At 43.6% G+C, this 72,089-nt stretch overlaps 1 pseudogene; it reads left to right on the forward strand.

The window, feature by feature from the left end:
* The first annotated feature begins 11,817 nt into the window (after positions 1–11,817).
* Positions 11,818–40,280, forward strand: LOC149525342 (uncharacterized; annotated as a pseudogene).
* Positions 40,281–72,089: the final 31,809 nt, after the last annotated feature.

A 72,089-nucleotide genomic window follows, 5' to 3' on the forward strand; every position in this document is an offset into this window, starting at 1 on the left:
CCTCTGCCCCCACCAGACACGGCTGGGGGAAAATGTCCCCACTGGCCTTCTGTACAACAAAATCAGAAAATACTGGACATTTTACGTGTCCGGTATTTTCTGGGTATTTTTTTTACCGGACAGGGGCCACAAATATTGGACTGTCTGGCAAAAACTGGACACCTGGCAACCATACCTCCTATAGAATATGACTACATCTGCAGAGTTCCCCTCCACAGCCCTCTCCCATCTCCAAGCTGAAAAGCTGTGTGGGGCTTCAAAACTTTATTTTAAATCTGCTGGAGACAAGTAGCTAATCCTGACAACATTTCAAATAATACACCTTTTTAATCAGTCTCAATAATTTTGCACTTATATAATTGATTTTTTGACATTTGAAAGATATTTGTTGTGGGGAAATGCAGGCATTAAATCCCTATTGCAAATCTAGCGATCATTTTGAACTCAGTGAGCAACTTTTCAAATATGGAACAAAGTATATTGCCTCTTTATTAACTTATATCATTAACACCCCCTCCCATCCACCGACGCCTGCCAATGACTGGCGAAAAGCAAAAGCCATTCTATAACAAAAATTAAGAAATAGCCTGAATCCTGGAAATTATAGACCTATTTCCACTTTCTCCAGAATGTCTAAAATTGAGATTGGAGCCACAGATAATCAGATCTATGGTTATTTGCAGTACGGTACACTGCTGAGCTGAAGGCAATCTGGCTTCATACCATCATATTTCCCCTATAAATGAAATATTAGAATTCAGTCAGAATCTTCACTGCTGTTGATCAAAAGCAAATGCGTGAAGTCTTTTTACTTGACCTTCAAAAATGCTTGAGACAGTTAATTATAATCTGATAAATTTCAGCATCTAGATCCCCTTCTGCTTTAGACTGAGTTTATAATAGCTAACTCACAGAATGAAAATGGTTCTTCAGGATGCTGGGGGGGTCAAAGTCTGCTGTCCATACTCATTCAAATCTCTGTGGGAAGCCAAGGGCTGCAGGACTGATCCCAGAGTCCAAATAATATCCCCTTGACTTTATTGAGGACACTATCTGTCATCTTAATATCAAATCCATTCTGTGAACAAATTTTGTGCTGCATTCTCCAAGGTGCTGAGTATTAGACTTGGCAGAAAAATGGAAATCCTTCTCTGAAAAAATTCTGGAAATGTCTTCATCCCAAGCTGGAATGAAACATCAAAACTGAAATTTCTCTCAGGAAGAAAATCTGTTTTGGGAGAATAAAAATGGAATTTTTTTGCTTACTATCTGGAAAATAAATTGACAAGAGCCTTTCAGAGAACTTGCCAGAAAGCTGTGGATCCTTAGCTTCTCAAATCTTGGATCTGGATTTAGGGGGGATGGGACTTGAGCCCACAGATTCTTTGTCTGTTCAGTCCTGGAACTGTCAGGAGACTAGGTCATAGGCAGTCAGGCCTTGTGTTTTGAGTGGGAATCAGGCTCAGTGACTGGAGTTTGAATACCAGAGTGAAGCCCTGGGAGAGGGCAGTAAGTAGAGCTGAACGTCACAACTGGAGTCAGAATCCAAAGGCCAGAGCCAAGAGTGCAGAAAGAATCAGTCCCAAGAGTTGTAATGAGCTCACCAAGAGTCAGGGAAGGCAGGAACAGAGCTGGTCCTGAGGTACAAGTGAGGACTGGACAGAATGGAAAGGAGGGTGAGTGCAAGGCAGAAACCAGGCTGTAGTTGTGGAGAAGCAGAGCAGGAGCAGGGCTGTATGAGAGGCAAGGACAGGGAGGGGTGAACACTTACTCCCAGAAAGCAGACATTTTAAAGGTGACCAGAGGAGCTAGCAATCAGGAGAATTGGGGGACTGTCAGAAGCAGAAATAGTTAACAAATATGCTCTATACCTAACAATAGCACCCAAATGCCCTCCCCCTCAAAACCCCAAAGAACCAACAAATCAAAAAATCTCTGTGAGAATAAAAGCGCTTCAGGCAGAAGTCCAGCAGCAGAGTTGGAACGGTCCAGTTTATTGCGCTGAATGCAGCACATGCAATTACCTAACTTGTGGGGAAATTGTGGATGTGAGCATTAGGCACAAGTAAGTCCTGGTCCACAGACTGAATACAGGCTCTTGAGACTACAGTATGTGAACTGCAGGAGGTAAGGGAGACAGAGGTAAATAGTGGAGGCTTTCAGAGAGACAACAGAGCAATTCCACCCACAAGTCTGATAGCTTCTATAATTTTGAGGAGGACAAAAGTCTTAGGGAAGGAAAACATCAAGCAGAAGCATAGGAAAATTATCCCATAATTGGAACCCTCCTTTGTGATGTTGTCATGGTTTCCTCTCACATGGACGTTAGACCTCTGGGATCCCAGAACCTGGGTTCCAGACTGAACCCAGATTTCTACGCTACAGCTTTGCACCCAGCAGCCTGAACCCTGTGAGCTTCAGGCAGCTGACATGGACCAACCATAGGTATTTATTTGAAGTGTAGCTATACCATTTCTTACCATGAAAACCTAGCTCACTGAGCCTATGTCTACACTGCACGCTTATTTTGAAATAAGCTATTTCAGAACAAAATTCCAAAGCAGATTATTTGGAAATTGCATGTCCACACTAAAAATGCCCATTGAAATATCGCTGAGCTATTTCAAAATAGAATCCAAACCGATTGGAGCCTGAATCGCATTTAAAGCCCCCTGCAAGCACTTGGGCAGGGCATCAGGACAGCAGTCACTTTCTGAGGCTGAGTCTTGTGCTTACAGGGACCCCCCAGGTACAGTCGTGTCTCAGGCTTTTCATTGTCTACCTCCTTGAGGGACAGCAAACCCTTCTCACTGTGTGCTCTGGTTACTACTGCACTTAAGCCATGGAGCTGGACCTGCTGGAAAACAGTCGCCAGCTTTTAGACCTGCTGCTGCACCTCCTGGTGCAGCTACTGAAGGCTGCCCCCATGGCTCTACAGGAACTCCTGAGGGCCCTAGCAACCCTGTGATTCTCTGTTTTTGTCCCTCTACAAGTGGTGAAGGCCATCAACACCATCCTACTGTGCAGGGTCAACATTCTGGGCGATGTGGACCCCATCATTGCTGGCTTTGCTGCTATGGGCTTCTCCAGCTGTGGAGGGGCATTGGTGGCACCCACATCCCCATCCAGGCCCTTGAACACTGGGGCTCATACTACATCATCTGGAAGGGCTACTTTTCCATGGTCCTGCAAGACCTCGGGACCACCGAGGTTGGGTGGTTAGGGAAGGCACACAACGCCTGCATCTTCAGTAACTCTAACCTCTTCCAGAAGATGCACACTGACACTTTCCCCTCTCCCCCCAACTGAACCATCAGGCTTGGGGACATGGACATGCCCATGTGTATCATGAGGGATGCAGTGTACCCCTTGCTCCCCTGGCTAATGAAGCCCTACATGGGACACCTTGACCAAAACAAGGAATGTTTCAAAGGCAGGCTCAGCAGGGCCTGCATCATGGTGGAGGGTGCCTTTGGCGATCTCAAAGGGAGGTTCTGCTGTCACCTCACCTGGTTGCATCTTGGTGAGCAGAATGTCCCACAAGCGGTGTTGGCCTGCTGTGTACTGCACTACCTGAGTGAGAACAAGGGGGAGACATTCTTGCCAGGGTCGAGGGCAGAGGCCAGTGTCTTTGAGCAGCTTCATACTGCTGCCATCCGGCAAGCCCCTCACCGGGCTGCACACATCCAGGAGGCCCTGAAGGAGAATTTCAGACAAGGACACCTGTGAGACTGTCCCCTGGGCTTCCCCAGGAGGGGCCACTGCAGTGCCCCTCAGTGCCTTTTGTTCCACACCCCTCCCTTTTCCTGACCTCCCTTCTCACCTTCCATCCCCACCCCTCCCCTGCAGACACAAGATACTCTGTTTATTTGGGGTAAATATAACTGGGGAGGGACTGGAGAAAGAACCTGGGAGGGGGAAGGAGAGAGATGGAAGGGGAAGGAGGGTGGAGGAGAGGCTCAGGGCTGGGTCTGGGACAGGTGCCTGCCTTGGGTGCTCCTACCACCTTGTTCACAGGGCCCTTAGTGGCCAGGGAGGACTGGGGGAGAAGCTGGAGGGGCAAGGCAGGAGCAGGAGTGGGAGTGAAGGGGGGGACACTGCTGGACTGCTCAATTGTGGTGACCATGCAGTTGGCAGTGGCACTGTATGCCATGCACATGCTCCAGGTATCCTGGGACCACTCCTTCCAGGTGGTGTGGCACAGCTCCCAGGCGGTATGGCACTCCTCCAGGCCCACATCCAACCTCTGCTCCTGGTGATCCAGAGACCTCTAGAGGGAACAGAGGCAGGCTTTTTGTCCCTATGAGTGGGGTGGAGAGGGTGCATACAGAAAAGTTCTTCATTAGTTCCCATATTAGAAGGACTAGAGGATACCAAAGGAAAGGAATGGGCAGCAGGCTTCAAACTAATAACAGAAAGTTGTTCTTCACAAAGCAAAGAGTCAACCTGTGGAACTCCTCACTGCAGGAGGCTGTGAAGGCTAGAACTAGAACAGAGTTTAAAGGGAAGTGAGATCAAGTCATGGAGGTTGGGTCCATGGAGTGGTATTAGCCAGGGGGTAGGAGTGGTGTCCCTGCCCGAAGTTTGTGGAAGGCTGGAGAGGGATGGCACGAGACAAATGGCTTGGTCACTGTCTTTGGTCCATCCCCTCCAGAGTCCCTAGGGTTGGCCGCTGTCAGCAGACAGGCTAGCTACTGGGCTAGATGGACGTTTGGTCTGACCCAGTACAGCCATTGTAAGCTCAGGGCTCAGGGTCAGGGGTCTCAGTGGACCACCTTGATTTTCATGCACACCTGCTCCTGGGTGGCCAGGCTGGCAGCTCTCCTGCCCTAGATGGCTGCTTTCCTGTGCCTAGTGCGGAGGTCGTGGACGAGGTCCACGATGTCTGCACTGGACCAGGCGGGTGCCCTCCTCTTGTGGTCCTGGGCAAGCTCCCGGGAGCTGCCAGCCTGGCCCCTGGAAGAGGGGGTGGGCTGGGGGGCATCGGGTCGCTGGCTCCAGCCGTGCCAGCTGCAGGGTCTGCTGGCTGGGTGCTGGCAGGCTTGCACCTGGCACGGGCACCGTAGCCAGCCCGTGACCCTTTAAGGGGTCCGGGGCCGGGAGGGGGGCAATAGAGTTTCCCTGGTGTTGGTCAGAGTGGCCACCAGGGAAAGCTGGGGAGGGCTAGCCTTCCACTAGTTCGAATTAAGGGGCTACACACCCCTTAATTCGAACTAGTAAGTTCGAACTAGGCTTATTCCTCGTAGAATGAGGTTTACCTAGTTCGAACTAAGCGCTCCGCTAGTTCGAATTAACTTTGTAGTGTAGACATACCCTGAGTGAGTGGCAGACACTGCTTGCCAGGGAGGGTGCTGCTGGGGTCCCTTCCAGTTATTTCCCCTCCTGGCAGGCTCCACTGGCAAGAGACTGGTATCCTCTGCCTCTCCTATCCTTGCCTGGGAGCAGATGCTGCCCTGAGAGTGTGGGCATGCCCATGTGCTGTGAGCAGCACTGCTGTGTGTGTGTGGCTTGGGTGAGAAGTTGTCCCACCATGGGGTTGGGAGTAAGGCAGGCCTGTGCAGGAGCCCTGTGAGCAGCAGTGCAAGGTTTCTGTGTGGCAGCCTCATTGAGGCTGTCTGCTCCAGACTGGCCCTCCATGTGCACCTATGTGCACAGGCTTCTGCGCCATGCCCAGGCTGAGAAGGCTGAGCAAGGAGTGCACAGCCCCCTGCTACCCACCTTCTGCCCCTGTATGTATCTAGGAAAAGTAATGGAACTCACCTGATGGGCCTTTCTCAGCCTCATCCAATCCCTGAGCAACATCCTGAGCAGGGGTATGTGGGGAAGGCTCCAGGGACAGGCTGAACTCCTGGCTGGCAGGCATGGTGTCGGTGTGGACCTCCTCATTTTCCTCCTCCTGCACCTCCTCCTTCATCACCTCCTCTTTCTCCTCCTCATCCACAGCCATGCCCTTCGGGAGGCTGATGGGCATCTTCCACCCAGAGTCCACAAAAAGGCGGGGGAAGGGACTGACCCCTCTCCTTGGAAACAGTGGAGCTGGTCGAAATACTGGCAGGAGTGGGGTGCTCCTTCACCTTCATGTGCACCTGCTCCTGGGTGCAGCTGTGGCCCTTCTAGCCCAGGCTGTTGGCCATCCAGCCATATATGTCCATGTTTCCTATGCCTGGTGTGTTCCTTTGCCTCCTTTCCCCAGATGTCAATGAGATCCAGGATCTCTGCACCAGACCAGGATGGTGCCCTTCTCTTTATCCCTGGGCAGGGGCTTTAGAGCTGGCTGCTGACTCTCTTGCAGCTGTGATGCACTTGGTGGGAGCATGAGGGTCACTCATGGTGGCAGGGAAGCCAGTGAAGGCTGCTGGTGTGTGGCACAGGGCTAGCAGGGCCTTCTTTGTGCCACAAGCCCTATAGAACTATAGAGTTCTGATGAATGTGGCCACAGTGGCCACCAGGACAACTGTGAGAATCCCTGGAGGACACTTATTCCAAAATAACCACAGCTGCCCTATTTTGAAATAACTATTTTGAAATAGGCATTATTCCTTGTGAAATGAGGGTTACAGAATTTGGAATAAGAAGCCGGTTATTTCAATAGTATTTCAAAATAACAGGCTTGCTGTGTAGATGCTCACTTTGTTATTTTGAAATAGCGCTGCTATGTAGACATGCCCTAGCTGTGATTTTTTTTAACTTTTGAATGAAGGGAGTCCTCAGGAAGTGGTATGTGGAAAGTTTTTTACAATAAAGGTGCCTCTACACTGAACCGTAGGTGGATGTTATTTCGAAATAGCTTATTTTAAAATTTGGCGCTGTCTACACAGCACTTATTTTGAAATAAATCGTTATTCTGAAATGTCCCTTACTCCTTGTGGAATGAGGTTTACAGGAACATCAGAATAGCAAACCCATTATATTTTGAAATAATGGGCACACTCAAAAGATCCAGAATAGCTTCAGGGTAAGTCTGTTCTCCTGAAATAGTGCTGCAGTGTAGCCTAAGTGATACAAATGCAATGTTGAGTGGAGTGGGAACCCACCTTTGTAAGCAACAAACCAAACTGTACATTATCTATTTAAAACTAAAATTATCAAACAATTTCACTTCCAAAAGCAAAAATACAACACAGAATCGTCTTTAAAAACAAGCAAACAAAAAAAATCAACAGATCACAACCACCTCCCAAAAACAAACCCAAAATTTCACCCAAAATGGTAAGGTTATTGTTTATGATATTGGTTTGCACATGCAGTCTCTCACTCCTTGGGAATCACAGTGATGATTTTAGTATTATTTTTAATATTGATGTACTTTCTAATTACAGAAAATCCTAAGTTAGTAGGTGATGTATCTTTCAGCTAGCGTTGCTATGGGAAGTTGAACTAGAGTTCAAGGAGCTAGCAGGCAATCTATTCATATTGTTCTTCTGTACTATCAAGTCTATTGAAAAAATATATATATTCAGGGCTTGATAAACCCCGGCGAGAGCTACTCGCCAGCCCCACACTGCGCATGCACCAGACTGGCACTGCGCATGCGCGAAGCACAGGTGAATGGGGAACACGGAGTGACCGGCTGAAATCTACTTGCCACGGGAGAGTACCGTATTTTCTGGTGTATAAGACGACTTTTTATACTAAAAAACATCCCCCAAAAATCGGAGGTCGTCTTATACGCCGGGTATAAACATACTGTAGCTTCGGCTACATACAGAATGTCCCTGTGCTGATACTGTATGTACCGCGCTGAGCCAATCACGGCAAGCGGTGTCATCTATTAATGCATACAAAGCCTGCTCGGATTGGCTGAGTCAGAGAGGCGGGCTATTACAACCTTTGCCAATCCGAGCAAGCTTTGTATGCATTAATAGAATACACTGCATGCCGGGATTGGCTCAGCGCGGTACATACAGTATCAGCACAGGGACGTTCTGTATGTAGCCGAAGCTACAGTACTGTATTAGGGCACATCCAGCGGGCTGATGTTATTAAATGGTGTTGCCTCGGAAGGGGAGGTAGTCTTATACGGTGAGTATAGGCCAAAACCTATGTTTTAACTTGAAAATTAGGGGGTTGTCTTATATGCCCAGTTGCCTTATACTCCGGAAAATACGGTAGATTCAGCGGTTTGTTGAGCCCTGTATATATTTATAAATCTGGTTATTCTATCTTTTCAGTTAATTTTATAAACTTTTTTGAAACTTTTTATTCTTTTTCCTCATAATATCATTTTGTCAGCTTTGTCTGTGTTTATCTTTAGCCTATTTTAATTTGACCAGATTTAGAAATTGAATAACTTTCTACAATGAGTAGCAATTACATCAATTTCAATATGTGATGGAAGGAGCAGATGCAGTGGTATAAAATTTGGCACTTGCTTTTTAAAAGTGCAGTCAAAAGCAGGGGAACTGTTATTTCCATAAACATGGAAACATTATTTTTCATCAGCAAAATTAGCTTGTGAACATACATTTACTGCAGTTCAGAAGATGAGCTTTAGTTACTTCATGCAAGCTGACCTTCCAAGAAATTAGTTGTGCTACAACACTGTACAGTAGGTAAGACAAGAAGCTTTTATTTTATACTGCATTATGCGCAAAAACTTGTCAGCTGTCTACACTGGCTGCTTGAATTTGCGCAAGTACACTGATGTTCTAATGTAAGAATTCAGTGCTTCTTGCACAAATACTTTGATGCTCCCGCTCAGGGATAAGCCCTCTTGAGCAAGAATACTTGCAAAGAGGGCCAGTGTAGACAGGCACCTTAATTTTTTGCACAAGAAAGCCCAATGGCTAAAATGGCCATCGGAGCTTTCTTGCACAAAAGCACATCTATACTGGGCACGGATGTTTTTGCGCAAAAGCTCTTTTGCGGAAATACTTTTAACAGAAAAACTATTCCATTAAACGTATTTCTGCAAAATCATGCCAGTCTAGATGCAGCCAATGTGAATTAGTGAGTGTCTATTATACCTATATTTGAACTACTGTTGCTGGAATCTATCAGAAGAAAGTAGATAACTTAGTATTGAGTGGGGAAAAAATAAATCTCCAACAATAATTCTTAAATGGTTACATAAATTCTTTTATCTTCAGCAGCTCTAAACATGATTCTTTCAGCCCCAGTCTATACAGAGTGTTATGGTTTTTGCAAATTCATAATAAATTCATTACATCTTGAACAATGTCCAGCATGAAATTAACAGATGATTAGCAGTATAATATGTCACTTCACAGAATCATACTGACTTCTAAAGTATTCTATTACTGCACGTATCCAATTTTTAGTGCCTTCTCTAAGCCTTCAGAAAATTAACATGATTATAATAAAGCATAGCCTCATTACTCCCCTTAAGGAATTAATTACCTACTTTATCTGGGAAACTATAATAATCTTAAATCGTGGATTGTTATGTTTAATATTACTATGTAGGCCCAGAGGTTGTAACAAAAATTATATTTTGAACAATCCTGTAGCTGTCATTTATTTTTTACCTGAATGGAGAGAGACACTTTGGGTAAGAGAAGAACATTACCTCCCTGAATGTGGTGTAAGATATATATATACTGCCCATATATTAAAGTTGCACAAAACTTCATGACATCTCTTAGGGTATGTCTACACTACCCTCCTAGTTCGAACTAGGAGGGTAATGTAGGCATACCGCACTTGCAAATGAAGCCCGGGATTTGAATTTCCCGGGCTTCATTTGCATAAGCGGGGAGCCGCCATTTTTAAAACCCCGCTGGTTCGAACGCCGTGCAGCGCGGCTACACAGGGCACGAACTAGGTAGTTCGAACTAGGCTTCCTAGTTCGAACTACCGTTACTCCTCGTGAGCTTTTCCGGAAAAACTTGCCAGCTGTCTACACTGGCCACTTGAATTTCTGGAAAAGCACTGACGATCTAATGTAAAATCATCAGTGCTTTTCTGGAAAAACTATGCTGCTCCCGTTCATGCAAAAATCTTTTTCCGGAAAACTGTTCCGGAAAAGGGCCAGTGTAGACAGCACAGTAGTGTTTTCCGCAAAAAAAGCCCCGATTGCGAAAATGGCGATCGGGGCTTTTTTGCGGAAAAGCACGTCTAGATTGGCCACGGACGCTTTTCCGCAAAAAGTGCTTTTGTGGAAAAGCGTCCTGCCGATATAGACGCGCTTTTCCGAAAATGCTTTTAACGGAAAACTTTTCCATTAAAAGCATTTCCGGGAAATCATGCCAGTGTAGACATAGCCTATAAGGATAACACCTCATAAAACATACGATTTATATAAATATACTTACAGAAGTCTAACATAAAAGTGGCTGAACCAATGATGTGTTCATTCATATAGTAGGAGTTTTGATGTTTAATTCAATTTAAAAGTCTTCAGTCCCCATGATCTTGACTACTGTGTGGGTCAAAAGTTCTCACAAGCATGACTATCAAACCTAATGCTAACAAGATCCTTGCTGTAAACAAGATTATAAAAGTTTCTGGTTTTTTTAACTAACATGTCAATTAAACCTAATTTAAACATGCCCCAAAATTCAGGGAGCTATATTTCTTACGCTGTTTTACTGAAGGAATTGGTGAAATCTTGACCCTTGCATAGGAAACATGGAATCCTGAATTCTCCTTTTTTTCACATGAAGGATGAATTCAGTTTCAAAACATAATATTGTGTTATATAACACTACTTAGAATTATAAGAGCAAAATTTTCCTGGAATCTATACATTAATATTCAACATGATGAAAGTCACTTTTTCCATGTGTAGGATGCACACCTGAGGTTAATGAGAAGGCCAAACAATCTGCTGTGGTTTGAACAGCAGCAACATTTCTACAGTAGGGCTCCATTATTTCTACATTACAGAAGCTGAACTGGACTTTGCAATGGAAGGAAGTTCTTTAAAAATATCCCTCATGTAGATAGGTCCATGTGGAATAAACTGAGAATTATCAGAAGGTTGTGAAGAGAGGATTTTATTAAAATCTTCTGATGTATTCTGTTAGGCTATGTCTACACAGCAGCGTTAGTTCAGAATAAGCTATCACAGAAGAGATATTCTGGAATAGCTTATTTCGAAATAGCATGTCTACACACAAAATGCGTATCGAAATAGCGCTTAGCTATTTTGAAATAGTGCGTCCACACTGATTGGATGCTGAATATCATTTAAGGCCACCCAAAACCAGTTCAGGTGGGGCATCAGGTCAGTAGTTACCTCATGTCGCCCCTGCCTGAGGCTATCTGAGGCTTGTGCTTAAAGCGACGCCCCGGAACCATTTCTCAGATTTCCCTGCTTGCTTGCCTACCTCTTTGAAGGACAGCAAAGTATGTTCTCTTCTTGCTCTGGTTGTCCTGATTCAGGACACCACAGCACTCTTCACTATGGAGCCGGAGCTGCTTCCAAGCAGCACTTTCTACAGAGGCCTCCCAGGCTCTGCAGGAAACCATCCCCCAGAGCTTCTTGGAAACCCTGCTTCGGGGGAGCAGCTACATGAGCTAGATGCTGCACGCCATGGTCCAGGTACCATGCCCCACCACATCGTTCTGGACTGCTGGGGAGACCAACAACGTCTCCAGAACTTCTGAATGAAGAAGGGCACCTTCCTCGAGCTGTGTGAGTGGCTCACCTCTGCCCTGAGACAATGGGAGATGCACATGAGACCCATATCCCTCTAGAAGTATGTTGCCATTGCTCTCTGGAAACTCTCCATGCCAGACAGCTACCGATCCATGGGGATCCAGTTTGGAGTGGGGAGATCGACTGTCAGGGCCCTGCTCATGAAGTTATGGCATTCTCAAGCTATTGTCCCAGGAGGGGGCAGAAAGGACGGAATGGGTGTCTCTAGGGAAAGGTAGGTGGGGGTGGAGGTGTGTGCTTAGGGTTTATTCTGTTTATTCTGTCCTGCCCTCACAAAGCCCTCCCTGGGGTGGCCATGATTGCAGGGGGTTGCTCCTGGTGAGTGGAGGGGAGGGGGACTACAAGGAGAGAGGGAGGTAGTGGCAGGTACCTTGGCACTCCTGTGATTCTCGTGTTGTTTGTCTTCTTCTGGGGGTGGTCAGGGCCATCAACAGCATCGTGCTGCATAGGGACATCTTCCTGGCAGATGCAGATACCATCATCTAGAGGTTTGGTGACCTGGGCTTCCCCAACTGCGGGTGGGGGGGAAGGGAGGCTATTGACAGGACACGCATTCCTATTCATGCCCCAGACCATCAGGCCTCAATGTACATTAACCAGAAGGGATACTTTTTGGTGGTTCTGCAGGCTGTGACTGACCACCGGGGCCAGTTTATGGATATAAATGTTGGGTGGTCGGGGAAAGGACACGACACATGTGTGTTCAGGAACTCAAGCATCTGCCAGAAGCTGCACGCTGGGACTTTCTTCTCCAACAACCATATCAGGGTTGGGGACGTGGACATGCCCATATGCCTGGTGGCGGATGCAGCCTATCCCCTGCAGCCGTGGCTCATGAAGCCCTAAACTGGCCACCTCAACCCCTCATGACAGGCATTTAATGCCAGGCTGAGCAGGGCCCACATGGTGGTCAAGGATGCCTTTGGCTGCCTGAAGGTGCGTTTTAGATGCCCCCCGCCCCACCCACTTTGACCTCAGAGAGTACAACACCCCGCTTGTGGTGGCTGCGTGTTTTGTCCTGCACAACGTGTGTGAGAGGAAGCGGGGGGCCTTCCTGTCGGGGGGGCGAAGGGGGGAGAGGCAGACCTCTTGGGTAGGGACTACAAGCAGCTGCCCACAGCTGCCATCTGGCAAGCCCATCGGGGGCTGTGCATATCCGGGAGGCCCTGAGGGAGAGCTTCTCCCAATGGAATCATTGACATTGTTCCCTGATCCACCCCAATGGAGTAGCGACAAGGTGTCCTGTGGCACCTTATAGACTAACAGATGTATTGGAGCATAAGCTTTTGTGGGCAAAGACCCACTTCATCAGATGCATGTAGTGGAAATTTCTAGAGGCAGGTATAAATATGCAGGCTAGAGATAATGAGGTTAATTTAGTCAAGGAAGGTGAGGCCCACTTCTAGCAGCTGATGTGGAATGGAAATGTGGAGCATTTAGCTGTATGGAGTGGAAATCTATGAACCTCATGAAGAAACTTGCACAAGTCATCCTCCCTGAGGGTATGTCTACACTAGCCCCCTAGTTTGAATTAGGGAGGCTAATGTAGGCATTTGAAGTTGCAAATGAAGCCCAGGATTTAAATATCCCGGGCTTTATTTGCATCTTCCCGTCCAGGTGCCATTTTTAAATCCCCTTAGTCCAAACTAACTGCCCGCAGCTACACGTGGCAGTCAAACGTTAACTCAAACTAAGTCCTTAGTTCAAGTTAACTGTTACATTCCACGAGGTGTAGTTAACGTTTGACTGCCACGTGTCGCCGCAGGCAGTTAATTCGGACTAAGGGGATTTAAAAATGGCGCCCGGACGGGAAGATGCAAATAAAGCCCGGGATACTTAAATCCCGGGATTCATTTGCAACTTCGAATGCCTACATTAGCCTCTCTAGTTCGAACTAGGGGGCTAGTGTAGACATACCCTGACTGGATTAAATCTAGCCTACGTATTTATACCTACCTCTGGAAATTTCCACTACATGCATCTGATGAAGTGAGTCTTTGTCCATGAAAGCTTATGCTCCAATACATCTGTTTATCTATAAGGAGCCACAGGACTCCTTGTCGCTTTTTCAGCTCCAGACTAACACGGCTACCCCTCTGATACTTGACCCAATGGAGTAAATAATGTCCATCTATCAAAAGTCAACCTCTTCTGCTGCCAGTCTTGGGCTATGGCTACACTTCAGGCTTCTTGTGCAATAACTTTTTGCACAAGAGTTCTTATGCAAAAGTTCTTGTGCAAGACGCGTCCACACTACCATGTGCTTTTGCACAAGAGCATCCATGGCAGTGTGGATGCTTTCTTGCGCAAAAAAGCTCTGATGGCCATTTTAGCCTTGGGGGCTTCTTGCGCAAGAAACCCCTGTTCCCATCCACACTAGCCGTTTTGCGCAAGAGTTCTTGTGCAAAAAATCTTATTCCTTGCGGGGAGAGGAATAACTCTTGCACAAAAAGCCCTGTCTTCTGATGATCTACTGTAAATTTTCTTGTGCAAGAATGGGCTTGCAGTGTAGATGCTCTGCAAATTTTTGCCCAAGAACGGCCATTCTTGCGCAAGAATCCTGCAGTGTTGACATAGCCTTGATGTTTAAGCCCATTGGCACTATTCTTACAGCCCTTCTTTGGGCAGCTAGTACTAGGTATGTGTTACACTGGACATGGTGTATCATAATTAATTACCATTTTGTCATGTTGACTGATATACAGATGCAGCCATCATAGTCACATTTATAGTTCCTTATATTGAAATATATTGTGTTTTCCTGTTGCTATTGTCTTCCTGTAACATTCTTAGAAATTTTATGTGATTATAAATCATCCCCAGACTAAATTCAGTCAAAGGCTCTTAAAATGATATAGTCCAGACTGGACTGGATTCCCCACTGCCTTGTATATTGTTGAACAATAATTTCTGATTTTGTTGCATTTACACCTACATTTCATAGGTTAAACAACTATATGAGGTGTAAGGTACTGGGGAATCATATCCACCCACTTCTCTCTTTTTATGTTCAGTCTGAATGTGTGTGGGTAGTTTTATTTTTTAATATTTTCAAAGAACAGAAGAGAAAAAAGAAACTGACAAAATTCTACTGGATAAACATTTTCCATAGGAAGCAAACACTTATTTCTTTCATACCTAAGAGACATTATTTAGAATCACTCCTAAGAAGCTAAGTAAAAGTAAACCCAGCATCCTAGAAAAACTTTCTTTAATTTATACAGAGCCAAAGTGTCAAAAAATAAACATAAGAAATATGAATCACCTCATTTCTGGATGATGTCAGCATATCTAACAGTAAACTAGGGTAAAAAGATAAAACTCTCAAACAGAAATCAATAAATCAGATCAAAGTACTAAAAATTTTAGTTTTCAGTTAGCAATATACTAATCTTTCCTGTCCTTAATTTTTGGCAGATTGTGAATAAATAATACTCTCACTTATGCATTAGGTGACCTGCCACTAGAGATCTGAAATTTAACTTGAAGTGTACACTGAAATCAGACTCACACTAAAAAACCCAATGTACCCCCTCAAAGGCTACATCTACACTACAAGTATGGGTGTGATTCCCAGCTTGCATAGACATTCTCCACACCTGCTCTCATTGAGATAAATGGCTAAAAATAGTAGTGTAGCCATGGTGACAGAGGCTAGATCTGCTGGACATATAGCCATAAGGTGCAGATGGTTTGTACTCAGTCCAGCTAGCCCATTCCACCCCTTACTGTACTTACCCTGCTTTCTCTATTATTTTGAGTATGCCAACTTGATGAGACCTAATGTGAGTATGTCTCCACAAGCTGGGGATCACACCTAAAGCTGCTGATTGCTCCATCTCACAAAAGAGATACCTGTGTTGATAAGGCATGGAGAATGGCAACCTAAATTATTTAGAATATGGAACAGCTTACCCATGAGGAGCAATTTAAAAGACTGAGACTTTTCAGAATAAAAAAAATGACCAAGTGGGAATGTGATAGAGATCTATAAAAGCAAGATTGAGTGTGGAAATAGTAAATAAGGAATGCTATTTGCACCTTCACATAACACAATGACATTAATATGCAGCAGGTTTTAGACAAACAAAAGTAAGTGTTTCTTCACACAATGCAATGTCAACCTGTAGAACTCCTTGTCAGGAGGTGCTGTAACTATAAAAGGGTTTAAAAAAATGTGATAAACTTATGGAGGACAGTTCCAAAAATGGATAATACCTAAGAAGGTCAGGGATGCTGTGGGTGTCCTAAACTCTGACTGCCAAAATCTGAGTATGGATGACAGATGATTATTTGATAATTGCTAGTTCTATCCTGAAGAATTTGGCATTGGCCACTGCTGGAAGACAGGATACTGGGCTAGATGGACTATTTGTCCATTTCTTATGTTGAAATTTACATAAACCTTTACAATAAAAGTTTCTCCTTACCCCAAAAATGAATTCAATATTTTTAAAGAAAGAGTGTATCTCTGTACTATATGGTTACTGAAAACATCCACAATTAGATGGGATAAAAATTGAATGGCTATATCCTTTAGCACTGCAGTTCTCAACCAGGGACCCAGGAATCCCTAAGGGAGCCACATTGAGGTTTCAGGGGATATTCAAAGCAAGGCTGGCATTACAGCCATTGGAGCTCAGGGCAGGATACTGAAACCCATCTGAATAATGCTTAAGCCCAGGGCTTCAAGCTCCACCACCCAAGGCTGAAGCTGAAATTGGAGCATCATAGCAATTTAACTGCTTGATACCCCGTAAAGCTGGCCCTGGCTTTTTAGGCACAAGTGAGCCATGGAATTTGTAGAGCATTTTGAGAGCGCCTCAGAAAAAAAAGTTTGAGAAACCTTGCTTTAGGACATAATATAGCCACTAAATAATGGAGAGTAGAGAAAAAACTTTCCACCAAAGCTAAGTTCTTCCATAACTATTCACTGGGGATTTTACCACCTTCCTCTGAAGTAGCTGATAAATGTAACATTGCAAAAAGAACACTGGGCAAAAAGGGTCACTGGTTTAATCAAGTGGCTATTCTACTCTATAAAGATTCTTATGCCACCTCTTCATTATCTGAATGCCTTACTGGCAATTCCTACCCTGTCACTGAATATATAAATCTCTCACTGTTTTGAAAACATTCATTAAAATATTATGCTGTTCTTAAATTGAAGTTTCCTAATGTATACTCATGCAAGGAAACAAAAAAATGAGCAACATGTTAAAAGAAAATTAACACCTTCATTCGGCTGAAACTATGCTTCATTTTATCACTGGGAATGTGGCTGAAGGGCAGAATGTCTTTTTAGAGGGCTCCGACTCAAAGTCTGACTTCTGTGGCTTTCATTTACAGATCTCTGCCCTTTCCTGTTCTGCTGAGTTCATCTGGTGTTGCCTGATCTAAGATTGCTTATGAATTTCCAGTTACCACCTTTACAGTTGCAGGTCCTTTGTTCCAGGATCACGTCCAGTATTCAGTTATTCTATGGTTGGGAACCCTGATGTGCACAGATGCAACACAGACACTGTAGGAACTCTTGTATATTTACAAATATAGTTTATTAATACATTTAGCACAGTCACAAAAACACCAATTTCATCAGATAAATAGGGAATGTACATCTCTATTTCCATACCATATACTCACACCATTCCTTCTAGAACAAGCCGAGGTTTTAGCCATCATCTTCTTCATAACCTTTGCTTTCCCCACCATTACCAGTGACTATCATTCTCACACCTATCAAGGGGCTACATCTCCTTCTCCTATTGCTTCTAGCCTGGGATGCCACTTTTATAATATAAAATAGAGGACTATGTAGCACTTTAAAGACTAACAAGATGGTTTATTAGATGATGAGCTTTTGTGGGCCAGACCCACTTCCTCAGATCAAATAGTGGAAGAAAATAGTCACAACCATATATACCAAAGGATACAATTTAAAAAAATGAACACATATGAAAAGGACAAATCACATTTCAGAACAGAAGGGAGATGCGGGGGGGGGGGGGAGGAAGGTAAATGTCTGTGAGTTAATGATATTAGAGGTGATAATTGGGGAAGCTATCTTTGTAATGGGTAAGGTAGTTGGTGTCTTTGTTGAGCCCCCCGCGGTGAGTGTCAAATTTTAGCATGAATGACAGTAAAGAAGATTCCCTTTCAAGTGCAGATTTGAAAGTCTTCTGGAGTAGGTTGCAGGTGATTAGGTCGTTGAGACAGTGTCCTTTCTGGTTGAAATGGCAAGAAACTGTTTTTTCTTTGTGATCCTGTCTAATATCTGTTTTGTGGGCATTGATCCTTTGGTGAAGTGTCTGAGACGTTTGTCCAATGTACATAGCAGACGGACACTTTCGGCACATGATAGCATAAATTATATTTCTGGATGCGCAGGAATATGTATTCTTGATCTTATAACTCACTTGGTTAGGCCCAATAATGGTATCAGCAGAGTGAATATGTGGACAAAGCTGGCAACGGGGTTTGTTGCAAGGGAAAGTACCAGGGTTGGTATTAGTGTGGTATGTCCTGTGGTTGTTGGTAAGAATCATCTTGAGGTTAGGTGGTTGTCTAAAGGAGACTATGGGTCTGTCTCCCAGAGCTTCTTGGAGTTTAGTATCCTGTTCCAGTATAGGCTGTAATTTATTGATAATGTGTTGGACAGGTTTAAGTTGGGGGCTGTAGGTGATGATAAGTGGTGTTCTATTCTTGGTTTTCTTGGGTCTGTCTTGTAGTAGATGGTTTCTAGGTATTCGTTTGGCTCAAACGTGAACTTTCTCCTAAAAGGAGGCGAGTCTGAAAGATTTACAAATAGAGAAAGGGGTCAAAAGTAGGACTTAGAATGAAAACTTCCTTTGCTATGGAACCACAACTTAATCTCCATAATAGCAAAGGTAAAAAATATACAAATAATTCTGTAAGTCCGTACTTGTCTATTAGTAATTTACATCAAAGTGTCAGTAGTCCAAAGTAGCATTTGTTTAGGCAGACTTGTTTAAAGAAAATATAATATCTGTAAGCACCCAAGCAGTTAGAAAAAGAGATTTTCTCCTTCTGTGTAGGCTCATTTCTTCATGGGAAAGAAAACAAAAACAGCATCAATTGCTTTCCCTGGTTATAAAATGTAAAAAGATCTTTTTATCCACTGATTGAAAATGAAGCAAGTGGGAACAGAGAACAAAATTCTACTTTGCACCACCACTTTTTAAGGGTCGTGTGTAGCAGGATATCACTTTATCTAAGGGTATGTCTACACTACCACCCTAGTTCGAACTAGGGTGGTAATGTAGGCATACCGCACTTGCAAATTAAGCCCGGGATTTGAATTTCCCGGGCTTCATTTGCATAAGCCGGCCGGCACCATTTTTAAATGCCGGCTTGTTCGAACCCCGTTCCGCGCGGCTACACGCGGCACGGGCTAGATAGTTCAAACTAGCAAGCCATTCTGAACTATCTGTACTATCTGTACGCTACACGCGGCACGGGGTTCGAACAAGCCGGCATTTAAAAATGGCGCCGGCCGGCTTATGCAAATGAAGCCCGGGAAATTCAAATCCCGGGCTTCATTTGCAAGTGCGGTATGCCTACATTACCCCGCTAGTTCGAACTAGGGTGGTAGTGTAGACATACCCTAAGAGAAAAACATTTGAAAATGAAAAAATTAAAATTATGTTTTCAAAATAATGAAAATTGAATTCAGTTATTTGTACCTGCCAGAGCCTGTCATTTTTCAGTCATATTATTAATTGGACAGTTGGCAACATTTGAAATTAGATAGCAGGTTTCATAGGACAGAGAAGTTAATCTGGAATGGACTTCAATATCTGGCCGCTAGAGTTAATTCTCGATGAGGTGGTTGACATTGGTATTAAGCAACACTGTGTGAGTAACTGTTTTTAATTTAATTTAATTTGTTTTCGGTTCACAGGTAATTCTGAAAAAATACTTCCAAAATTTTGGCCAAGGAAAAAGTTTAAAAAAATCATTTAGGTTCAAACAAAATGTGTTGAGATTATGTTGAAATTTTTTAAGTGTGTAAAACTGAATTAAAAGAAAATGTCAAAATGAAAATTCTTTTCAAGTAAAAAATAGTTTCCTTTTTAAAAATGTCAAAATGCAGTATTTCATTTTTCAGAGTTTGTTGCTGTTCAACAGAAATAATTGAGTGAAATTAACATGAATAATTTGATTGACCTGAATCTGTATTTTGTGGTAAAAAATGTCTGAGAAAAAATAACTAGTTCTGCTCCTACTATCTGATATCCTCTGACTCACTTAGATGTCACTGTTTTGTTCCTTTAAAATCATTTGAACAGATAAGATAGTTCAAGAGAATGAAAATGAAATACAAAACCTTTCATTCATTCCCTTCGGGGCATCTGGCATTGGCCACTGTCAGCGGACAGGATATTGGACCAGATGGACCTTTGCTCTGACTCGGTGTGACCCTTCTTATGTATCCTTGGATTGCAGGTCCAAATCCAGAACTACTTGGTCAAGACAAAGCAAATGTGTCACTATCCAATTGTTCTTTAGATGTTAATAAGGGATTCACGTCTAAGTGGTCAGTTCTTCACATCACTCAAAATCATGCTAGGCACTACTTCTGACAGCAGAGAAGTCAAAGATAAAGTTTCTTACTCCATGCTCATTGACTTCAGTAGATAGACTCCCATTAACTCATCTGGGTATTGGGCCAGAACAAGAATACCCCAGGAAATTAAACTATCCTCATTCCTGGAGGTAATAAGGTTTTATTTTCCAAGTTTGTTATGCCAGCATTTTTTAAAGTCACTAAATTCATCTGCATAGACACTGTTATTTTGCTGCAAGTTGATCTTTAGGAAGACCACAGGTCTTCTCTCAAAATTCTCCCAAATATGCTCAGATTAGTCAGCCAACTCTCTACTATTCTACTTTTTGAATCACAGGTTTGTCTGTATAAATGTCTTATTCAGAAATATCGAGGAAAAGGAGAGAGTGAGAAGAGGCTGGAGAATGAGAGGATAAAAATATCTGCCAAAAATCATCATGAAACTAGAATTTTTGTGCAATGCATTGAGTTGTGTTCCTGCTTCAAGTTGTTGTCCCCTTAGAATGATGAGCAACAGGATGTCAAAGAGACAATGAATACTGAGGGGAATTAGTAAATAAAATAAATATGTCATGCTATTCTATTTTGATATACAGAAGAAGACATATGAAAAATGACTCATAGTTTTGAATCAATCCTTAGGTTATCATGGCATAATGTAATTGCAGATTCAGAGTCTGTTAGACAGAATGTCTCAGACTGTATAGTAATATCCTCCTTTGGTTGCCATGGAGAAGGTTATGCTTACAATCTGTTAACACCACTGTGAGCTTAAAAAAGCATACTGTCTGTCTCTTTGCCCCCTCCAGTCTCCTTGCCCCCTCCTGGGGAAAGCTGGAGTCCTCCACCAAAACCCAGACGACAGCTAGCAGCCTGAATATCAGGCTTGCTGGCTCCTTCCAGTCCCTATTTGCTAAGAATCTGATGATACCCAAGGTGAAAGTCCTAGGAGGCTAAGAAAGAGCTGTCTCAGTGAAAATCTCTAGAGTAGAGAGGTTATTATCAAAGTACATTAAGATAAATCTAAGTCTAACAACAGAAACCGGGAATTGACAAAACAGGGATGGATTGCCATGTGGTTAAGAGAAGGTTTTGGGACTTGGGAAGCCCAGGTACTTGGCTCCACCACAGACTTCTTCTATGATCTTCAGAGAATCTAATATCTGTCTCTATGTACTGAATGAAGGGTCTGTGTGAGTATCTTGGAAACATCATAGGAAAGGAAATACTATATCTTGTTGTGGAGGAAGAAGTGGCAGGATTTGGACACAGCCTGAGGGTCTTAATCTGAGCCCAAGTGACAAAGTAATGGAAAATATGGAGGACTTTGTAGAAAAAAATAAGGAGTTAAGTTTTTTTCTTGTTAATTGTATGATGGCAGACACAGCCTGGAGATGGTGTTGAAAGGGAGACCCAGAAAGGCAGGGTAGGACAAAAGGGGATTGGTCAGGCATTGGAAAAAATCTTGCAAGTTGCTAGTGTAAAGATGATGACTACATCCATGTGAATAGATGACATCAAACAAAAAATATGCTAAATCCATTATTACATTAAGGAAATAATATATACTCAACCATGATCTCTAATGGATTTACCTATTCACATGCGCTGGACTCGATACAATAGTAAAACACATGTATTAGATACAGGGAGAAATTTGAAATGATTACAAATAGTAAGGCCTAAACATCAGAAATAGGAAGAAGAAAAAATGCAGGCAAAACAGTAGCTGTTTCCTCTGTCTCTCTTGGTGCAGTGAATGTAATGGTCAGGGAGAGAGAAGGGGGTGCCTTTGGATGTTTGTCCCTCTTTTTTAGAGTTTCAGTCCCTGTCTTGAAGAACATTTCCAGCTTAGACTCAGGAAACAAAGAATCTGTGTGAAAGGATATTCCTTGCTGGATTTTTTTCACCTGTTTGTATTTCTTTCATTTTCCCTCTTTGCTTGATAACTCTGGTTGTGGTTTTAATGGAAATTAAGGCATGTACAAATTCCTTCCTTTATTTAGGGCAAACCAGACTTCTGGGCAGGGAAGGGAGTATTGGAACATGTGTAACTGCACATGCAATGTTGCCACACATATTTTACCAAGAAAATACTAAGCAGCAAATGATGAGTTTCCAAATGATATAATGCCAGGCATTTTTGAACAAATATTCTTACAAAGTATTTAGGATGTATACTTGGAGGTACATTATGTCATAGTAACATTCCTAATTAAGAAAATATTCACATAACATGTAAGGTTAATAAAACAGCTAAGAAAGATAGGCGAGGAGGACAATGCCAACAAAATAACGTAAACCTACAATCCTGGATCTCAGCAGGGAAAGTGCAAGAGCCAATTAACACTCTGAATTGTATCTGAAGGGTGGACCAGACCTAAATAAAGATGAAACCCAGTTGGGAAAAAGCTAGTGGTGTTATCAAGAAAGGAAGCCCGGACTAAAAGAGGATCACAGAGAGGAAAAAAGAATGTTGAAATGGTTGCCACTGGAGAGTGGATAGTAGAAGAGGGCCCATGGCAGCCTGTGTACTGAACTCCTTGTCCCCACCACCACCCCAGAGCAATGATTTACATGAAGAAAAATAAGAAATAATTGATTTAAGGGCTCAAACACTGCTGCAACTTGGAGCCAGGTGAGAAGTGCCTCTCCACGGCCACTACAGCTCCAGAGGGCACAGCTAGGAAAAGAGTGCATGTCCTCTGGCTAGAGTCAGTGGTTCAGGTTTGTCTGCCATCTACACTCCTAAGCCAGAGTGAGGAGTGCATCAAACTGTTCACTTTTCCCTGGTTCCCTGACAAAGAGGAACAGCCAGAAATGTTCTTATATGAACTGGGTTGGAGGGAGGGGGAGGGCTTCAGCCCCCTCTAAAGGGCAACATTGGGGTGGGAGGCTCAAGATTGGGGTGGTCCTCTATGTGGGGGAAGGGGCATGCCCCCAGCCAGTCCCTTTCACCTACCTGGTAATTCTGACTCTTTTCTGTATGGTTTTAAGAGAAGCACTACCATTCCAGACACATCCAAATCCTCACCTTGCTTTAAGTTATGGTAAGTGGTAATTATACCAATTTTTGTATGCGAGATCATATGGGATCTGTCAAAAAAGGCTTTCTTTCTCGACAGATCCCCCTCTAGACTGCTGCTTTTTGCTGACAAAGTGCTGAATCAGCAAAACGTGCTGGCCATTTTTATGCCAAGTAGGCACGGGATATTTAAATCCCTGCCTCATTTGCAATGCTGACCTGCCTAATCTGCATCCCTCTGCCAACAGAAGGATGCAGTCTAGACATACCATCAGATATAAAGCAGATATCTGAAAATTTGCAGGGTTGTAGAGACAAAATTTGTAGCCGCAGCTGTATCTGCAGAACTAAGCTGCAGATATAACACGTATATCTGCAGATTTGCAGGGATCTTCAAAAAATTTCCCTTCATGTCTTGGAGCCTATATTGATTGCTAAAAATCCATAAGTTGCAATCAGATACATGTCAGCTAATGATAGCTCATTTACTGACACTCTTTGGATTGACATTAAGTTGGATGTTTAGGTTCTTGGTCAAATAATGGACTAGGCACAGAAATCAAACTTCTGTTTAAATTGTAGGGGTCAGGTCCAGCTTATAGAAATGCAAAGGGGCAGAGAGCTTGCTTTGGTAGCCAGCCAAAACGTAACCCTTTACAAAGAGAAATAACACCTGCTTCTAGCTGTCGTGGCTAGGAGCAAGAAGAATTGTGGGTAGAGTGTGTTGATATCTCTGGCTCCTTAGAACTGCACTAAAGTAAGTCAGGGATCAAAATAACCTCTGGCTTTCCATTAGGATCAAGAAATGTGGAATGGTGTTATAATACCACGTTTGCTTCTTCCTTCCCCCAGATGCACTGAACATGTATTGTCACTGCCTAATGGAGAAACAACTTTTATTCTCCAGATGATTAATTTGGCATCTTGGTCCAGAATACATACAAAGAAAATGATAAAAAGTTTGTGAGGAAAGATGGACAAATAAAATCACTTTTGGTGCAGTTAAATCCAATTTAGGTATAATAAAAAATTAAACATGCCTTTATAAGGGGTATAGCTGAAAGTCTAAGGAGTTTATTCTGACTTGAATATGCTGGATTTACAGTGATGCAATTTCATTGGTGTAAATTCATGTGAGCTGAGAATAAGACTCAAATGTTCTTCATCTTGCAGTCAGGCTGTATCAGAGGGGGGACTCAGAAGAGCCTTTTGGCATGGGCCTCAGGAGACAAAGAGGCCTCAAATGTTGACATTTTTCTATCAAGTCATTTCCATTTATTATACAGCTTGCAGTTATAATAGAGACAACAAAAGAAGCTATATATACCTGCAAAAAATTGATTTAAATCATTTTGGGACCTCGGGCCTTCACCAATTTTTTGGTCACATCCGAGTTTTCATCTGCATGACTGGAGACTAGAGTAGTTCTGTGATGTGGAAGAAAACATTGTCCTCACTCTGCGTTTGTAAGCAACAAGTAGCCAGAGGTAGTTTTATTACGAGCTGCAGCAAGGGAAAAACTGGTTCAAACAGGGGGGAAGCCACCCCCTCTGAGGCAGATCTTCGAATACAAGCAATTATGAAGCAGTTTATATACTGTCCATTAGATATAATAACAATAACAACTAGTCTCCTTCCCATTACAAACACCAATGGCTAACAGTTATTTTAGTTCCACCCAGATGCTCCTTATCTCAAGGTCCCTGCCAGAGTCGGCATTCTATCCTTATCTCCGTATGGAGGTGAGAGGCAAAGGCAGCGTCTAATTACAGATCTCGCGTTGTCAGGCCACCGACTTAGCCTGACTCTTGCTCTCTTGTTAACAAGACCAAGATGGCTGCACACAAATTCCTTATTTACTTTTCCTGCTTCCACAGTGATTAGTGATTCTACATTCTGTAATGCTGTTTACAGTCTTTGCATAGTTTATAGGTTTGAAAGTCGTAATTAATTCTGTCACTGTAAAGTGATTTTGCTTGATCTGAAGGTGAGTTTAACCTTAAAATTAGATGTTTATCTCTGCATAGGAGAACATAAGAACAGAACATAAGAACAGACATACTGGGTCAAATGAAAGGTCCATATAGCTCAGTATCCTGTCTGCCAACAATGGCCAATACCAGAAGCCCCAGTGGGAGCCAACGTAACAGGTAATCCTCACGTGATCCCTCTCCTGGCCCCCTTTTCCAGACAAAGATTTTCATATTCCTGTTTTTTCTTGTGTGTCTTCATATATAACATATCAGGCTCAGCTGTAAGCTACCTCTTTGTCCAGGTTTAGATTCACCTTTAAAGGGTTAGGTTTTTTTTTTGTGATAATAAACTTTTAATTCTAGTTATTTAATAAACTTTCTGTCTAATTTGGCAATCGCTCTGTGATCATATTCCTTATAAAGTACTAGTTATTAGAGGAATTTAATAATGGGAATATGTTAGCAGATGAAATTTCAAGATTTTGATATAAGGCCCATATTAAATAACCTCCCCACAATACTGTTATTATATAATATTCATCATGAAGTATATACTATTAAAATTTTGTATAACCAACAGCCTTTAGCAAATGAATGTATTGAGTGTTACTGTGTTTTAAAAGAATTCCTTCATAAAAATGAAGAGAAGATTTGAAAGTGGTGCAAGTAAGAGATGGTGAAAGCAGCAGAGTGAAGCAGCAGTTAAGAGTATAAAGCCAATAACATAATTTCTCATAGAAAAGACACCTCAGCCATAGACGGTGACCATACTGACAGTGACACTTCCAGTTCTAATTATGAAAACTTTGTACCCACAAAAGACATTTCAATGCCACTGCCTCAAAATGAGATGCTCATTAATCAAGACAGAAATGCTAACAGTAGCAATAGATGCAGAATCTACACTTGATTTAGAGATTGTGCAGGCAGAAAATGAGGATCTTGGAGATGCTGCACAGCAAGAGCAAGAACTTATGACTAGCACAGGACATAGTGTAACAACAGTGGCATCACAACCCGATATTGGACTTCTTGACAAGAACAATGTTGCTTAAATGCAGTTGTTTCTCAAAGTTAGTTGTTTTCACATTCCAAGTAATATACTGAAAAATGCTGAAAATCATGCTTTTCCCGTTCGTCTGCTGACAAAAACTCTTCCATATTGAGAGATCTACACAAGGGACTGGTTTTGATAGAGCATGGAAAAGTAAGCTCTCCAGTGTGTAGCCCGTTTCATTTTTAATAGTAATACTTCAAATGCAACAGTACTGTCTGATGCATCCAGTTGGAGGATCAATAGAGATTGGAGGAAGTTGAAAGACTGAATACCTGCACATGAAACTTCAGTATTACATAAAGATAACTATGTTACATGGAAATCAGCTAGAAGGGCAACACTGGCTGAAAGTTCAATTGAAAACTTACTCCTGAGTGAAATAAACACAGAAACTGATAACTGGAAAAATTCCTTGAATGTCATTCTTTTTCTTTCTGAATAGGGATTGGTTTTGTTTGGTTCCAGTTAATGTATTGGTAGAAACAGAAACTTTCTTGGGATACTTTAGCTTATTAACAGGGTATGACCCACTTTATCAGGCCATGCTAAATATGTTCGTGAATCACAAGTGGAAAATGCATGCAAGTCCATTCTCTGTCTACCAGAATACAAAATGAGTCTATTGATCTGTGTGGGATATTTGTGCAAGCAACAATTCTTGAAGAGATAAGATGTGTGAAGTACTTTTCAATCATTATTGATGCAACTCCAGACTGTGTTCATAAAGAACAGACAACCTTGGTTGTTTGATATGTTAAAATTGCAGGAAGTTCAAAGTTTTAAATTGAAGAATGATTCATTTTGTTCGATAATTTTGTGAAAAAAACTGGAAAAGAAATTGACACTCATAATGGACCAGGCTGGGTCTTGGCCTCACGGAGGGTATGTCTACACTACAAAGTTAGTTCAAACTAACAGACGTTAGTTCAAACTAACTTTCCTAGGCGCTACACTAGCGCTCCGTTAGTTCGAACTTAATTCGAACTAACAGAGAGCTTAGTTCGAACTAGTTAACCTCATTTTACAAGGATTAAGCCTAGTTCAAACTAGCTAGTTCGAATTAAGGGCTGTGTAGACCCTTAATTCGAACTAGTGGGAGGCTAGCCCTCCCCAGGTTTCCCTGGTGGCCACTCTGGCCAACACCAGGGAAACTCTATTGCCCCCCTCCCAGCCCTGGAGCCCTTAAAGGGCCATGGGCTGGCTACACAGTTTGTGCCAGTTGCAAGGCTGCCAGCACCCGTGCCAGCACACCCTGCACCTGCCACAACATGAGCCAGCCACCCGAGGACACCCAGCCCTCCACTGCTCCCCAGGACCAGCCTGGCGGCTCTCAGGAGCCTGCCCGGGGGCGCAAAAGGCGGGCACCCGCTTGGTCAAGTGCGGAGATCGTGGACCTCATCGAGGTTTGGGGGGAAGCCTCCAATGTCCACGATCTCTGCACTAGCCACAGGAACGCGGCCGTCTACGGCCGCATGGCTGCCAGCCTGGCCGCCAGGGGCCACCAGCGCAGCCGGGAGCAGGTGCGCTGCAAAATCAAAGACCTGCGGCAGTCCTACTCCCGGGCTTGCCAGCCAGGGGCCGACCCGGAGGCCTGCCCCCACTTCCACGCCCTGGACCGCCTCCTGGGGGCTCATGCCGTCCCTGCCCCCCGGGACGTGATAGACCCCGGAGCAGAGGGCCGGCTCCAGGAGACGGAGAAGGAGGTGGAGGGTTCTGAGAGCCAGGAGCCTGCCGCCAGCCTTCCCAGGACCCCGAGGCACCCCACAGAGCCGCTCGCCTGTGTCGTCTGAGGCCGGGGAGGTGTCCACCTGTGAGTACCATCATGTTCCCCTTATGTGTACGGGGGGCTGGGGCGAGAGGGAGCCCCGGGACCGTGTGCCTGGGCCTTGCCCACCAAGGAGCAGCAGCTGGGGATCCTGCAGGAGGGGCCCTGGCCTTGCAGAGGGGAGCTGGGTTTCACACATCTGGGCCCCTGGGGTAATTGACCGCTGGTCTTGTTTCACCACAGCTGCAGCACCTGGGCCTGCAGGGTGCACCACCCCGCCTGCAGCAGCTGCCCGTGCTCGGGCAAGCAGGAGAGCCAGGAATGAGGAGGAGTACCAGAGGCGGCACCTCCAGTTCCTGGATGACCAGCTCCGCACCCAGGACCACTGGGTCCAGGAGGACCTGAGGCTGCGCCGGAGGAGTCTGGAGGCCCTGGAGGAGCAGGGCCGTGCCCTGCGAGGCCACCTCCAGAGCCTGCTCGACCGCTTCCCATTTCCTCCTCCTGCTGCTCCCCCTGCTCCTCCTGCTCCCCCTGCTCCTCCTGCTCCTGCTTCCTCCACACCCCCCGTCCCTCCTGCCCCCCCTCCACAACCATTTCCCACCGACACCCCCGGACCCGCAGTGTGGCGAGACGAGAGAGGCAGCCGGACTCCCACCCCTGAGCTTTCCTTTCCCTTTCTCCCTTCCCTCCCCTTCCAGCTCCCTCGTCCCAGGTTTCCCCCTCCCCTCTTCCACCCTCATTCCTCCCTTCCCCCACCCCAGTTATGTGAAATAAACAGACGTTTTTGGTTGAAAAACAGGTGTCTTTATTTTACAGTAGGTAGGGTGGGGAAAGGGGAAGGGGGGTAGGGTGGAAGAAGGCCCCAGTGGGGCATGAAAGGGAGAGGTCAGTCCTCCTCTTCCACCAGGAAGCTCTCCTGCAGGGCTTCCCGGATCCAGACGGCCCCCCGCTGGGCTTCCTGGACGGCGGCGGTGCGGGGCTTACCGTAGTGTCCAGCCATGCGGTCAGCCTCAGCCATCCAGGCTGGCAGGAAAGCCCCCCCTTTTCGCTCACACAAATTGTGGAGCACACAACATGCCGCCACCACGGGAGGGATGTTGTGCTCGGCCAGGTCCAGACGGGTGAGGAGGCATCGAAAGCGGGCTTTCAGTCGCCCGAAGGCCTCCTCCACCATGATGCGGGCCCTGGTCAGCCTGGCATTGAAGGCCTGGCGGGAGAGATTGAGGTGCCTCATATAGGGCTTCATGAGCCAGGGCTGCAGTGGGTAGGCGGCATCCCCCACCACGCACACGGGCATGTTCACGTCCCCGACCCTGATGTGGCGGTCGGGGAAGAAGGTCCCAGCCTGCAGCCGCTGGCACATGGAGGAGTTGCGGTACACCCGGGCGTCGTGTGCTTTGCCGGACCAACCCACATTAATGTCCGTGAACTGGCCCCGGTGGTCACACACAGCCTGCAGGATCACGGAGAAGTACCCCTTTCTGTTGACGTAACGGGACGCCTGGTGTTCCGGGGCACGGATGGTGATGTGCGTCCCGTCGATGGCCCCCCCGCAGTTGGGGAAGCCGAGGGTGCCGAACCCCTGGATGACGGCGTCCGGGTCGGCGAGGCGGACCACCCTGCGGAGCAGCACCCGGTTGATGGCCTTGACCACCTGCGGAGAGAGACACAGCAAAGCGCCAATCAGTGGGGCACCCGGGTGGCTGGGAGCGTGTGTGTCCTGGCAGTGCCCCGCGCCCCACTCCCCGAAGCAACCCCCCTGGCAGCATGTAGTACGGCCGGGACAGACCGACCCCACCGGTGCGGGGCGCTTTCGCCTCCTCCCGCCCCCCCTTTGTCCCTGGGGTGGCCCATCCCCTCCTCGCAGCCCCCCTCTGCCCCGGCTCGGTGGTCGACGAGTGCCGTACCTGCATGAGCACCGCTCCGACGGTGGATCGCCCCACGCCGAACTGGTTCCCGACGGATCGGTAGCTGTCCGGCGTGGAGAGCTTCCAGACGGTGATGGCTACCCGCTTCTGGAGGGGGATAGCGGGCCTCATGCGAGTGTCCCTTCTGCGCAGAGCAGGCGCGAGCCACTTGCAGAGCTCCAGGAAGGTGTCCCTCCTCATCCTGAAGTTCTGGGTCCACTGTCAGTCATCCCAGCGCTCCAGGACGATGCGGTTCCACCAGTCGGTGCTGGTGTCCAGACGCCAGATGCGGCGGGGCACGCCGGTGCTGGGGCGCCACCGCGGCTGCTCCACGGCTCCCAGGGTGGCCAGGCGGAGAGGCAGGGGGCTGACGTTCACCAGGTGGTGCCAGGCAGTCTTGATCCATTGGTGGCAGGCTTGCAGCAGCAAGTCCAGAAAGTGCACCAGAAGGTGCAGGGCAAGATGTGGCTCCATGTTGCCATCTGCGGCGGCCCCCCCGTGAAGGGAAGCACCGACACAGACAGGCATAGAGACCAATGCTTTGCTGTCCCTCGGCGAGGTTGGCAAGCAAGCAGGAAAAGCTGAGAACCGGCTGTTCGGGGGGGTCCCTTTAAGCTCGAGCCTCAGATAGCCTCAGACAGCAGCCACACAAAGCAACTACTGACCTGATGCCCTGCCAGAACCGGTTTCAGCTGTCCTTAAATGTCCCCCTGCGTCCAATCAGTGTGGACGCGCTAGTTCAAATTAGCAAAACGCTAATTCGAACTAGCTTTTAGTTCTAGACGTGCTAGTTCGAATTAGCTTAGTTCGAATTAACTAATTCGAATTAACTAAGTTAGTTCGAATTAGCACTGTAGTGTAGACATACCTGGAGGGAGTCAGCTCAGGGTGAACTGTTCAAAACCAGGGTTATTTACAGCCCTTAACTGGAGTCATTTCCCGTATAGGTCACAAACTAGGGTCACAGAAAACATCAGCTGGTAATCTTCCAGCAGGAAGCCCTCACAAGCAAAACCCCTCTGACACCCCATCGTTCCCTGTGCCACAATCAGACCCAGACCTCACACACAGGTGAGAGGTTATAAAACCCAATCTCACCAACTCCAAACAGATCCTCCCAATCCCAAAGGACCAGCCACAGTTCCAATTTACACTTTACATGTTACCCACACGAGCATGCTGGGCAATCCTTTAGAATTTAAATCTAAAGGTTTATTAATAAAAGAAAGAAAGGGTTGAGAGTGAGATTGTTAAAGAGAATACATTACATGCATCAATCATCAAGACTTGATGCAGGCTCTTAGCCGAGATGTTACAAACTACTAGCTTAAAAATCTCCGATGTACATCCTGTATCAGGATGGGTGAGCAAATCCTTCCTGTCTCTCATTCCCTATCAAGGATGCATCTGGAATCAGAAGCAGAATTGAAGACAAGATGGCGATGGCCTCATGGGATTTTTATATTCCTGGTGTCTCCCAAACTGGAGCTGGTCACATAATCAAGTGACCTGTCTATATTTCACATGCAAGTAGCCATTTTGCATTGGCTGGTCTGCAGGTTTCCAGACACATTCCTCAGGTATGTATTGGCCACTCTGAGAGCCATTGTCCATGAAGCAGTGCTAGTTGGCACAGTCATTCACTGAACAATCCTTCCTCACAATAGGTGGTCCAGGTCCATTGCCCCCTCCCAGACAGAGAACATTCAAAATGTAAGAACAGAGCCCATATTCATAACTTAACATACAAGAATCCTATAAATATAAGAGTATCATAGATAGAATCAGTAGAACATAAGTATTCATTTGACACCTCACGTGGCCCAACTTTGTACAGAATTTGGGGCAAACACTCACTAATGGGTGCAACAGTGGCCAGCCTGCTCATATTAAAATGCAATAATGTGACAATTTAGAAATTTTAGAAGGCTTCAAATTAAATTTTCAAGTGTACATTGGCCAAGCCTATGACAATGGATCTAATATGGCTGGGAAGTACAAAGGAGTACAAGCAGTCCTTTCTTGAGCCAAATCCAAACTGTATTTTCTCCACTTGTGGGAACACCACAACATTTTGTCAGTGCTGATTGTGCTGAATAATGCAAAGAAGCAATCACATATTTTGGAACAATCCAGCAATTGTATAACTTCTTCAGTAGCAGTCCTTGAAAGTAGGGAACTTCTGAAACATCATTTGCCTGTTTCCCTTCTCACCATGTCAACAACGAGATGATCAGCTTGAATTAATGGCGTTAAACCAGTTACACAGCATTTGGACTCCATGAGAAAGGCTTTAAGTAAGCTTGACTCTCTTACTCTCACAGCATAGGTTCACACTGAGCTTAAGTCAATTCAGAAGTATACATCCAAATTTAATTCATTTAAATGTTGTCTGTGTGGATGAATCTGCTAAAAATGATCCATAAAATTAATTTCGTAATTGAAGCACACAATGGTACAGTAGATTTTGATAGGCATAACATTGAACAACTTCTTAAAGTTATTCAAAGATTTATGATCAATGGGATTCAATCCTTTCTGAGTCCAAATCAATAGTACAGGGTATTGACGTTTCATCTGAGTTTTCCACCAATCACAACCTAACATCTCAATCTAATTCAGAAATGCACTATCGAGTCAATGGGTTTTTGTTGTTATTGACTCCATCAAATCTGGTCTTACATGGCAATTTGAATCACTGCGACAAATGTGTACCCTTTTTGGATTCCTTTGGGAGTTCAGAGAACTAAGTGATAAAGATCTATATTCAGTGGCTGAACAGTTTCAACAAAGGTACAACAATGAAATTTCAAGAGATCTCTGTGATGATATCATCTTCCTGAAATGTGTACATTCCACCAACTTTAAATAAGACTGCAAGCCAAAAGAACTACTTCAAGAAATTCGATCTTGGTCTGTTGACTGTCTTTCCTAATATCACAATTGCATTACATATTTTTGTCAGTCTCCCTGCATCAGTCAATGCACATTCAATGTATACAAGTAAAGAACTATCATCATTCTACAATGTGACAAGAGTGTTTGAATGGGATCACAATGCATTAATAGTGATGTTGCATGTAAATTAGATTTTTCTTCAATTATAAATGAGTTTGCACAGAACAAAGCCAGAAAAGCATTCCTAAAAAGAACTGTTTTGCTCGCAGTGGAAACTCACAGTTAAAGTTACATTTTTAATATATATGCTATTGGTATAATGACTTAATTGTTAATAAATAAATGTCTCAAGTATTCATTTTCATATATCCTTTTGGTTTTAGTATGATCCTATGAATGATAAGTTAGATACGTTGGGGGCCTGAGGTTGGGCTTGGCGGGGGCCTCTAAACTCAAAGTGGACCAGGTGTCTGTCATTCTTTGAGGCTAGGTCTACTGCTGAAATCAATGGGATAATGGGAGTCTTACTGTGATTTTGGTGTGGGCCCTAAATTTGACCTGTACTGTAAAAAAGCCTTACATATTTCTTTCATTTAAAAGAAAACAACTGCTATTCCTGAAAAATAGTTACTTGTGGAAAAGCAGGCAGAAGCAATGCTACAGATAAAAACTGATTAATCATGCCTGAGATAATGGTTCTCTAGCAAGCATTTTCCCCCAAGATTTAAATCAATACATCCTTAAAAATGTCTAAAACTTGACTCAAGGTGTTCAATTATTTAAGAGAATAATTATTGATTTTTATGGGTTCATTATAAACTTGAATACTGAGAGCAAATATATTGGAGGTGGAAATATATTTGCAACATCCTTTGAGTTGCTAGATATATAGATTTAAAAAATAAGGTACATTAATATGCTTATATGAATATTTTACCTTAGAGCCAAAAGAAAATATTTTAAGCACTACAGGAATAGTTCTTGCATTGAAGGACAAAACCAAAATAACTACTATTAAATTATGTCATTCAGTGACATAAAAGTCATTTTTTGAAGTGAAGGTTGATTACAGTACTTAAAACAATATTTCTTTTTGTTTTCACTTTTTGTAAAAAACTTGCTTGAATGTAAGTGACTTTCAGAATTTTCATTATTCATTGTACATATGTAGGTATTTTGAATTCATTTAGAAACTTTAAATTTTATATAGGCCAACAACCACCTGATGAATTTTGGATAGCTAGTACAGAATTTAACTACCCTTTAGCAGTATCTAAGGGTATGTCTACACTAGCTCGTTAATTCGAGCTAGGTAGGCAAATCAGGCAACCGGAGTTGCAAATGAAGCCCGGGATTTAAATATCCCATGCTTTATTTGCACGTTCCCTCTTAGTTCGAACGAACTGCCCGCGGCTACACATGGCAGTTTAAAGTTAATCCGAACTAAGTCCTTAGTTCAGATTAACTGTTACTCCTTGTGAAATGAGGATGTCTTATGAAAGTCATTTTCAGCTCAACTTACCTCCTCCTCGGAGAAAAGTCTTCTTTTTCCATCAAGATATATTGCTAAAGACCATATTTTTATAAGTCATTCCTGTGTCTTTAAAACCATAGATTTCTAAATCTGAAAGTCTAGTACAAGTTTAGTGCTTATTTTTTTCATTTTATTTAATATGTTTAATGAAACCTGTTTTCACTGACAATTCTTATATACCAGAAGGTGCTACAATAACTTGATTGGAAATATGTCAAGACAATTTTTAAACCCAAACAAACACACACATTTTAATAGAAATTAAATCAATTGAAATTTAACTTTTAAAAAGCACTAATAAAACATTTCTTTTTCTATGTAACTATTCCTATGAACAGCACTACTGATGATAATCATATTGGCTTAAAATTATATATTTAAAAATCTGAGTTCCTTTTATTACTTTTTGTGCTTTCTGAACCTTTTGGGTGCACTCAAGTCATATCTTAAGGCATTTCCCTGCAACTATGAAGGCTAAGAACTTTTTAAAAACATTTAGGCTGTGATTCTCATGTAATCACTTGTCTTAGGAGTTTGGGGCATTAAGTAAAACACAAAACACTGCCAGAATCACAGAGAAATAGCCAAAATTTGCAACACTGTAAGCAAGAAAGTCAGGAGTAAGCTCCTCATTGCTTCAGAGGAAGTAGAAAAAGGTCCCCCACTTTGCAGGCCTCAGTCACCTTTACAGTGTCATTTTCTGAAGATGGTCCAGGATTGGTGGGTGCCAATTTAATGGAGCCAGCATTTTCCCCCTTCCAATTAATGGCAGATGCAAATTATTTGCAGTTGTGTAGGCTGCACTCTCATCACATCCAATTTGTATGCCAAAATGCCCACTTGAATGCACAAGTCAGAATTTGAGTATGCCACCAGTGTTTTTAAAAATGTTTTGGCTTACTTTTATGCAGTAACATTTGGCCTCATCTGTATCTCTGACCAAATATTTCAATTGCCTTTGTCAGCACCTGCACTTTGGGCAGTTGTGCACACCAGAGAATGTTGGGAAGGAAGCAGTACCTGTCTGTGTCCATATAAGTTTACGGATTGCACTTGTGCATATTCTTATTCGTGGGATACAAGGGAAGAAGATTTCTTTGGCTATTTCCCTTCCTCTCTATTTCTTTTGTACGGTCACAGATCAGTTTGAACAGCATTTGACAGAAGTGGATGGAAAATGTAGAAGAAAACTGAACATAAATTGATTGTCTAGAATTTCATCTGCTATGTATAAGCTGTACATTGTCTTTTCCTTCTTCATGGAAGTACATGTTTGTTAATTAACTAAAACTATAATACTGTATTAGTCAGAAGAAAAAAATTGGCCAGAAGAATAGGATCAATCAGTTTGTATAAGAGCTAAAAATAGTAATGAAAATAAATAGAAAACAAAAAGCAGTTAATTTAAATGTGACTTTGCATTCTGAAAACATTTGGAATATCAGTGTTTATATTAAAGATTTATCAACATAAGCATTTAAATATTTGCTGAATACTTTTTGAACTGACAATGTTAATATAAATTCATTTTTACTTGAATTTTATTAGTAAGCTTCAATTGTATGTAATTAACCTCATTCTAGGTCCTTTAATAGATGTACATTTACATTCTGTAGTTGTTTTGAATTGCATCTCCCTTTTTTTTTTTTTTTTCAATCTTTATTGGATTAAATTAATTTACAGTTGTGCAGTTCCAACAGCACAGTGAATCCTGAGTCTGTTTAGTTCATGTTTTTATTCCTTGAGGAGTTTTTTAATTTAAAACTATGCTCCAATTTCTATCCTCTGAGATGGCTTACAGTAAAATTGAGGAATAATTTGAAAAAAATGGCTGTGTATTCTGGAATAAGAGACATATTTCACTACAGAATTTTCTTAATCTTTAATATTGTTTATTTTCTTTTTGACTCACCATTCAACTTACTTTAAAAGGACTATATATTTCCAGATTGATATTGTGAACAAACAACATTCAAAGTTTTGACTATTTGCATGCAAATTCTGTCCTTGAATTCAGCACAGACAATGACAAATAGGTCTGGAGTTAATGTTGTGCAGCATGCATAGTTTGTAAGAGGACGCAAAGGTGTTTTTAAGTGACATATTGAATGGGCATCTTCTCTGCTAGATTTTGCAGCATATTTTTAATCACAGATTCTAAAAGATAATATGTACAATATACAGAAGAAAAGGGGATAGTTTTAGGTGCCACAGATTGTTACATAGGGAGGGTCTTCAAAGAGTAAAATAGAATAAAAACAAGAGGTTACATACAGGGCATGGGGAAAAAGTCAATTGCAAAAGTACTGTTAATATCCTCAAAAACACAGATTGGCAAAACCTTCAAAGATACACTCCTGGGACATTTCTTGGCCGAACTAAAAGGCAGCTTTGATAGAATATCTTGTCCATCACTGAGCACAGAGTTCAGAATTACATTCTAGAGAGGAATCACAGGGTCTATAGTATCTTTTAAATTCTATCAGGTCAGACTCTGGTGCGCACCGGCAGATTGATGCCTTATCCTGAAACAAGGTTGAGGCTCATCATTCTGACATGTAACTGCTCGGTCCCTGAAAAACCCATGAATATAGATAAGATAAATGACTGAGTAGAGCCAGGCTTCTAAAGACAGGGTAGCACTCTTTTTTCATTATCCGTCATATTCAGATAGGTGGGGGAAGGGGATATTCCATATATGATTTCTTTAGATTTTATTACATCTTGATTTTTGGATTTCTTTTATGAGCCATTGTCTCTTTTCTATGCAGGATTCTAATGAAGTCCATAAGGAAATAAGATTTAGGAATACGGTGCCTGTTGATTTCAATAGGAGTCTGGCACCTGACCGTCTTTGAAGATGTGGGCCAATAGTCAGAATGCAACCTATTTGCCTTTATTGCCTTATATTTGATGAAACAATATACTAATATGAGCAGACAAACTGATCGTGGGGAGTGTGGGTTGTGCAACTGATGTTTCTACAAATGATAATACCAATATTTAGCTGACCATTGCTCTCTTTTTCTGAGTTCCTGAGTAGTCTGTGTTGCACAATGGCTGATCAGTCATCTTTCTGAAAGAGATACACCATGCCTTGTGAAAATGCCCTACTGTCTAGGGCCTCAAGAAAAACTTACTGGAAGATCCCTATAGTTGGCTTGATAGGCTGCAATCTAGAAGACATTTCCTATAAGCAAAACAGAAGCTTACTGACCTTGATATCCAGTGTGGCACAAAATTGCTTCCACTTGAAATTCACATCAGAAATTGTGAAGCGGGTGAAAGAGCTTTCAGACATTATTACTGTGGAGAAATTGATGACTTTTTTGAACTTCCTTCTCTGTGTTGCTAGGTAAGACAGTGGATAGGGAGGGAACATCTGGGAGAAAAAAATAGAAGTGGGCAGAAAAAAAAGGAAGCAAAGAAAAGAGGTCTGCAGAAAATGTTAAACTTTCCCGATGTATGCTGACTATGTAGTTATCCTTGATACAACCTCACACTTTGTAATGTTATAGCATCTGAATTTTGAATGTTGGCAGCATAAATAATCTGCTTTCTGTTTATGGTCACAATCCTACAAAAATGTGCAACTCCAACTACACTGTCTGTAATAGTATCAAATTACCACACTGAAATAGCAATATTATCGTTAGCAGATTAAGATTTTATAAATTAATTGACTGAGAAAAACATTTGAATGTAGGGAATATATTAGTGACATACCAAGCTTTAAGATGCATCTAAACCAACAAATCAATGCACACTTTCAGTTTAATACCTCCAACAGTGCCCTTGTGTCTTGGCTCAGCCAAGAAGGACTTATATTGGCTAATGAATATACCCTGCCACATGTTATTGCTTACTTATATTCATTACCTTCACTTTTCATAGGTGATTAGGGGATTGAATTGTCTTTGGTGTGAATTTTATTATAGCCAGAAGATTACTGGTTCACAGTTTTTATGTGGAATCTTGTGAAGTTCTGGTAGCTATTTTATGTAACAATGTCCATATGGTACAATTCTCCAAAGATAATAAATTGTATTTCTAAAAAGTGTGTAAGTTTTATTACAATTCTTAAAAACTAATCACATACAAGGCTGGGGACATAGACTGCTTTTTCTGCAGCTACTGGACATTTTTTGATTTTTAAAATAGCTACCTTGGAAACAATTTTCTTTAAACAAAGCTTTCATAATGATTCTGTTGTTTGTTATTTTTTTTTTTTTTTTGCAAAGATATATCTCTCCTTTTAATCATATATTGTCAATCATCAGAAAGGAAATTCTGAACATCAGAACTACACAACTAAGAAAACATTGTTCCCTATAAATATTGCAGTATTCTCTGGCAAAAAAATATGAGGTGATTAATGATAGATTGAGTGCCAACTTGAGGCACCTTTAAAGGAGTATTCTTTTAAAAAACTGCAGATCACCCATTCACTGAACATTTAGCTCCTTAAGAGAATTTGGACATAAAAATGTGTTAGTTCGAAACATTGGCCCTTATATCTAGAGCAACTTGCTACAAATATCTATTCATCCACCTCTGACTGTCCCCATAGTCACAGAATTAGATAATCATAAATTTTAATGTGTTAATTTTTTCTTCAGAATACTAGTATTTTACTTGCAGTATTAAAAAGGCCGTAGTGTGGCTAAGGTACCTGATTTACAACCAGTGTCTGCTCCATTTTGCACTTCAAGACCAAACTGTGGCTGTGTCTACACTATGCACTTATTTTGGAATAAGCTATTTCAAAATAATAACTTGTGAAATCACTATTTCAAAATAGTGCATCCACACTGCATATCCCCATCGAAATAACTCAGAGCTACATCAAAACAGCACGTCCACACTGAGTGGAGCCTGAACTGCATTTAAAGCCTCCCTGGAAACACTCCAGGCCGAGCATCAGGACAGCAATCACTTCCCATAGCTGCTTCCTAAGGCTCTTGCTTAAAGGGGGGCTCCTCTACAGCCACGTCTCAGATGCTTCTCCATTGACTATCTTCTTGAGGGACAGCAAATTCATACTGCATGCCCTGGTTACCTTTGCAGACACCACTGCACTTCCATCATTGACCTAGGTCGGCTGCAAAACAATGCCAGGGTCTTTGATCTCCTGATGTACCGCCTGGCACCGTTCATGCAGACTGCCCACATGGGGCTGCTGGAGGACATCATCCAGCCTAGAATGGAAGACCTCCTAACCCAGATCCAGGCACTCTTCATGGACCACATTCTCTTCCATAATCCTCTACACACCATGAAATGCCACTTCTGGCACCAGGAGACAAGTTCTGATTAGTGGGACCACATTGTCATGGAGTGGTAGGATGACCAGCAGTGTCTAGGACTTCCACATACTCAAGGACACTTCCTGGAGCTCTGCAAGTGGCTCGCCCTGCCCTCTGGTGACAGGATACCTTCATGCAATGTGCCATACCCCTCCAGAAGTGTGTTGCCATCACACTTGGAAAGCTCGCCACGCTGGACAGCTACTGCTCTGTGGGGAAGCATTTTGGCATGAGGAAATCAGCCATGGAGCCATGTTCATACAGATTTAACTCTCCTATTATTGGCCTAGGAGGTTGGTGAACTACTGGAATGGGTCCCTAGGGAGTGGGGGTGGAATTGTGCAATCTCCATCCCTATAGGTTTTTCAGTCCTGGCTTCACAAAGCCCTGCCAGGAATGGGGTAGTTGGGATTACTCCTAGTGTGGGAAGGGGCTTGGAATTGGGGAACACCCAACAGCTCTGGCAACCCTGTGATTCAATGTTTCTATAGGGAGCAAATGCCATCAATGCCATCCTGCTTCACAGGGTCGCCATCCTGGGCAACGTGGAGCCCATCATCTCTGGCTTTGCCGCCATGGGCTTCCCCAATTGCAGAGGCCACTGACAGCACCCATCCCCATCCTAGCTCATGATCACCAAGCCTCAGACTTTATCAACAGGAACGGGTACTTTTCAAAGGTGCTGCAGGCTCTCATGGACTACCAGGGCCAGTTCACATATATTTACGTTGGGTGGATGGGGAAGGTGCATGATGCCCACATATTCAGGATCTCCAGCCTTTTCCAAAAGATGCACACCAGCACATTTTTTCCTGACTGTGCCATCGGGGTCAGGGAAATGGACATACCCATCTGCATTGTGACACGGCCTACCCCTAGCTCCCCTGGCTGATGAAGCCCTATGCAGGACACCTGGACCCCACAAAGGAGACCTTCAACAATAAGCTCAGCAGGTGCCACATCATCGTGGAGGGTGCCTTTGGCTGCTTGAATGGGAGGTCTGGGAATCCCCTCACCCGTCTGAAATTCAGTGACCGGAACATCCCCCAAGTGGTGGCAGCTGCAGTGTATTTCAGAAACTTTGTGAGAAGAAGGGGAAGACTTTCTTGCCAGGGTGGGGGGCAGAGGCTGAATGGCTTGTCAGGGCTTTTGAGCAGCCACACACTGCTGCTACCCAGTAAACCCATCAAGGGGCTATCCTCATCCAGGAGACTCTGAGAGAGAGTTTCATAGAAGGCCAGCCACAAGGCTTTCTCCTGGCCTCCCCACCAGCGGCCTCTCCATTTCCCCATGTGTGTTTCCTCCCACACAACTCCTTTCCCCTGCTCTCCCTTCTCACCTTCCCCTTCACCTTCAGACAAAATAAACCAGACATTTTTTTGAAACAAACTCAGTAATTTTGATCTGGGGAATATAGAACTGGAGAGGGAATGGTGAAAGAACCTGGGAGAGGGAACAGGGGGGAGGAGAGACTCAAGGATGGGGCTGGGACTGGCACTTGCCTCGAGTGTGTCAGGACACTTTGACTGTCTGAGACTGTCTGCATTGTGTGCATGGCCCTCGGTGGCCTCGGTGGAGAAGCCGGGGGGTGAGGGCAGGTGTGGGTGTGGGTGCTGGAGTGTCTTGGGGGGACTGAGTGCAGATGCAGGGTGTATGTGTGTGTGGGGGGGGGTGGCTGGCAGACCAATTGATAGCCATGACCAGGCTCTCCTTGATAGTGGTCAACGAGGTGCACAGGACTTTGTCCTGGTGGGACAGCTACTGCCAGATCTTCCTCCTAAGCAGCCTGGAGTTCTTCAAAATTGCAGTTCAGGGAATGGAGACACTCAAGTTGCTCCCACACCAGGTCATCATGGGGTTGCCAGCACCTGCAGGCCTCATGGGGTCAGAAGGATGGCACAGGAAGTGGTGGATGCACCATGCTTGTAGCTGGCCCAGATGTGAAGAAAAGTGAGAAGGGAAGTCATCCCAGAAGACTGTGCATGAAGCCCTGCCCTAATCTCTGAGGCGACACTGCAGGTCTCATCTCAGATGCTGGCGATGTGCCTTGAGCAACGCCATCTGTTGCCTAAACAGCAAGCACTTTCCTGCAGGGGCACAGACGTCTCAGGGGAGCCTTGCTACCCCCTGTCCTGGGGACAAGCAGGCATGAGAAGGTGCCAGGCAGGTGAGGAGCATGTGGGCAAGAGCAGGGGGTGGGTCAGAGTGGCTTTCTTCTTTATTCCACACATGCCAGGTCCAGCAGTGGTGGCATCCCCCAGAAAGAGAACTTCTATCCCTGCCCACTATGGGAGAGGGGAAGAGAGTGTTGGGAGTGGTGTGTGTTGCCAGGATGGCGGTGGTACTGAGGTCCCCTACTCTTCCTCACCCCAGCAGGTTCCCATGCAGTGAATCGGTGTCCTCCATCTCGCTGTGCTTGACTGCAAGCAGACACTGTCTGATAGTGTGTGTATGACCCTGTGCCTTATGCAGCACTGTTGTGTGTTTCCATGACCCCAACCTCCTTACTGATGTGTAACAACGGATTACACAGACAGATTGCAGGCTGTTGTGGTTGGGACGATCAAGTTTTGTCCATAGTGCTATGGACTGTGTTAGAACACAATATCATGTGCTCATGGTTTAGAGGTGATGTTGATGAAGACAATGGCAGTTAGGGAATGCTACTTACTTACACAATAGCTATGATGCTATTGCTTATAGACATCATGGACTGACTCTGATTTTCACCTGCTTGTACAGGAACTAATTTTTTTCCCAGAAATATAGAGCTCAGTACACCTCGGAAGTCACTGTTGGATAGGAATTGTCTGATACCACATAGATTATCTGCTCATTCTGAACCAAGACATTTAAAGACTTAAAGAATGAAAATGCTTCTTTACTGATTTCACTGGTTTTACACATATTTACAATTTCATGTAAAATAGTTTTTCAATTTCTAGGAAGTTAATTCACTGTGTTCTTGTGCTACAATTTTATAAGGGATCACAGTGCCCCAAGTTCACATGTTTGAACTTTAAATAATTAACAGAGGGATATTCCATTGGTTGCCACCAAATAAGAAAAATCTCAGAAATAACTCCTTTTCTCTGGGATTAGGCAACATAACCATTGTATCTATAATCTGCCCAAACCGTTAACTTCCTCCTTTTCCATCTCCCCTTTAAAACTTTTATTAAGCTGCAATGCTGTTGGTCCTTCCACTTACCCCTCCCTAGCCCCCCTTCCTGATGTCAAACAGAAGATACATACATTCAAAAATAGAAACCGGGTTTATTGAAGAAGATGGGGGGGGATGAACCTCTGGGAAGACTGGGAAAAGGAGGTGGGAGAGGGGAAGAGAGGGTGGAAGAGGGGAGGGGGAAACCTGGGAGGAGGGAGCTGGAAGGGGGAAGCAAAGGGAAGAAGGGGGAGGGGAAGCTCAGGGCTCAGGGTCTCGCCAGACCAATTTGATTTTCATGCACACCTGCTCTTGAGTTTGCAGGTGGCCTTTGGTGGCCAGGCTGTCAGCTATCCTGCCATAGACGGCCGCATTCCTCCATCTAGTGCAGAGATCATGGATGATGGGGGCATCTCCCCCAAACCTGAATAAGGTCCATGATCTCCCCCCTGGACGAGGAAGGTGCCCGCTTTCTCCAGCCCCTGTCAGGCTTCTAGGAACTGGCAGACTGCTCCTGGGGAGCAGTGGAGGGCTGGCTAGCAGTGGCTTGCTGGCTCCTGTTTTGGGGCCACAGGGTCAGGGGCCCTGGTGGCCACTGGTGGCTCTGGGCTGGCAAAGGCACTGTGGCCAAGGTCTACCCTTTTAATGGCTCCGGTGCTGGTGGAGAGGAGAGTACGTTTTCCTGGTTGTGCCCAGAGTGGCCACCAGGGCTTCCTGGGAAGGGCTGGAGGCCCGCTATTTCGAATTAAGTGTCTACACAGCACTTAATCCAAAATAGCTATTTTGAATTTGGTGTTACTCCTCGTAGAATAAGGTTTACCAAATTCAAATTAAGCACTCTGCTATTTTGAATTAATTTCAAAATAGCAGTTTGCATGTATAGATGCTATTAAAGTTAATTCAAAATAATGGCTGTTATTTCGAATTAACTGTGCAGTGTAGACATATCCATAATGTTTAGCGAGAGTTGTTGATTTGACATAAATCCCAGAACTTTAATTAATTCCATCAGCAACCAGGTCAGACAATTTCTGCAAATGTCTGGTTCATAGTGAGCATACTCAAAGATTAATATATATCAACCTTAAATCAGCTTGTTAGCACAGCTATTTCTAGACAAAATATCCACCCTTAAACTTCCTACAGACCAATCTATTCATTTTCACTAAACTTTGCCTGGACATTCTGGGCTCATTCATCAGAAATGATTATTCCATTCATGTGCCTAAAAATGGGAAATTAATATGTAGATAGGAAATCATGGCATGGTATGAGTATCTTTGTTTTAAACAGGGCCTATTTTATGGGTGAATAAAAGCACAGGTAGACTTCCACATTAGGAAGAAATGAGTGAAATGAACAGTGATAAGATTTAGTTGCGCATTTTGAATTTTTAGTGAGGATCGAGTTATTAAAGTGTGAGCATTTCCAGATGAAATGAACACATAGCAAAGCAATTATTAGGTTGATTTGACTTGTTCAGTCTTAAGCTTGAAAGTCATAGCACAAGGAGAATAGCTGAGACCTAGGAAAAATGCTGCTTCCATGATATTAGAGACAGAGGAAAAGATTTAGGTTGGTTTATCCTTCTAACAGGATTTATAGAGCTTAACAGACTCTCTCTTTTAGGTCTAATAGAGGAACAGCATATGGATTTGACAAACAAACGTTATTTGATCTCTGTGAAGAGCTTAAAGGGGACTTAAAGTAGGAATGGGAGAAACCATTCTTTATAAAATAAGTGGTTGACACTTCATCCCTAATTCCTGGCCAGAACATATCTAAGGATTTTGGTCAATTTATTTAACTTTTCTTCCCTTTTTGACCAATGGCATTTTCTCTGCTTAAGTCTTGTACTGCTTTGGGCTGTTAGATCTTTAGAGAAAAAAATGACCTTTGTAGAAACTAGAGATTTGTTCACCCCTGCAATTCTTCATTAAAATGTGGGGTGGCACAGGAGAACTAGCCAGTACAGATTAAGCAAAATAGAGAGAATGTCCACATTTACCTTGTGCCATCATCACAGTATGAATCCCTAAAGCAAACAGGCACTGGTTTTTAAGGATTTGATCTTGCAAGGGGCTGAGTACTAGCATAATGCTCCAGCCAGCAGTTAAGCACATGCTTACTCACATGGTTAAAAATAAGAATATGCCTAAATGCTTTTCTGGATTGGGGACAGAATTCTTTGGGCCTTACAGGATTCATTCCTGAATGACCATTCTTTTATTAACCATATGGGATAAGAGCAATGGGCAAATTCTGTTCTTGATTATTTTGTTGCCAAACTGAAATATCTTAATTGACATCAGTGAAACTATCCTTTGTGCAAATCAATAAAATACCCAGTGACATTCCCTCCACCTTTTACTAACTAGACTTAAGCATTTAAATTTTAAGACAAATAAGCCAATTTCTCAGAGGCACGCTTAGATGACTGGCCCTGTCTTTTGGAAAAAAATGTTTAACTCTATTTAACATTTAAATCCAAATATCATAATATGAACCCTCAATGACAAATATCACCCATACACTTTTTTCTGAGAGGGGTATGGAAATGGGATAAGCTGGCTTTTGCATTAAGAAGTCCAAGTTTCTTGGTCAATGGTCATGTTGAGATCTGTGTAAATGAACCTTCTGCTGGTTGTCACAGGATATGACTCACCACCACAGCACCTCCTACTGGTCACTCAAGGAATCAGCTCAATTTAGTCCTGACACTCCCTCTTCCAGCCTGTATTTCACTTACTGGTAACTGTTTGGCTATGTTGTACCAATAAAAGCAAGCAGGATCTTATGAGGGCGATAAGGCAAAAAGCCACATTCATTGTAAAGATAATAATAAAAAAATAAAGAAAAGATAGAAGCAAACGTTGTTTAACTACTTATTCCTATCACTACTTAACCCTTATACACACACACACACACACACACACACATATATATATATATAAACATTCATTCATACATCCATTCATTCAAGTTCTGTATATAGTTATCAGCCTTGAAGTTGCTTGTGACAGAATATTGGCCAGGTACTCTGTACACAAGTGATGGGAGTGGGGAGCAAAGTCCTGATCAGATGTGCATCTGAAGCTCCTGGGGGGCTGGCAGCAGAACCTTGGACTCTAATTTCATAGTTTTTTAGTCCAGTTCTTATAGGAATTTCTTCCTATGCCAGTCTATGGAAATTGCTGCATCATGCTGATGTCTTCAGAGTGACTGCCAGGTGCTCGTCAGTGATCTCATCGGGTGGACCTCCAGTACTTGGTTTTCTCCACTTGACACCTTTTGGTTGCACTGGCACCTGACGCCTTCTTCAGCCCTTTGTTGCTATACTCTCAGAACCATTTTTCATCGTCCAAGCACTCTCTCTCTCTTACATACATTCCCTAATTAATGTTTCCCATACAGTATTTTATATAATAATAAAAGTTGTAGTTACAAAAGTTTCTGGGTGGTATTGCTTAAAACATTCTCTGAGTGCTGAGTAAAGTTACAATGTTTTAAAGAGAACAGGTGTCAATTATGTAACAATGCCCTTAGTCAATTACAGGGCTTGGCTCCCATAGCAGAGTTAGTGGCTTGACAATGCATTGTTACAATGTATCTCTGCAATGTCAATTTCAAGCAGCCCCTTGCACAAGCTTGAGCATGCCCTGGGACACAGAGGAGGGGGCTGTTTCTGGCTACATAGGATTATATTCTTAACAGTTCTAAGTTACATGACCTAATACATTATATTCTAAAGGGGCAATAATAATAATAAATCTAAACATTTAACAATCTTAACAAATAATAATAGTAATAATAAGAATTAATAATAAATCTAAACACTTTAAGTTGTGGGGAACAAATTATGGGGAGTCACTTCCATTTGGGGGAATCATTTTCAATACATTAATATGTTATCCCTACAGCTACGTCTACACTGCATGGAGTGTTTACACTGCACATGCATTCTTGCACAAGTAAATTTACAGTAAAGCATCAGAACAGAGGGCTTTGTGCGCAAGAGTTATTCCTCTCCTCACGAGGAATAAGCCCTCATGCACAAAAGCTCTTGCACAAGGTGGCAGTGTGAACGGGCAACAGGGGTTTCTTGCGCAATAGAGTGTCCACAGTGCCATGTGCTTTTGTGCAAGAGATGTGCTTTTGCGCAAGAGCGTCCACACTGCCATATAGAACAGTGACAGAGATGCAGCCATGTTAGTCTGGTCTAGCTAAAACAAAAGACAGGACTATGTAGCACTGTAAAGACTAACAAGATGGTTTATTAGGTGATGAGCTTTTGTGGGTCAGATCAATTTGTGATTGTATCACTTCGGTATATATGGTCATGCAATTTTCTTCCACAAATTGATCTCAGGAAGTGGGTCTGGCCCATGAAAGCTCATCACCTAATAAACAATCTTGTTAGTCTTTAAAGTGCTATATAATTCACACTGCCGTGGACGCTCTTGCGCAAAAGCACATGGCAGTGTGGATTCACTCGTGCAAGAATTTTTGTGCAAGAACTCTTGCACAAAACAGTTCTTGCTCAAGAAGCTTGCAGTGTAGATGTAGCCTTCAGGTCAGGGGTGGTCAACCTGTTCCAGACGAAGAGCCACAATTGATTGTGTGTATGTGTGCGTGTAGGAGTCCCAGAACTGCATGCCAGCTCCAACTTCTCAGGAAGCACACGGTCCTCCTCTGCTCCCCACGACAGCCACGTGCTTCCTGAGAAGTTGGAGCTGGCATGCAGTCCCAGGATTCCTACTCCCTTCCCCTCCCGCGCAGGCAGGCAGCAGGGGGAAAAGTCCTCAGTCATGCAACAGACCCGATATTTCAGGACATGTGCCAGCTGTTTAGGTGAGGGGAAGAGCAGCCTGCTCTAACCCAGTCCCCCTCCCCTTCCCCAGAGCCAGGCACCCTCCCCACTCAATTCCCCTCCCCCCCACTCTAACCTAATTCTCAGGTCACAGAGCCACCGGTGCTACAGCCGTGCGTCTCCCTCTAGGCGCTGGGGCACGTGCCCTGAGTGGCCGGCTTTGAGCATGAGCTGTCCAGGACGACATGCGCTATCCAATCCCCCTTCCATTCCCTTCCCCAGAGCCAGACACCTCCCCTCCTGCTGTAACCCAATCACCCTCTCCCGCAACCTTATGCTCAGGTCCCAGAGCCAGAGCTGCTGCGCCGCATCTGGGACACCATGCACACTGCTCCCCGCCCCCACTTGATCTTCCTCCCCTCCCCTTCTCCAGAGCCGGGCATCCGCCTCCACCCCCCAACCTTATGGCAGGGTTCCGGAGCTGCTGCCTGCACCCAGCAGCCAGCTGCTAGTATATGCAGCCTGGGAAGCTGTGTGCGATCCAGCTTGCACGTGCAGGATATGACACAGTGCACTGGGAGCCATGAGCAGAATGTCACAGGCCATGAGCACGCATGTGGCTCACTGCGGCCCGGCCGTGAGAGCGGATGACCTGAGCGGTTCCGGGTTCCGTTCCGTTTCCATCAGGAGCCACAATTTTTTTCTCACATGCGTTCGAGAGCCTCGGGTTGGCTACCCCTGCTTTAAGTGTTCATGGTTATGCCACCATACATTAGGGCCCACATCCCTCCCAGATTGCAACACCCAGTCCTCTGGGTACTGCCTTGCCACAGCGTCCCCACACTCTGGGGTCCTCCCCCCTCTGGAAACTCCCAACCCCCTATAACCACCTTGCCTTGGTGACCTACTGCCAGACATCATCTAGCTCCTTACCTCAGGAGCAAACTGCAGTCTGCCCTATTGACTTCTTCAGCCTTGGCTGCCTTCCTGCTTCCCTAGTATTCTAAGGCCTTGCTTCAGTCCCTGCTACCTGTGAGTGATGTCAGGCTAGAGCACCCCAACTCTGTCTGCCTTTCCCAGCACTGTTTAGTCTCAGGAAATGCTCAGCTTCTCTTGCAACTAGGTCCTTCCTGCTTCCCAGCTAGAGCAAGAGCATCTATCCAGTGCTGCTGGAGCCCTTATTTATACAGCCTCAGATAGGCTATAATTGGTTGTATCTGCCTCAGCTGTGTGCTTCACGCTCTCAGCCCTAGCAGGGGACTAAGTTTTAACCCCTATAGAGCCAGTGCGGGGGCAGACCCCCTGTCACACTGGTTTATAATTAAACTGCACCATTTGCCTCAGTTACAATGAATCTGATGAAATAAAAGTCCTGTTTCAATGAATAAATTGCACATGGGCATCTCCATGTGATTTATTTTAATTCAGTAAAACTAATTCTTCCTGTTCTCATGCAATAAATATCAAGACCCAAGGTTTTGTACTGGAAGGGAAATGCAACCATAGTATGCCTGTCTCTGTGCAACAAATTACTAGAATTTTCAAAAAGCTTGGGGCAAAGGAAGAAAAGCCTTCAAACAAAGAGCCTAATAGGGTTTACACTGTGAGGATATAACATGATTTGAAAGCTTGGTAATGTGAGCCAAGATGAATTTCAGCCTTTTTACTGTTTCTTCAGGCAAAGAGCAAATAGACAATTTTCACATCCACATTATTTTTGTAAGTCACTGACGAATGTTTGAACAGCCTGAGCACATATACGTGATTATTTCCCAATATGTTTTAAATCTATTCTGTTTCATTATTTCTCTTTATTTAGACTAACAACATTCAATGATATGATAAAGTCCAAAAAATAATTGAGGGTATATGGGTTGGTCAAATATTTTGCCTTCTCAGCTTACTTCTGAACTAATGGAAGTCACTGTTACAGTTTGCAGAACTGCGACTATATTTCTCCTCTGCGGTTCAGCAAGAGGCACCTATGCTAGATTTCCAGCTCTTCTAGCCATTAGACCTCTTGAGCGGAGACTCACACTTCACTCCCTTCTCACGAAGGTATTTCCATGCTACACAGAGCCATTAATCAGATCTACCTAAACAGGTCTCTTTGCCTTCCTTTCAGAGACTGATAACAGAGTAAGTGCCTGCAGTGATAAAATACCACATTGCACTTCCTTGACAAGCAATAAAAGCTTTATTTGTAAGGTAAAGCATTACAGCAAACTTAATAAAAGCAATAAAAGAACCTACCACATGCTAAGCTTAACAGACCTCATCACATCCCTAATATGGGCTCTGGTAAGAGCAACTCTACAAGGGTATGTCTACACTACAAAGTTAATTCAAACTAACGGATGTTAGTTCGAATTAACTTTGATAGGCGCTACACGAGTGCTCCTCTAGTTCGAACTTAATTCGAACTAACGGAGCGCTTAGTTCGAACTAGGTAATCCTCATTTTACGAGGACTAAGCCTAGTTCGAACTACCTAGTTCGAATTAAGGGCTGTTTAGACCCTTAATTCGAACTAGTGGGAGGCTAATCCTTCCCAGGTTTCCCTGGTGGCCACTCTGGCCAACACCAGGGAAACTCTATTGCCCCCCTCCCGGCCCCGGATCCCTTAAAGGGGCACGGGCTGGCTACGATGCCCGTGCCAGGTGCAAGCCTGCCAGCACCCAGCCAGCAGACCCTGCACCTGGCACGCCATGAGTCAGCCACCTGATGCCCCCCCTCCGCCTCTTCCCAGGACCAGGCTGGAGGCTCTCGGGAGCCTGGCCAGGACTGCAAGAGGCAGGCACTCGCCTGGGCTACTGCAGACATCGTGGACCTTGTCCACGAAGTCTGCACTAGGCCCAGGAAAGTGGCCGTCTAGGGCAGGAGAGCTGCCAGCCTGGCCACCCAGGAGCAGGTTTGCATGAAAATCAGGGTGGTCCACTGAGACCCCCGACCCTGAGTCCTGAGCTAAGAATGGCCGTACTGGGTAAGACCAAAGGTCCATCTAGTCCAGTAGCCTGTCTGCCGACAGCAGCCAACCCTAGGTACCCTGGAGAGGATGGACCGAAGACAGTGACCAAGCCATTTGTCTCGTGCCATCCATCTCCAGCCTTCCACAAGCTTTGGGCAGGGACACCATTTCTACCCCCTGGCTAATACCACTCCATGGACCCAACCTCCATGACTTGATCTAACTTCTCTTTAAACTCTGTTCTAGTTCTAGCCTTCACAGCCTCCTGCAGCAAGGAGTTCCACAGGTTGACTCTTTGCTTTGTGAAGAACAACTTTCTGTTACTAGTTTGAAGCCTGCTACCCATTCCTTTCCTTTGGTGTCCTCTAGTTCTTCTATTATGGGAACTAATGAAGAACTTTTCTGTATGCACCCTCTCCACCCCACTCATGCTTTTATAGACCTCTATTCTATCCCCCCTCAGTCTCCTCTTTTCTAAGCTGAAAAGTCACAGTCTCTTTAGCCTCTTTTCATATGGGACCTGTTCCAAACCTCTGATCATTTTAGTTGCCCTCCCGTCTCCCATCCTCTCCCTTCCCCTCTCCCAACTCCTTTTCCCAGTCTCCCCCAGTTTTGTTCAATAAAGACAGATTCTGTTTTTGACCACACGTTTTCTTTATTTTGTACATCAGGAAGGGGGGCTAGGGAAGGGTAAGTGGAAGGAGGTGAGGGAGGAATGGGGTACGAGCCCCTGATGGGGAGGACTGAGCTGGCTCTGCGGGCTTCTGGGGGTGGAAGCTCTCCTGCAGCCCCCCAATTGCCCTCTCTCCCCAGATGGTAGCCTGCGGCAAGTGCAGCCGGTCTGATGGCCGAGTGCTGTGATGTGCCCAGTGTGGGCACTCAGGGCACTCCAAGCCAGGACTGCTTTGCAAGCGGGGCACCCCTGAGAACTGTCTGTCTGGGGTGGGGGTCGGGTCCCTTTAAGCACAGCCCTCGGCTAGCCTGAGACAGCAGCTCCACGCTCTAAGTCCTCATCTGATGCCCTGCCAGCACTGCTTCCGGCCATCCTTAACCCTGGTTCAGGTTCCACTTAATGTGGACATGCTAGTTCGAATTAGCGAAACACTAACTAGTTTTTTAAGTCTGGATGCGTTAGTTCGAATTAGCTTAGTTCGAATTAGCACTGTAGTGTAGACATACCCCAAGATCTAATGCTGGGACTTCCTTGCGGTTTCAAATTCAATAGCATTTTTGGCTGAGACCAAGCACACGATCTTACGGGGCCTCAGGAGGTCTAGTCATTCCAAGCATTTTCCTGAGGACTGAGGCCTCTATTGATCAGGTGTGCTGACTTTTTTTTTTAATTAGGAGGAAGTCCCTGATATGTGAGGCTTTAGTCTATAATATAATGTTTTTTTGGGGGGAAAGAAGTCTGAAGGTCATGCTCTGTCCCCCTGAGGAGTGCAATCTTCTGTCTAGTCACAGATGGAAGTTCTTGGGTTAGTGAGGATTGTTTGCCTCAGTGGGAAGTCCAAAGGCATCAAGCAAGTTGAACAAACTGAGTACAGGAACTCTTAAGTAGTGTGGGAAGTTGCTGGTTGGCATCAAACTTCCCCTGACAGCCTGAGTTTATTTAACTATTGATGTCTACTCATGTACAACAGGCCCCTCTACAGATGATCCCTGGGGCAGATTAGAAGCCCACTAACATCTGGCATAATATCAGTGGCATTTTGAAAGAAATGTTCTTGAAAGGATGGTGGCTATGTCTCTGACCCTCTCTGATTGCTGTCATGTCCCTCTCCCAGCACTTCTGGGGAAATAGGGAGTGTTCTGTGGAGTTGCTGCTTTGCTTCTTTACCTCCCATTCTTCCTCCCCTATGCCCTGTCCTTCCCCAACTGTGGCCTGTAAGGGTATGTCTACGCTACAAAGTTAATTCGAACTAACAGCCGTTAGTTCGAAATAACTTTCATAGGCGTTACACAGGCAAACCACTAGTTTGAACTTAATACGAACTAGCGGAGCGCTTAATTCGAACTAGGTAAACCTCACCTAGTTCGAATTAAGTAGTTCGAATTAAGGGCTGTGTAGGCACTTAATTCGAACTAGTGGGAGGCTAGCCCTCCCCAGCTTGCCCTGGTGGCCACTCTGGGCACCACCAGGGAAACTTGTCTGCCCCCCTCCCGGCCCCGGAGCCCTTAAAGGGGCACAGTCTGGCTACGGTGCCTGTGCCAGGTGCAAGCCTGCCAGCGCCCAGCCAGCAGACCCTGCACCTGTCACGGCACGAGCCAGCCACCTGCTGCCACCCAGACCACTGCCTCTTCCCGGGACCAGGCTGGCGGCTCCCAGGAGCCTGCCCGGGGCCGCCATGGTCTAGTGCGGAGATCGTAGACCACATCCAGGTTTGGGGGAAGGCCTCCAACATCCACAACCTCCGCACTAGCCACAGGAAAGTGGCCGTATAGGGCAGGATAGCTGCCAGACTGGCCACCAAAGGCCACATGCAAGCCCAGGAGCAGATTTGCATGAAAATCAAGGTGGTCCAGTGAGATGCCGACCCTGAGCCCTGAGCTTAGAACATAAGAACATAAGAACGGCCGTACTGGGTGAGACCAAAGGTCCATCTAGCCCAGTAGCCTGTCTGCTGACAGTGGCCCACACTAGGTACCCTGGAGGGGATGGACTGAAGACAATGACCAAGCCATTTGTCTCGTGCCATCCATCTCTAGACTTCCACAAAAAGAGGCCAGGGACACCATTGCTACCCCCTGGGTAATACCACTCCATGGACCCAGCCTCCATGACTTTATCTAACTTCTTTTTAAACTCTGTTCTAGTTCTAGCCTTCACAGCCTCCTGCAGCAAGGAGTTCCACAGGTTGACTATTTGCTTTGTGAAGAAGAACTTTCTGTTATTAATTTGAAGCCTGCTACCCATTCATTTAATTTGGTGTCCTCTAGTCCTTCTGTTATGGAAACTAATGAAGAACTTCTCTTTATGCACCCCTCCACATCACTCATGCTTTTATAGAACTCTATCATATCCCCCCTCAGTCTCCTCTTTTCTACGCTAAAAAGTCCCAGTCTCTTTAGCCTCTCTTCATATGGGACCTGTTCCAAACCCCTGATCATTTTAGTTGCCCTTTTGGAACCCTTTCCAAGGCCAAAATATCTTTTCTGGGGTGAGGAGATCACATCTGTACACAGTTCTGAAGATATGGCGTACCATATTTTGATACTTCCCCTCCTCCTTGTTCCCCTGGCTTCTCCCTTCCAGCTCCCTCCTCCTAGGTTTCCCCCTTCCCTCTCCCACCCTCTTTCTTCCCCTCTCCCACCTCCTTTTCCCAGTCTCCCCCAGTTTTGTTAAATAAAGAGAGTTTCTATTTTTGAACACACGTGTCCTTTATTTTGTACATCAGGAAGGGGGGCTAGGGACGGATAAGTGGAAGGATGTGAGGGAGGAATGGAGTACGAGCCCCCGATGAGGAGGACTGGGGTGGCTCTGCTGTCTCCTCGGGGTGGAAACTCTCCTGCAGCCTCCCAATTGACCCCCCCTGGATGACAGCCTGCGGCAAGTGCATCTGGGCTGATGGCCGAGTGCTGTGATGTGCCGAGTGTGGGCACTCAGGTCACTCCAAGCCAGGACTGCTTTGCTGTCCCTCATCGAGATAGACAAGCAAGCGGGGGACCCTGAGAACTGTCTGTCCAGGGTGGGGGTCGGGTCCCTTTAAGCACAGCTCTCGGCTAGCCTGAGACAGCCACTCCACGCTCTAATTCCTAACCTGATGCCCTGCCGGCACTGCTTCCGGACAGCCTTAGCTTTGGTTCAGGGTCCACTCAATGTGGACATGCTAGTTCAAATTAGCAAAATGCTAATTCGAACTAGTTTTTAGGTCTAGATGCACTAGTTCGAATTAGCTTAGTTCTAATTAACTAATTCAAATTAAGTTAATTTGAATTAGTGCTGTAGTTTAGACATACCCTAGGGGAGGAAAGGAACAGTAGAGGCTCAGGTATTAGTTGTCTGATTTTTTAAGGTTCTGAGCATCAACAGCTTTCTCCATCTTCCATGGCAGTTGCAGTACTTCCATACTTCTGAGGCTGAAAGCTATACGATTACCTATGGATTAATTTTTGTGGACTTTGATAGTTGCTTGCTGGCTGTTTCTGAGTTCATAAGATCCACAGTCTTTGTGCATAGGGCTTGACAGCTTCATTTTCACTGACTCAGTCAATGCCTTAGAGCTGAGCCTGAAGACACTGTAAACTTCCAAAAGATTTTGCTTCTTATTATGAATCTTAAAGTGCGCTCCCTTAGATTTTAAATAGCTTAAAATGACCATAATTTTCAGTGTTTCTTAAAATGTCTGTGAACAATGGCACTGGGTGGTGGTGGTGAGATAACTACAGTGCTATGAAAAGGAAAAGGAAAGCTGAAATGTAGTTGTTTGGCTCCTGCCCTATTGAAACACTTCTCTTTTTCACTCTTCACTGTTAGCACTTTCTGCATTATTTTCTAAAAAGTCAATGCAATTACTCTTATTTTGCCTATTGGGAAATTGTGTCACCGAGTGTTTACGTGACCTCTGTAAAGTTATAGTGTCAGAACGAAGATTACAACACAGGATTTTCTGACTCTCATTCCTCTGTTCAATTTTAACTCTGTTAGTGAAGGGGGAAGGAGAGTAGTTTATCCCTAGAATTGCAAAAATCATATTACAAAAAATTAACATTTTAATTTCACTGCTGTAAAATTCACCTAACTGAGTTGCAAAACTGCATTCTTGGCAAACACCTAGCTAGAGAGCCTTTCAAGTGTGTGGGCAGCAGATAAAAGCATACATGTCCTTAATAAATTGCCAGGAGCAAAATATATTTTTACTTAGAATTCTACATCTACAGAGATAGAACTAAAATATGCCTCTACCTTTAGGGTACAGCACAGAGAAGACATCACAGTCATAACCTTCCTCCATGTCCTTCCACATCTCACCCACATACATACAGGCTAGGCATAAACTGATTCCCATGCATTAGCAGGGCCAGTGGGGATTTATTATTGGAAATGAGGGTGGAGCTCTTCTGGCCTTGCTCAACTGGAGGACCGTCATGGGGACAATGCTTGTGTAAAAGTGCAGAAATGGATCTCCTTTCTTCCTCTCTCTAGAAACCAGGGGGATAATGAAATGTTTCAGACCTCTTAGCTGTCTTTAGATACAACATATCTCCTGCCCATCTATAGGAAAATTTGAAGTCTTTATGCATTGTAACAGGCAGCCAATTAATGTTTATTAATTTTACAGACTTAAATAGGAAGAAATTAATCAAATCATGTTGTGGGCAATAAAGTGTTCAATGTGGTTTTGTATCTTCTAAAAACTTGTTGAGAAGTCAGGACACCTCCCTAGGATTAGTATGCAGTGTGCAGGTTTCTTTTCTGTATTCCGATGTTTTCACTATGCAAATTACATTTTATCTTCTTGTATAGGAAGCATTTCCAGCAATAATAACGATGCCAGTTTCTAGTCTCTGGTGAATGTTAGGTCTGAGTCATCACACATGCGGAGGTAGATAAAAGTCTTCATGGGTAATTTAACAGTAAACTGTTCCTGTGTGAGTATCTGTGACCTAGTTGGGTATCGCTCTCACAACAAGTTCCAAAACAGTCTCAAGGGATACTTTTGATAAGAGAAAAAAATAGCCCCTTCCATTTGTGCTCAACATACACACTGCCTTGTGCATGTAAATCACCTAGGCAGAGAAAGGAATGGGAGCTGAATAGACCCATATGGTACCTGAAGGTCAATATACACCTGCAATCAAAAGCACATGTTTTTAGTAGGAATGAGTCATTCAACTTTCTTGTAGGATCTCTCTAGCTATGTCAAATAAGATATGTCCCTAAACAATTATGAATATTGCTTCATTGTATGTAAGTATTTTCTGAAAAACAGATTCATAACTGAACACTTCTGGAATTTTTCAAGTAAAATCTGATCTGTGTGGCATAAAGAAAAGTTTAAGTAAAAATCCGTTACTGGGAATAGTTAATTGGATTATTTTGGAGGTAGCACATAGCTAAGTATAACTGTATAAAGAAAAGGATAAACTTAAAAAACAACAAATGGTCTGATAGCATTTTATAGACTAACAAAACATGTACATGGTATCATAAGCTTTCGTGGGCACAGCCCACTTCTTCAGATGACCGGAGTTTTGTGTTCAGGATGTGCAGAACCAAAATAAATAGGGGAGAAGGGAGGGGAGGAAAAAACATGAAGGGGGTGGGAAACAAAGAGCAGAGGGTATGAAAATATCAAAGGGAAAAACAAGTAGGGAGAACTGGTAACCTATAAGCACCTAAAGATTGGATAGTTGAAAGAAGCAGATAAGGATCAAAGGTTAGCAATTAGATAAGAAGGGTACTAAGAAAATGGGTTATTAATTATATGTGGCCACAAAGCGAAGAGACATAAATCCTTGGAAGTGAACAGAAACATTGTTTGTTAACAAATAAACTTTAAACGGTTTGACTTCCCAAACTGTTAATAGAAAAAATATTGATAGAAATGTAGCCGTGTTAGTCTGGGGTAGCTGAAGCAAAATGCAGGACAATGTAGCACTTTAAAGACTAACAAGATGGTTTATTAGATGATGAGCTTTCGTGGGCCAGACCCACTTCCTCAGATCAAATAGTGGAAGAAAGTAGTCACAACCATATATACCAAAGGATACAATTAAAAAAAATGAACACATATGAAAAGGACAAATCACATTGCAGAACAGGAGGGGGATGCAGGGGGGGGGGGGGAGGAAGGAAGGTAAGTGTCTGTGAATTGATAATATTAGAGGTAGGGAGAGTGGGATGTTTGTGAGTTAATGGTATTAGAGGTGATAATTGGGGAAACTATCTTGGTAATGGGTGAGATAGTTCAAGTGTTTGTTGAGTCCTTTTTGGAAAGTGTCGAATTTTAACATGAATGACAGTTCAGAGGATTCCCTTTCAAGTGCAGATGTAAAAGGTCTTTGTAGCAGAATGCAGGAGGTTAAGTCATTGAGAGAGTGTCCTTTCTGGTTAAAATGGCAAGAAACTGTTTTTTCTTTGTGATCTTGTCTGATATCTGTTTTGTGGGCATTAATCCTTTGGCGAAGTGTCTGAGATGACTAATATTTGAAATGTATTAGGAAGTGAATACAGCCCTTAAAGTTTCTGTATCGTCATCAACTGATTACATCAGTAAAACCCGAAATTCTATTCCTATTGGGTACGTCTACACTACAGCGCTAATTAGAACTAACTTAGTTCGAATTACTTAATTCAAACTAAGCTAATTCGAACTAACGCATCTAGAACTAAAAACTAGTTCAAATTAGCGTTTTGCTAATTCGAACTAGCGTGTCCACATTAAGTGGACCCTGAACCAGGCTTAAGGATGGCCGGAAGCAGTGCCGGCAGGGCATCAGAGGAGGACTTAGAGCGTGGAGATGCTGTCTCAGGCTAGCCGAGGGCTGTGTTTAAAGGGTCCCGACCCCCATCCCGGACAGACAGTTCTCAGGGGTGCCCTGCTTGCAAAACAGTCCTGGCTTGGATTGCCCGGAGTACCCATACTGGGCACATCACAGCACTCGGCCATCAGACCGGCTGCACTTGCCGCAGGCTGCCATCTGGGGAGAGAGGGCAATTGGGGGGCTGCAGGAGAGCTTCCACCCCCAGAAGCCCACAGAGCCAGCCCAGTCCTCCCCATCAGGGGTGCGTACCCCATTCCTCCCTCACCTCCTTCCACTTACCCTTCCCTAGCCCCTCTTCTTGATGTACAAAATAAAGGACAATTGTGTTCAAAAATGGACTCTGTCTTTATTGAACAAAACTGGGGGAGACTGGGAAAAGGAGTTGGGAGAGGGGAAGAGAGAGGGTGGGAGAGGGGAGGGCAACTAAAATGATCAGGGGTTGGGAACAGGTCCCATATGAAGAGAGGCTCAAGAGACTGGGACTTTTCAGCTTAGAAAAAAGGAGACGGAGGGAGGACAGGATAGAGGTCTCTAAAAGCAGGAGTTGGGTGGAGAGGGTGCATACAGAAAAGTTCTTCATGAGTTCCCATAAAGAAGGACTAGAGGACACCAAAGGAAAGGAATGGGTAGCAGGCTTCAAACTAGTAAGAGATAGTTGTTGTTGACAAAGCAAATAGTTAACCTGTGGAACTCCTTGCTGCAGGAGGCTGTGAAGGCTACAACTAGAACAGAGTTTAAAGGGACGTGAGATCAAGTCATGGAGGTTGGGTCCATGGAGTGCTATTAGCCAGGGGGTAGGAGTGGTGTCCCTGCCCAAGGTTTGTGGAAGGCTGGAGAGGGATGGCATGAGACAAATGGCTTGGTCACTGTCTTCGGTCCGTCCCCTCCAGGGTCCCTAGGGTTGGCCGCTGTCGGCAGACAGGCTACTGGGCTAGATGGACCTTTGGTCTGACCCAGTATGGCATTTGTAAGCTCAGGGCTCAGGGTCGGGGGTCTCAGTGGACCACCTTGATTTTCATGCACACCTGCTCCTGGGTGGCCAGGCTGGCAGCTCTCCTGCCCTAGCCAGCCACTTTCCTGTGCCTAGTGCGGAGGTCATGGATGAGGTCCACAATGTCCGCACTAACCCAGGCGGGTGCCCGCTTCTTGCAGTCCTGGGCAAGCTCCCAGGAGCCGCCAGCCTGGTCCCGGAAGAGGGGGAGGGCTGGGGGGCATCGGGTGGCTGTCTCGATCCATGCCAGGTGCAGGGTCTGCTGGCTGGGTGCTGGCAGGCTTGCACCTGGCACGGGCATCATAGCCAGCCCGTGCCCCTTTAAGGGGTCCGGGGCCGGGAGGGGGGCAGACGAGTTTCCCTGGTGTTGGCCAGAGTGGCCACCAGGGAAATCTGGGAAGCCTTAGCCTCCCACTAGTTCGAATTAAGGGGCTACACAGCCCTTAATTCGAACTAGTAAGTTCGAACTAGGCTTAATCTTCGTGGAATGAGGATTACCTAGTTCGAACTAAGCGCTCCGTTAGTTCGAATTAAATTCGAACTAACGGAGCGCTACTGTAGCGCCTATGAAAGTTAGTTCGAACTAACGTCCGTTAGTTCGAACTAACTTTGTAGTGTAGACATACCCATTCACATTACTTGCATTCCATATAGTAGGTACCAGAAAGTTGCATATGATACCTCACAAACACTGTTTAAATGATCCTGTGAGTTATGGAATTATAGTGGTATTAGGCTCCCATAACAAGGAAGAAACTGAAGATCAGCAAAATGCATTTAGGTACTTGAGTCTCTGTAGCCAGACAGGAACCCCCCTGTAACATCCATTTTTGCTTGCCTGGAGCATAGAGGGCACACAGAGCAGAAGGCCCAGGCTGTGTGACCGCGAATGGCTGTAAACAGAGATATGCCAATTGCTGACCAAGAGGCTGCCAAGGAGTGCCCTTGACTTAACCTATATTGATACGAACACACAGCCGTCCACGGGGGGAGGAATCTCTCGCACAGCAAAAAAATGTCTAGTACTCACAATTTAGTTATCTCTCTTGCAAGTGTAAATTAACTTGAAACTTACTTGTAAGAACTGGTGCCACAAAACAGACCAGTACAATTCGGCATCTTAGATAAGAAAGAGAATATGGGCCCCCAGGGGTATAAAGATGGGTCCAGCAGCACATTTACTTTGAGTGTCAATCTACCATCTATCTGCTGGTCGGGTTAGGTGTTTGATCTCCCGAGGTTCCAAGGGGACGCCCACCTCATATTCGTCTTTCCTAGGAATTGAGAGACCAGCCCTGGCCTGACACACTGGAGTCGAGAGGCACAGAAAGGGGTAAAAATTGTACCTGGATGTGGTCCTTTGTCTTAAGTGTACACATAGACTTAGAGCTCTTTAAAGATTAAGCTGTCACTTGGTACCATTATTTCTATTTTCTATCTTTATTTTCTTTGTAACCATTTTTAAAAATCTGTATTTGCTAACAGTTAAGAAAGAGAGCAATAGCCATTGTAACCATATGCTTTTATAAGTTTTTTTTTTAATAAATCTGTAACTGTTTAAGTTTTTAACCTGACTCCTTCAGTTGCTGTAACAGAACCAAGCACAATTTAAAAGAACTTCAGCCGGTCATAAGGGACAGGTATAGGAAGATCTTGGGCGTTTCGATTTGTGTCACTTCCAGGTGATAGGACCGTTGGGGCACCTCCCAGTCTTTCCTTAAGGCTGCCCGCTGCGAAGGAATCTTGCATTCTAGCAGCTAAAATCTGAGGTGTAATAAGCTCTTCCTATAAAGGGGCGTCTGTTGGCCTGCTGGTTACCCTCTGCGACGGGACCCTGGTCCTAGCAGTAAAGACACGGACGTTAAACCTTTTCTCGGAAACACACACACACTGCCCTGACTGTCGGCTGACAGTCTCAAAGGTATTTAGGTCCCCTTTTCATAAAATTACAGTTTTTCTTACTCCAATAAAGGAACCACACTCAAACTTCGGTTCCTTAGCACCCTGCCATTTGTCTGTGAAAGCCTTATACTTTTCTTGATTCCGTTCAACTGTTTTTCTCACATCATCCTCTTTTGGTGCCTCAGGTCTTGCCTTTAACAATCCAGAAATGTTCAGTTTTGTATTCATCTGTTTTCCATGCAGTAACTTTGCAGGTGATCTTTGCATTGTGGCATGTCGTGTAGCCCTGTATGCGTGCAAGAAATCAGTAGTGAAGGTTATCCACAATTGCCCTTCCAGTTTAGCCATTTGCAAATTCTCTTTCAAGCTTCTATTAAACCTTTCAATTTCCCCATTGGCTCACAGGGATGATCTTCTATGTAAAATGTTCTTCTCTGCTAGAAAAGTTTCAAATTCCAGGGAAGTAAATTGACTACCATTATCTGAAACCAGTTATTCGGGGTTACCTTCCCTGCTAAAAACTGTAGAGAGGAACTTAATTACTGTAGCAGAAGAGATTTGTGATGTAAATGCTACTTCAGGGCATTTACTGAAATAGTCTATTAAAGTGATGACATAACGACAGTCAATTGGAGCAGTATGAAAGGGTCCTATGATGTCAATCACAACTTTTTCCCATGCAGAATCAGGAAGAGGAACAGGCTGTAATGGTGGGGTACATGTCACTGCTGTCTTATCATGCATTTGGTAAGTGACACAGAATTTTATGATTGCTTCAGTTTGGGAGTCCATCCCTGGCTACCAATACAGATCTTGACTTCGTTGTTTGGTTCTGACAATTCCTTGATGAGTATCATGTGCCAGGTGTATGAGTTTTGACTGTAATTCTTCTGGCACAAGTAGCTGGTGTGTACCTTGTAGCACACAGCCATTAAGCAAATAAAGTTCATCCCGAACTCTAAAATAAGGCAGCAAAACTGGGTCAAGGTTTTTAGGGTTACTGGGCCATCTCTTTGTCAGAAATTCTGATAGCTTTTGTTGAATTGGACATGCTGAACAAGCAGCTTGGAATTGCTCTCTTGTAACTACAGTAAGAGTGCTTGTAATAAGCGCAACTACTTCATCCTCATCCTCCAGCGGACCTTCTGGTAAAGACAAAGGCAGGCGAGAAAGGCAATCAGCTATCACATTTTGGTTTCCAGGCTTATATTCCAGTTCATAATTGAAAGAGAGTGATCTTACAGACCATCTAGCAATACAATTTCCTGCTCTTCCCAGTCCTTTTGTGGTTAGCAATGTTGTCAAGGGGCTGTGGTCCGTGCTCAACTTGAATGTGCGGCACCATAGGTAAGTTCTCCATTTTTCTGTAGCCCAGACACAAGCAAGTACTTCTTTTTCAACTGTAGAATATTTTCCCTCAGCATCACTCAGTGTCCTCGAAGCAAATGCAACAGTCCTCTCTGTGTTGTCCTCATGAAGTTGTATGAGAACAGCCTCAACTCCATAATCAGAAGCATCAGTGGTCACAATTTTGGGCAATGCAGGACTGAATAGTGCAAGTACTGGACTATGTACAATCAAGTTTTTCACAGTTTCCAAACTAGCTTGTGCATCCATTGTCCACACCAAGGTTGAACTTTTCTGTAGTAATTCTACAGTAACGGTAGTAACGGTTCAATGATAGAAGCATAATTTGGAATGAATTGGAATGAATTGGCATGAATTTTGCCTACCAGGAGGTAAGACCCAAGAAGGAACGTAAGGTTTGCAAATCTGTTGGAGGAGGAGCATTTGAAATTGCTAGGATATAGTCTGGAACAGGTTTTAGTCCAGCCGGTGAAATTGTATGCCCCAGAAAGGAGAGTTCTGTTTGTCTAAATTTGCATTTAGACAAATTGAGCTTGAGGCCTGCTGTGCTGATGCAGTTTAGGACAGACTGTGGGTTATTGTCATGCTCCTCAGAAGTATTTTCAAACAATATCATCCAGATAGCACTGAACTCCATGTTGATTCTTCAGAATCAATGACATCATTTTTGGAAGGCACTTGGGGCAGATGGAAGATCATATGGAATACGTTTAAAAGGAAATCGTCTTTCATGTATAATAAATGCTATGAGGTCTCTGCTATCTTCATGCAATATAGCCTAGTGGTATGTGCTCTGCAAATCAAGAGTAGAAAACATCTTTGCTCCATAGACTTCTGCAAATACTTTTTCTATGTGAGGCAGAGGGTGGCTGTCCATCACAATAGCTTTATTTGGCTCCCTTAAGTCCACACAAAGGCGAATGCCTCCATCCGTCTTCTGTGTCACTACTATAGGTGAAATCCATTCAGATGAGTCAATCTCTTCAATAGTGTCCTTTTGTACAAGTTTTTTAAGTTCCTCTGAAACAGCGTCCCTGACTGAAAATGGTAAGCACCGTAACTTCTGTCGTACAGGCATCACATTATGTTGCATTTTAACTTTGTGCACAAACCCATAAGCTCAGCCAGGTTTCTCCTTAACCTGGTCTTGGGTCCCAGCTGAAACTGGTATATGTACTGCAAGAGTGATTTTCAGAGGAAGATCAATTCATCCATTAACTACTCTGAGGTTTAAAGCAGCCAATAAATCTCTGCCAAAGATAGGAGTGCCTTTGTGGACAATATAGAACTCTGCATTTACAGAGCAATCACCAAAAGTCACTGTTGTTAGCAGGCAGCCAGGTACTGGAATTTGGTTTTTCAAATAGCACACCAAGTGAAGTTTGGTTTCAGTAAGAGGCACATCTTTAAAGTAATGTAAATAGATGGAATCAGGCAGTATAGATACTGCTGAGCCAGTGTCCAACATTAGCTCAATAGGATGTGATTTGCCTGAAGATGTGGCAGAAACATTTTCAGTGCATCTTATCTGTTCTGGAATATGTGCAGTAGTGATTTTGCCCACACTCAGCACAGTAACATCCGGTATTGTAACTGCATGCACCTGTTGATTGGACTGGCAACTGTGGCATACCTTAGCAAAATGCCCAATCTTTTTTGCAGTGATTACACTGAACTACTTTTGCAGAACATGTTGTGTAGTTTTCAAGGTGTTGTAAGGATCTACAGCGAAAGCATGCTTTTGCTGTGCTTTGAATGTGTTGATTCTGTGGTTTTTCATTAGTTTTCTCCTTGTAATTGTTTGTCTGCAGTAATAGTGGACTTTTCTGCAAAGGAGTCATAGCCTGGACAGGGCTTCCAGTATCCAGGCTCGTTATTTTGGCTTCTGCTATAGCTGACTCAGTCTGGGTAGCAATGATTATTGCTTTTTCCAGTGTAAGTTGTGGTTCTAGAAACAAGCGTTCTCTTACATGAAGCATGGTTGTTTTCTCAATGAGCTGGTCTCTAATCATCTAATCTGCCATATTCCCAAAGTCACAAGTTACAATCAGACTCCTCAGAGAAGCAATATACTGCATTATAGTCTCACTGGCTGTGTCTAGACTGCATCCCTTTTCCGTAAAAGGGATGCAAATTAGACACACCGCAATTGCAAATGAAGCGGGGATTTAAATCCCCCCGCTTCATTTGCATAAACATGGCTGCCGCTTTTTTCCGGCTCGGAGCTTTGTCGGAAAAAAGCGGCAGTCTAGATGCGGATCTTTGGGAAAATAAACCCTTTTCTGAAAGATCCCTTATTCCTCTTAAAATAAGGAATAAGGGATCTTTCGGAAAAGGGTTTATTTTTCGAAAGATCCGCATCTAGGCTGGCGCTTTTTTCCACAAAGCTCCGCGCCGGAAAAAAGCGACAGCCATGTTTACGCAAATGAAGCGGGGGGGAGGATTTAAATCCCCGCTTCATTTGCAATTGCGATGTGTCTAATTTGCATCCCTTTTATGGAAAAGGGATGCAGTCTAGACACAGCCACTTGGTTTCTGCTCACGTTAGCGAAATCTGTACTGATTAGCTACTACATTCACTTTTGGCACAAAAAAATTGTTTAATGCAGTGAGTGCAGTCTCATATTTATCATCTGCAAGGGGAAAAGTGTAAAATATATGCTGCCCTTCTGCTCCAAGGCAGTGGATTAACAGAGCACGTTTTCTTACTTCAGAAATCTCTGTAGCACTGATTGGAAACAGATAAGTCTCAAACATGTGGATCCAGGCAGTAAAATCAATTGGAGGCTCACCTGGGCTTTGCAGAAAGGGTACAGGTGGGTTCAGAGGCAGAAGATCCATTCTCATCGCCAAAATGTTGTATCATGCAAGCAAGATACTAACAAACTTCAACAGGAGTTTATTTACCATAAGTGAAACCTCTTTACAAAGCTGTTGTACCCCTCTGTAGCTCTCGCTCAGCCCTGGCTAATCTTCTCCCACATCCTTCCTGTTTCCTGTGCTTCCAGACTTCAAACAGCCAGTGCTCCCAGTTCTAATAATTACAAACAGCATCTAAAACACCACAGGGTGGTGATACCTAAACCCTCCTAAAATATCCTTATGATACCCCTGAAACTCCCTTTTGGGTGAGGACTCCCAATTTGTGAATGCTGGTCTCTCCCATGAGCATACAAAAGGTCATATTTTAGAGGAGGACACCAGATTTCATTTCCATGGCTATGAATTTGGTTGGAGCTAGCAATCGGATTTTCTGATGTGGGACTCCATCAATCTCTCCTGTTGAAGTTGCTCCACATTAATTAAATAACTGAATAATTAAATATTAATTGGGCCACATAAAGTTAATGACTCTAATCTACTAGCTAAAGCATTTTTGTGAGAGATAGCAGATCCCTTTTCAAATCCTTTCTTCTCAGAGAGCAGACTTGAAGAAAGGGTTTCTGGCATTACAGGTGAATATTTTAACTGCGGGGCTGATGGTTATAAGAGAAGTCTTCCTCCTCTTCTTGTTTGGCTGTTTTTCTGGAGTTAGGTGGATTCCAACCATGCCTACCAGATCAAGCCCTTAATGAAACTTTGGCCACTGAATTTCTATCTTTCCCATCTTTATAGTTCACAAGCAGAGAAAGGTGCAGCCCTTAGGCATCTAACTCTGAGGGTATGTCTACACTATGGGATAAAATCAAATTAAGATACGCAACTTCAGCTACATTAATTGTGTAGCTGAAGTCAAAGTAGCTTAATTCGACTTTTGGCACTGTCCACACTGCAGGAAGTCAAAGAGAGAACACTCTCCCTTCAACTTCCCTTACTCTTCATGGAAGCAAGACTGCCAACATCGACCAGAGTGCCCCTCTCAGTTCTTCACTACACCTGCTAATTCAAACACTGGAAGATTGACAGTGGCAGCTTTGATCTTCTTTGTAGTGTAGATATACCCTGAGAGATGTGTGACTTAGCTCATACCCTTCTCACCAGCATCTGCCATTGGCTAGCTTAGGCAGGTCCCACATCTGTATTCTGATATTGTAGATTGTATTCTGTGGTACCTCTTTCTCTCCATTTATTGCAGAAGGAGTCTAGGTACCTAACTCAGGACTGGTAGATCCCGTGTTGTTCCTATGATCTTCTGAATTCCTAAAGGTGAAGTGTTGCAATACCCAAATATCTTTGTGTATCTGATCTTGAGTAGCTTGCCTAAGGTCATGTAGGAAATTGGTGACATAGACAGGACCTGAACCCTGATTTCCTGAGTAATTGCCATGGGACCAGGTCTTTTTCAAACTCCCACTAAGTACCTAACTCTATCTTTCACCATCTTTTAAAATTCTGGACCTTAATCTCACAAAGAAGGCTAGTAATGTGGTTAAGTAATGATTATTCATGTCAACAGCCTATCAAGAATGACTTCAGAATTTGACCAACATTCAATGAAGTAAAGAAAACCATCAAAAAGATGAACAATTACACATCTGGACTTGATGGAATTCCTAATAAAATCTTCAAGGGAGAAGGAGAAGAACTGACTCCCTGGCTTCACATCTTAACCCTCAAGATTTGGAAGAAATCTCAGCTGATCTTAGAGATGCCATGACTGTGACTATATTCATGAATGGAAACAAATGGGATTGTGGTACTGATCAAGGAATCACTCTGATGGCCACCTCTGAAAAGGTTCTTGCCAGAATTTAACTGAACTGACTGCTTCTGTTGGTCAAGGAAATCCTTCCATAATTATAATACTGATTCAAATAATCTCAAGAGTACCTCTTGACATGATCTTCACTGCCCATCATCTTCTAGGAAAGTGCCATAAGGAACATCAGCCTCTGTATATGGCCTTCATCAACCTCCTGAAAACATTCAACTCCATCAATTGTGAGGCTCTTCAGAGAATTTGCTTTAAATTTGGATCCTGGAATTTGTTGCCATTCTTTGACCCCTTCATAATTGTTATAACTGTTATCTGAAATGGCAAGGCTATGTTATTGCTCCAATCCTCTTCTCTATCTTTTTTGCTGTCAACTTTCTTATTATTGAAAAGCTCTTCAAAGGATATGACATCCAATACAAACTGAATGGTAAAATCATCAACCTCGTTCACCTATTATTGAAGTCAATCATGAAATCAGTTATTGAATTTCAATATGCAGATGACTGTGCCCTTCAAAAAATAATTGACATATTCTCTGAGGCCTACTACCAACTTCGTGTCATGCTCAACATTAAGAAAACCAAAATCTAAATTATCAAGATTCTGTTATTATAATTCATTTCAGTAAACAGACCCCAGGGTAATGCTGAGCAATTCCTTTTTCTTAGCAGCTATTTATTGAGGAAAGTTGATTATGCTGATGAAGAAATTCAATACCATATTCATTGTGCCAATGCAGCAACTAGACACCTGAGAAAACATGTCTTCAAAGATTGTGATATCAAGACTCAAACCAAGCTTCTTGTATATTAGGCCATTGTTACCTCTACTCTCTTCTTTGATACCAAAAGAGTAGACATCACATGACTTTTGAATGATATCATCAATGGTGCTTCTATAAGATCTTATGAATCAAGTGAAATGACTGGCACATGAACATTAGTGTTCTCGCCCCAGACATAATGGCCAGCATTAAAACTATGATTATCAACCACCAACCGCATTGGATTGGTCATGTTCTTTGAATTCCATAAAATTGACTCCCAAAGCAGCCAATGGATGAGGTACAGCCAATAAAAATCGTGAGAGACACTATCAAGTCAACCTGAAGAAGTGCAATATTGACAAACTCTTGGGAAACTCAAGACCTCTGATAAACAAAATGGAAAAGGACCTTCAAGCAAGGGGTCCAGTGTCTCAATATCCCACAGAGACAAAAGGACACGGAGAAAGGGGAAAGGAAGAAAAAATATGCTGCAGTCTGACTCAATAGTCCAGATCTGCCCCTTTCTTTGGGAAATGTCTGCCTGATTTGTGACAAGATATGCAGATTCCTGATCAGGCTTATTAAATATCTACATATCCATTAGTGATAACTGGCCATCGTTTTATGAAAGACAATAATACTTGAACTCCAAGGGATAGCCAACAACTCAGGTCAGTAAACAATTTCAGAATTATGCTCCAAAACAACCACATTCCTTATATCACTTGAAATGTTTGCTACAGCTCATGACATTGCTGAGAACTATCAAACACTAGCAACTTGGTGGAGAAAAGGGCAAATCAGATTCAAAATTAATAAATATTGTTAATAAAATTTAAAATGTGTTTTAAGCCTGCATTTAAAAATCCGTCGGTTGTTGCTGGTAGCATACTGCAAATAAAGAGTGCAAGAGCCTCAGAACTTGTAAACTGGCCTAACATACACTATATTTCTACCTACAATAGTCAAATGATATTCAGTATTTATTGGTTTACTAGTTATACTGTGCAGTAATTAGTTATTAATCTCATATTTAAAATGTCATCAAGGAGAAGAAGCAATGCCATGTGACTTAGATGACAGGCCATATGCTTTGAATAGCTAATAGACAGTAACAATCCATAAGCTGAAAGACATAGGTTCAAACTACTCAGCAAAACTTATTAATAACAAATTTCAAATTCAGGAATCAGTTCATGAATTATTTGCAAACAGAAAAAAGCAATTGAAAAGAAATAACATTCACAGAGAATATTTAGAGTAGCTCTAATCTCTATCAGTTCAGGGACCTTTTTCTTCCTCCCTAATGTATTGGCTGTCTATAATCTGCAATTTACATTAGGAAAGGAAGGAAAACTTTCTTGGTAGTCTCAAGAAATAAACCAAACAATTGTACTAAATAAATTGTACATTTGCCATATATCTTGAGATAAGCAAACAGGAAATGTACTTTCAATGCCAGCATTGTGTGCTCTTTTGATAGATTTATAGGTGTGCGCTGTGCACAATGTACATCTTCATGTAAAAATGTATACTGTGGTATTGTCTATATAGGAAATTAAACAAATTGTATTTAGACCATCTCTTTTTTATTTTTCATTTCAGAGCTCTGTGTTGTTGTTTTCCCTGCTCAGATGTTTTCAGGGCAGTTGTCACATGCTAGACATACATAATTGGATTTTGCTTTTCATGTCTGCACTATTTCTTTGAGCTGACAGGCTTCAGACAAAGCAGTTCCCAGGTTGCCCTTCCTTATCTTTGCCCTCTTTTCTTTTTTCCTGCTCTAAAACACTGAAGTGTGAAATCTTTTTACAGCCTTTGGGCCGACAGAAGATAGTTGGTGGATTTTCTAGGGTTCTCACAACCAGTTGTCCTCTAGTGGCAGGTCTTTTAAGCCTTTGAAGACAGCAGCCCATCGCTGAGTATTAAGGTCTCTGATGTACCTGTAATATTTTGCTCTCCTCTTCAATTGTATGTGTGAGAAGCCACAGTTAATGCAAAAGTCCCTGGAAAGCCAACTTATCAACTTGCTTGGATTCAACCCAGCAACTTGAGAATAAACAATTCAACATGTACATAGCAAGTATGCAGATGATAGTTGCAAATAATTGGAAGTATGATGTTTGACCAGGATACATTGGAATGACTTTTAAAACCCTGTGCACAACGTTGGACAACTCCTGAAACCCATTTGCCAAGTAAATTCAATTTATACCTATATTTACAATGCAGCCCCTGCCAAAGAATGGGTGGGGCCCAAAGCAGCACGCTGAGTTGCATGGTCACGTGGCTCCTGGCCGGGTGGGTGGGGCTTGGAGTTGGGCAGCGCGGGGCCCTGAATGAGCAGGGCTCAAAGGTGACCACCTCACTTACCTTGCTCAAAGGCCTGTTACAATGAGTACCTTTAAAAGCCTTTGTACAATCTGAACTAAACAAATTTGTTTGGCCACATTAGAATTATAAATACAGAAAATGCTACAGAATAGTGATAGAAATGTAGCCGTGTTAGTCTGGTGTAGCTGAATGATGACTCATAACATAATTAACTCAGACTAATATGCAGGGTGCTTGTAGAAGAACATTGTGATGGCTTTCACAGATGTATCCCTGGTCTGGCTGTGAGAGGGTTAATCCTTCAGTTTGGGGGACAACTCTGTATATTAATATTCAGGGTAAAATATTGTTGAGAACGATCATGTTATTGATCATGGAGTTGCATCCCTGACCATCTTGGCTAATAATCATTCATGGCTCTATCCTCCATAAACTTCCTAATTATTTTTGGACCCAGTTAAACTTTTGGTTTTTACAACATCCCCAGCAAAAAGTTTTCCATGTTCGCTGTGCATTGTTTAAATAAGTATTCCCTTTTGTTTGTTTTAAAACTGCTGCCTTTTAATTTCATTGGGTAAACCCTGATTCAGGTACTATTTGAAAGGGTAAATAACATTTCCTTATTCACTTTCTCCATACTATTCATGATTATACAGACCAGGGGTGGCCAACCTGTGGCTCATGGGTCACATGCTTTTGTAATAGAGACCATAATATAATTAAATTTAACATCTCAATGGCAGGGAAAATACCACAGCAGCTCCGTACTGAAGCATTTACTTTCGAAAGGAGGGACTATACAAAGATGAGGAAGTTAATTGAACAGAAATAAAAGGTACAGTGCCAAAAATGAAATGCAAGTTTAATGGAAACTTTCTAGACAACATAATGCAGGCTCAACTTAAATGCATATCCCAAATTTTAAAAAAATACCATATTAAGAGAAACAAAAATGTGCCATTATGGCTTAGCAACCAAGTAAAAGAAGTAATGGGAGATAAAGAAAACATCTTAAAAGTGGAACTCAAACTCTAGTGAGAAAAATAGAAAGGAACATAAACTCTGTCAAATGAAGTGTAAAAATCTAATTTGGAAGGCCAAAAGGAATTTGAAGAACAGCTAGCCAAGGACTGAAAAAGTAATAGCAATTTAAAAAGAATATCTAAGAAGCAAGAAGTCTGTCAAACAATCAGTAGGCCATTGGACAATCAAGATGTTAAAGGAGTACTCAGGGATGATAAGGCCAATGTGGCAGGTGTAGCGGGTGAAGGCCCAGTGTGGGGAAGACAAGCCCCAAACCTGCTACTTCCACACAATGTCCAGATAAACTACTGCAAATTCTCCAAATCCAGCTAGCAGATTACCTAGAAGTCTTGGGAAAGTTATGGGTGCTTTGTGCAGCCTAAAAGGAAGAACATTTAATTCAGACAGCCCTACTTGAGTAATAAAGGCTGATCTAAACTGGGCACATCCCAGTTTCTCCAGTCGCTCGTCTGTGCATGGCAATGGATAATTTTCTGGTTAAGTTACAGCAATTAGCTTATTTTAGTCCATGCATAAGTAGATTTCTCCATCCAGTTTGGCAACTAGGACCAGTGGAGAGGCCCACGCACTCTATGAGAGGCAGATTACACCCATCGCTAAGATATCCATCCGGTCTGGCTATGCTCTGTTTGGGTCAGCTTCACCTGTGTTAATGGAGTGATGCACCCATTCAGTCCATCCGGGGAATGGGGTTGAAGACAAAAAATATCATATTGTCTCTGTATAAATCCATGGTCTGTCTTCATCTTGAATACTGTGTACAGATGTGGTCTCCACATTATAAAAAAAGATATACTAGAATTGGAAAAGGTTCATAAAAGTGAAACAAACATTATTAGGGGTATGGAACAGCATCCATATAAGGGACTTTTCAGCTTGGAAAAGAAAAGACTAAGGGGGAATATGATCTATAAACTTATGACT

The sequence above is a fragment of the Pelodiscus sinensis genome, chromosome 2, assembly GCF_052426305.1.
Source record: "Pelodiscus sinensis isolate ZL-2025 chromosome 2, ASM5242630v1, whole genome shotgun sequence".
NCBI lineage: Eukaryota > Metazoa > Chordata > Testudines > Trionychidae > Pelodiscus > Pelodiscus sinensis.